Source organism: Olea europaea, chromosome 1 (assembly GCF_002742605.1).
Source record: "Olea europaea var. sylvestris chromosome 1, O_europaea_v1, whole genome shotgun sequence".
NCBI lineage: Eukaryota > Viridiplantae > Streptophyta > Magnoliopsida > Lamiales > Oleaceae > Olea > Olea europaea.
Genome location: NC_036237.1, coordinates 9,827,387 through 9,899,475, shown reverse-complemented (window position 1 = coordinate 9,899,475; position 72,089 = coordinate 9,827,387). Strand labels below are relative to the sequence as shown.

General features: G+C 31.9%; 5 protein-coding genes across 5 annotated transcripts; 3 read left to right on the top strand and 2 right to left on the bottom strand.

The window, feature by feature from the left end:
* Positions 1-23,034: 23,034 nt before the first annotated feature.
* LOC111373459 (heavy metal-associated isoprenylated plant protein 39-like) lies at positions 23,035-24,475 on the top strand. Its single transcript, XM_022996288.1, has 3 exons — positions 23,035-23,144; positions 23,424-23,499; positions 23,861-24,475. Exons 1-3 carry the CDS (start codon positions 23,139-23,141, stop codon positions 24,190-24,192), a joined length of 414 nt encoding a protein of 137 aa, XP_022852056.1. The 5' UTR covers positions 23,035-23,138; the 3' UTR covers positions 24,193-24,475.
* A 244-nt stretch (positions 24,476-24,719) lies between these two features.
* LOC111393377 (DUF21 domain-containing protein At5g52790-like) lies at positions 24,720-29,653 on the bottom strand. Its single transcript, XM_023018887.1, has 13 exons — positions 29,223-29,653; positions 29,045-29,121; positions 28,786-28,869; positions 28,589-28,702; positions 28,272-28,358; positions 28,048-28,187; positions 27,887-27,974; positions 27,729-27,802; positions 27,456-27,616; positions 26,724-26,920; positions 26,229-26,275; positions 25,741-26,023; positions 24,720-25,099 (listed from the first exon to the last, which is right to left on the bottom strand). Exons 1-13 carry the CDS (start codon positions 29,401-29,403, stop codon positions 25,052-25,054), a joined length of 1,581 nt encoding a protein of 526 aa, XP_022874655.1. The 5' UTR covers positions 29,404-29,653; the 3' UTR covers positions 24,720-25,051.
* Positions 29,654-38,830: 9,177 nt separating this feature from the next.
* LOC111393368 (protein SGT1 homolog) lies at positions 38,831-45,497 on the top strand. Its single transcript, XM_023018878.1, has 10 exons — positions 38,831-39,108; positions 40,089-40,158; positions 41,297-41,421; positions 41,796-41,961; positions 42,366-42,462; positions 42,572-42,637; positions 43,910-44,048; positions 44,171-44,250; positions 44,358-44,462; positions 45,177-45,497. Exons 1-10 carry the CDS (start codon positions 38,946-38,948, stop codon positions 45,282-45,284), a joined length of 1,119 nt encoding a protein of 372 aa, XP_022874646.1. The 5' UTR covers positions 38,831-38,945; the 3' UTR covers positions 45,285-45,497.
* Positions 45,498-47,576: 2,079 nt separating this feature from the next.
* Positions 47,577-50,582, top strand: LOC111404046 (UDP-glycosyltransferase 88B1-like). Its single transcript, XM_023032765.1, has 2 exons — positions 47,577-48,600; positions 49,859-50,582. Exons 1-2 carry the CDS (start codon positions 47,685-47,687, stop codon positions 50,293-50,295), a joined length of 1,353 nt encoding a protein of 450 aa, XP_022888533.1. The 5' UTR covers positions 47,577-47,684; the 3' UTR covers positions 50,296-50,582.
* An 18,743-nt stretch (positions 50,583-69,325) lies between these two features.
* LOC111393362 (probable membrane-associated kinase regulator 2) lies at positions 69,326-70,928 on the bottom strand. Its single transcript, XM_023018869.1, has 2 exons — positions 69,905-70,928; positions 69,326-69,810 (listed from the first exon to the last, which is right to left on the bottom strand). The coding sequence occupies exons 1-2, from the start codon at positions 70,728-70,730 to the stop codon at positions 69,710-69,712; spliced, it is 927 nt and encodes a 308-aa protein (XP_022874637.1). The 5' UTR covers positions 70,731-70,928; the 3' UTR covers positions 69,326-69,709.
* Between the last annotated feature and the right edge of the window lie 1,161 nt (positions 70,929-72,089).

Genomic DNA, 72,089 nt, shown 5'->3' with positions numbered 1-72,089 from the left:
CAAGATTTAAAGTAAGGAAATAAAAAAGCGTTAAGTAGACGAAACGATCTTTTATTATAACAATATGGAGAGAAAATTACAACACAACAATTTTTTGCTTAAATAAAACTGAATGAAGATGCCACTATTTATAGGTACATATCATACCATAAAGATAGAAATCATGTAAAAAAATTATGTGCAATTAAGGAAATACTATTTTTTTCAATAAAATCACGTGAAATTAAGGAAACAATATTTTCCAATAAAATCACATGAAAATAGGGAAATAATATTTTCCAAAAAATCCTCCCTAATTTGGAACACAAAATCTAACAATTTTCACCTTGACCTAAATTACAATGCAACGAACGAAACTCCAAAATTTCTCCACCTAAGAAATAAGTCCGTCTGCATCTAAATAACCAAACTCCTCAATGCAGTAACAAAAACTCTCAATCATTAAAAAATATTCCTTTGCATGGTGTCCACAGGCGACATTTGAACTTTACTCTCGGGTTCCTAAAATTCCACCTAGGAGGTCGTAGCACATACTGTAGCAAAAACCACATAAAATGCCTAATTAAAAGGCTCATTGCTAAAACAGTCGCCTTCAACGATCTCGAAAGCATTATAGACATCATCGACACCATCATACCTACGCTCAATGGATCAAACCTTAACAACTAAACACAGTGTATCAGTTGAAATTGGTGGCAAAGTGGAATCACCAACCCTCCTCTGAGCAATGTTCTGAACCGACCCAGAGCCCGTCACAAGAGGTACTGTACCAAATTGTATTTTCACCACGGTACTGAACTTGTACAGATATCTCTTAACTGGTTCTGCGCTTCCCTGCAAGATGTACAGTTGAGACTTTTTCCGTCCTTCCAGTAAAACCTGAACACCCTTTCGAACCCTCAAGACTCCACATCCACCAAAAAATTTATACCATTTTAAATCCAGGGTACTCAGCGAGATGAGATTCCTCTTCAGGTCTGGAACATGTAGAATCTGATTAATTGTTCTAACCGTCCCATCCTGCAACCTTAATCTGACTTGACCAATTCTAGCAACACATATGGTGCGAACATGCCAAATAAAAAATCCACTACTCGTCAGGTTAGACTCGACGTCAGATACTACGAACATCACATCACTGCCATCAGAAAAATTCTTGGTAACATTAGTTTCATCCGAATTGAATGATTGCCTCATACGATATGCAAATTACCTTTAGCCTGTAACTTATCACAATCTTTCTTAACGTGTCCTTTTCTCCTACGGTAGAAGCAATAAAATTTATTGAAGTTCGTCCTCGATCTATCCTTTCATCGATCACCATAAGATACCGGAACTTCCTCATCTCTCAATGTAGCTCTAACCAAATGCTCCATCTTCTCTTTTGAGAACAAAGCATCATAGACATCCTCAATGATCAAAGTATCACGATTATACAGAATGATGTCCTAAAACGATGAATAAGAGGCGTGCAGCGATCACAACAAGATCAAGACCAAATCCTTCTCATTGTACTTAACCTCTAATGTCTCTAAATTTGTAACTATTTCCTTAAACACAACAATATGGTCTTCCAGTGACCCTTCTTTTGTCATGCAATGGAAATACAGCTTTTGCTTTAGAGCCTGTTTGCTGGTGAGACTTTTAGTCATATATAACTGCTCCAATTTCAACCACAAAGCAGCTACTGTTTTCTTCTTCTAAACATCTTGCAGAATATTATTAGATAAATGAAGATAAATCTGTGATAAAGCCTTCCAATTCTTTCATTGTTTTTTTCCATTGTCCAATTAGCTGGTATATTCCAAAACCCAACAACGCATTATCCAAATCCAACCGCATCAGAATAGCTTTCATCTTTACTTGCCATAAAGAAAATATTGTATTGCGATCCAACAGCGAAATACCATATTTTCATATTTCAATGTAGCCATCTCTAAAAAATCTCATTCAAATCAAAAAGAACCCTTGTTGATCCCAAAGGCGATGCAAGGATTAAGATTAATGACGTTTTATGAAATATATAACAATATCACAAAGATAAAACAAGATTTGAAGTAAAGAAATTAAAGAGAGTTAAGCAGAGAAAACGATGTTTTATTATAACAATATGGGAAGAAAATTACAACACAGTAATTTTTGCTTAAACAAAACTAAATGAAGAGGTCACTATTTATGGGTACATTTCATACTATAAAGATGAAAATAATATAAAAAATAATGTGCAATTAAGGAAATAATATTTTTTAAATAAAATCACATGAAAATAAGGGAAATAATATTTTTTTCAAGAGAATAATATTTTTTCAAAAAATCTTCCCTAATTTGAGACACAAAATCTATCACAAGGAGCCGCTCCCATGTTATAACAACACAGAGTACTTGGCCGAGGGGACTGAAAATCCGAGCTCAACTTCGTGGCTCAACCAACTTGGTTCAATCTAGTTCTTGCAACAAAACAGATCGTCCCCAGTCTCCACCCGTAATGCTTAGATTAACGAGTTGTTGGAGCAATGCTTTCGAAGAAGTTTACTAATCGTGACAATAGAGCAGTTTTGAACTAGCGGATGGCAAATAAGTTTTTTCAAATTGAAGAAAAAGCAAAAGTAATTGAAAAGGCAAATTATTTATTTCACTACTATCAAATAAAGGCCGTTTGGCATAGCTTTGACTTTTGCTTCTGATTTAAAATAAATAAATAAATAAATAAATTTCTTATGGAAGCTGCCTTAAACCAACTATTTCTAATCACAACTTTTAAAGAAAGTATTCAAACAAAACTAAAAGTAACTTCTAAACCTCAAAAGCCACTTTTAACTTTTCTAAAGCCATGCCAAATGGCCCTAAGAATAGATATAAAATCTTTGTACCAGGGTACATATTTTCTCATAAAGTGTCTGATGAGCTAGCAAGTTACTGAAAGTAATATTACCAATAGAATTTTATTCATATTCCATATTGATTTTTGGGGGCATCGGGCCTCCAAGTATACTGCCCAACTTGTTTATGCCTTAAGGCTAAAGTACAGATCATAACATGACATATAAGCAAAGTAACGAAAGTTAGACTAGGAATGTTTTGGAAGAAAAACAATTAAAGAGAAAAACTGAAGGCAATATACCTTGGGTGGATTGTCTCCTCAATTTGAAACTGATGTTATAAACTTGCTCGATACAGGATTTGCGATAGGGCCCACACGTACTCCAACAAATGTAATGATCAGATATTAATTTCACCATGACTCGGAATGATCCGGCTCTTGCAATGTAAAGTCACTGTCTTTTGCCTAGATATCAAATCTGATGCAGCATAATTGTGAGATGAACATCTCGATCAATAATCTTGTTGATTTCGACTACGAAATACCCAGAACATGATTGAACATTTGGACAATTCCAATAAATAAATTTTCATTTAATCTTAGGAGACCTATTACAATAACGTAATCAATTCAAGACATAAGAAGAATACTTGGACAATTAAGGAAAATATGTCAATCGACTAGTCCTCCAATTAAGCACTGCAGATCTTTCTGGCCTTAGGCGGTTCTAATTTGCCAAGAGCTATATAAGTTACTTCCACACATGCATCAAAGTCCAAATTGCACAAGAATCATTACATTCCTACTGGTATTTTAATGCCATAGAGTATACAACTTAAAAATAGCAGTTCTTCAAAAAAAATTGGATAATATGAGGAGAAACTGCTAGTAAGCTAAGCACTGAAGCATAGCCAAATGAATTTCACCTCAATCATAGTGGATTAAGACAGATTAAAGCGACCAAAATACCACCTCATTCAATACGAGAAACTACGACAATGTTGTCACCTGAAAATTTGGTTCACTTGGTTTCATTATACAAGTCAACTGTTAAGATGGGCTTCATGTCATACTGCATTATTACATTAAGTCCTTGTTTATCATCCATTTTCTCCCATTCTTTCCATTATTTTTTTACAGTACTCATTTTCAACCACACATTTTTCATTAAAATAATATTTTACGTAAATCAAAAATTTTTCCTTCTTTTTCAACTATACATTTCAACAGCAATCACTATTTCATAATACATTCTTTCCAAATAATGGGTGACAAACACACCCAAAGACAGCAATACTATAGTCTTATTTCCACTAATCTAATGCGGGCTTCTAAAGGCTCAAAATTAATAGGTATGGAATCAGATTGCTTTGGATATCATTGTTAGGGAATTAGCCACCATCTCATTGTTACAGCAGCAATATAAATAGTAAAATTCCAAATTACTTCTCAATCAAACAAGAATTCCCACACCTTAAAATAGGGGTAACCATAAACAGCTACTAATTTGTGTCATTACCAATCAGATCGAACAGTTTTACACCTCGACAACAGATAAACTTTTTATAGATTTTAAGGGAATACGTAAATGTAAATAACATGAAAAATTCACACACACATTGGTCTATAAAATAAAATGCATTTTGAATATAATGATGCATACGTAAGAAGAGGTTGGTTCTGCTGTTTTTGGCAGAACAATTTCTGTCCCAAGCCTGCTCCAGTTGGGGGTTTCTTTGACAGCTTCCACCAAAAGATTCCTCTCAAATTTAAGGCTGAACAACTAAACCGTCAAATCGCAAAATCGAAACGAAAACATTTTTTTAAAATTGTTAGTTTGATTTCATGTGGATCCGTCAACATTTTTCATTTTAAACCAAGGGTGGGCGCGGGTCGGTTCGGTTCGATTCTAAAGAGAACCGAACCGAACCAAACTTTTCGGGTCTCTAATAAATGGAAACGTCGGGTCCAAATATAATTATGGAACCGTTCGGGTTCGGTTCCATTCGATTCGGTTCGATTCTGTACTATAATTAAATTTTTAAACATTTATAATAACATTATATAAATACAACTAATGATACATTCAATGGTATTAGAATGTCAGGGACTAATAAACTACCTTGTTCAAATGCTCGCTACGATCAAATCTTCGGTCGGCAGAGGTCATAGTGTCGGCCGACGATTGTATAGGTTTTGGAATATTAGTGAGGCTGCGAGAGTGAGTGCGAGAGTTGAGACAACGTTATGCACTTTAGTGTAGGTGTTTACGGTTATTTAGTGGATTTAATCTTGTTTGGCTAAGAAATAAAACAATAAAATGGGTAATTGGGTCAAAAATTAAAAACTTAGAAATGAAACAAATTATTGGGTCAAAATTTTGGATTTAGAAATTGTTAATTTGTTAATTTGTTTAGAAAAAATTAAAATTAAAATAATTTGATTTACTCAATATAAAAAAAATTAGAAAGATTCGGTTCTTATTCGATTTTTCGATTCTTGGTCTAGAACCGAGAATCGAACCGTACCCGTCGGTTCTCAATTCATATACCAATTCGGGTATTTAATTTGACAAGAACCGTCGGGTTCGATTCGGTTCGGTTCGGTTCGGAAGATTTGCCCAGCCCTATTTTAAACAGAACCAAACCGCTTCGAGTTGGTTTGGTTTATGTTTCAATCTTTGCAAACCGTTTCCCCAAAAAAAAATGAAAAAAAAATTAATCTAAATTTTATTTAACCCAGTTAAAACTTAACACATTTCAGTTAAAAAGATACATCTATTTTAGACATAATTCAACTAAACTCAATTTGACAATTATATATCTCAATTAATTAACTAAATCATATCCAAATAGTCATCATAAATGTGAATGTAAAATCCCCAAATTGAGTAAAGTGTTGAACAACTGTCATTAAATCATATTAATTGATCCTTCATTACAATTGAACAAATAATTAAATCTAGATTTTAATTTAAATTTACACATTTCACTTCATTCTAATAATTTTATCAAATTTTGATTAAATTCAAGTCAGATTTTCTAAATTCTTTTATTTTTTGATACTTTTTTCTATGTCTTTTTTGGTAGTTAATTTATTTTGTTCTAATAATTGTCGGGCTCCTTTAAAGTATTTCGCTAATATTTGGATGAATAGAAGTATTGGATTATTCACAAAAAGTCACAGCTCCTAGGTATTATTATATTTGAAGTTTTTTATTTTCTTTTATTAGTTATTTTATATCATTCAAGTATAATCAATGAATTCATGTACTATATTTTCATATTTATGAAGAGAACGAATCGTGTATTACAATTGCAGAGAACGAGTATTGACTAAGAGTTTCAAATATTTTATATCATGTTGTTGCATTATAATGATTATAATTATATAACTTTGATTTGTAATTTTTTTAACAATACAATTTATATTTTAACGTGAAATTTTAGACTTTTATTTATGATTTAACTTATTATATATATATATAAATAAGTGGTTTGGTTTGAAAAAATTTCAAACTATTTCAAATTGTCTGCTTTAAAATTTGTTTTATACCTTCCAAATCAAACCGTGTTCACCTCTACTCAAATTCAAAATCAAAGCGGAAATTGCATCGTGGAATCTCTCCAATTTGAGTAAACAATTGACGCTACGAAGTGCCAATGAATACAAACAAACATTCGGGGTGTTTGATTCTCATATTTTTCTAAAATACGTTTTTCTCTCTCTTCTTTTCAACCACATATTCTTCATTAAAATAATATTACATGCAAATAAAAAAATCCTTCTTTTTTAACCACACATTCTTCATTAATCTAATATTTCAAAATATATTTTTTTAAGAAAATGCATCTCAAACACAACCTCAAATTTATGCAAACGATAAGTTTGCACGTTTTCAAAGATTACAGAACTATAGGAACCCACATATATGCATGCATTTAAAAAGTTACTATTATACGGATCGACAAAGTAAATATACCGGAGGTGTAATTCGATACTCGGGTTTAATAGCAACTGTAATCTCAATTCCAGTAATCAACAAAAAGACTTTTCATTAAAAAAAAATATATAAATATACGAAATTATTAAAACAAACAGGTGCGCTGAAATAGGAAAACCGATAAGCATGCAACTAGGGGACGAAGAGGGAGCGTGGTGGAAAGGGTGATTACGGCTGGGGTCACCGGCAGAGGCGGGAGCTGCGAAACCACCAATCTTGGAATAGAGAGACGTTGACCGTCTGTACTGTTGGGATCGAGGGGTTGTAAAGAATGAAGTTAATGACACGATATGAAATATTAAGGATTGCAACAATATAAAAATATATCAAGGTATAAAGTAAAGAAGAAAAAAGAGGAATTAACGTAGAGGTAAGATGTATTATTAATTAACAATGTGGAGAGAATACAACGCCACGACAATATTGACTTTTACTAAACTAAAAGATGAGACCTATATTTATAGTACACGAGTCAACTAAAAATAGGCAAAAGATGGAAATTAGGAAGAAAATCATGTAAAAGGAAAAGAAAGGAAAAACGTGTGGCACACAAGAAAATTTGTTTCCTTTCTTGGCTCCAATTTGATTATTTCCATATCCTTCTTGAATCCAATATGGTATCTTTCCAAAACCAACGTGATCACGTAATCTTCCAAATATTTGACCAAATTTTGAGACATATAATTAACAATCTCCACCTTGACTCAAAATTTCCGTGCAACGAACGAAACTCCAAGATTTCAAATCCATCTACATCGAAATAACCAATATCCTCAACACAGTAACCAAAACTCTCCATCACCAAAATTATCTTCCTCTGCAAGGCATCCACAAGCGACACCTGAATTCAAATCCCGAGTTCCCAAAATTCCACCAAGGAATTACTGTTGACCAAATAGAGTCGAAGCATACCCTGTAGCAGATACCAAACTAAGTGTTTGATCAGAAGGCCCCTTGTCAGAACTGTCACCTTCAACGATTCCAAAAGCATCACAGACATCAATAACGCCATTGTACCTACACTCTATTATTCCACCCCTAACATTTGAACACAGTGCATCCGCAGAAATTGGTGGCAAAGCGGAATCACCAACGCTCTCCTTAGCAGTGTTCTGAACCGACCCAGAGACGGTCACAAAAGATACTGTACCAAACTGTATATCCACCTCGGTATCGAACTTGTCCCGATGTCTCAAAACTAGTTATGTGCTTCCCTGCAATATGTACAACTGGGATCTCTTCCATCCCTCCAGTACAATCCAGACACCTCTTCAGACCTTCAAGATTCCACCTCCACTAGAGAATTCATACCCTTTTGCATTCAGGGTACTCAACGAGATGAGATTCCTCTTTAGATCTGGAACATGTCGAACTTGGCCAAGTGTTCTGACCGTCCCATCCTATGACCGCAATCTGACTCGACCGATTCCAGCAATACGGTAAGACTCGTTGTTCCCCATTACAACTCCACCTTGCTGAACAGCCTCGTATGTCTGAAATAAATTCCTATCGGAACACATATGGTGCGAACATGCCGAATCAAGAATCCATTTCTCGTCAGGCTTAGATTTCATGTTAGAAATCACAGTCAACATCACATCTCCGCCATCCGAAAAATCCTTGGTCACATTAGTCTTGTCCGAATTCCATGATTGCCCCCTATGATTTGTAGCTAAATCACTTTTAGCCTGCAACTTCTCACAATCCTTCTTCAAGTGTCCTCTCTGTCTGCAGTAGAAGCAATACTCATTGCTGTTTTCCCTAAATTTGCCCCTCCGTCGATCACCAGGAGATACAAGAGCTTCCCCATCCCTTGATGTAGCTCCAACCAGATGCTTCAACTTCTCATTCGAATGTAAAGCATGATAGACATCATCTATAGTCAACGTATCCCGACTGTATAGAATAGTGTCTCGAAACGACGCATAAGAACCAGGCAGCGAACATAACAGGATCAAGGCCAGATCCTCTTTATCGTATTTAACCTCCAACGTCTCTAAATCTGCGACAATCTCCGTGAACATAGCAATATGGTCTTCCCACGACCCTCTTTCCGCCATGCGATGTGAATACAACTTCTGTTTTAGAGCCAATTTGCTAGTAAGACTCTTGGTCATGCACAACTGCTCCAGTTTCAACCACAAAGCAACAGCAGTTTTTTCCTTCAAGACATCTTGTAGAATATTGTTAGATAGATGAAGATGAATCAATGACAAAGCCTTTCGATCCTTTCGTTGTTTATCCTCCGTTGTCCAATTAGCTGGCATCTTCTCAAAACCCAGCAAAACATCGTCCAAATCCAACTGTGACAAAATAGCCCTCATCTTTACTTGTCACAACAAAAATCTTGTATTGAGATCCAGCAACGAAATATCAAATTTCATGGCAGCCATCTCTGAAAAACTTCAACCAATCCACAAAAGATCCAAACTCTGATACCAGTTGTTGAGACCGAGGGGTTGTAAAGAATGAAGTTAATAACGCGATATGAAGTATTAAGGATTGCAACAATATAAAAATATATCAGGGTATAAAGTAAAGAAGAAAAAAGAGGAATTAACACAGAGGCAAGATGTATTATTAATTGACAATGTAGAGAGAATACAACGTCACAGCAATATTGGCTTCTACTAAACTCAAAGAGGAGACTTATATTTATAGTACACGAGTCAAACCCTAAAAATAGGCAAAAGATGGAAATTAGGAAGAAAATCATGTGAAAGGAAAAGAAAGGAAAAACGTGTGGCACACAAGAAAATTTGTTTTCTTTCTTGGCTCCAATTTGATTCTTTCTATATCCTTCTTGAATCCAATATGGTATCTTTCCAAAACCAACATGATCACGTAATCTTCCAAATATTTGACCAAATTTTGAGGCATATAATTAACAATCTCCACCTTGACTTAAAATTTCCGAGCAACGAACGAAACTCTAAGATTTCAAATCCATCTACATCGAAATAACCAATATTCTCAACACAGTAACCAAAATTCTCCATCACCAAAACCATCTTCCTCTGCAAGGCATCCACAAGCGACACCTAAACCCAAATCCCGGGTTCCCAAAATTTCACCAAGGAATTACTGTTGACCAAATAGGGTTGAAGCACACCCTGTAGCAGACACCTAACCAAGTGCTTGATTAGAAGGCCCCTTGTCAGAACTGCACCTTCAACGATTCCAAAAGCATCACAAACATCACTAAAGCCATTGTACCTACGCTCCATTAGTCCATCCCTGACATTTGAACACAGTGCATCCACTGAAATTGGTGGCAAAGCGGAATCACCAACGCTCTCCCTGGCAGTGTTCTGAACCGACCCACAGCCCGTCACAAGAGGTACTGTACCAAACTGTATATCCACCACGGTACTGAACTTGTCCCGATGTCTCAAAACTAGTTCTGCGCTTCCCTGCAATATGTACAATTGGGATCTCTTCCGTCCCTCCAGTACAACCCGAACACCTCTTCGGACCTTCAAGACTCCACGTCCACCAGAGAATTTATACCCTTTTGCATCCAGGGTACTTAGCGAGATGAAATTCCCGTTTAGATCTGGAACATGTCGAACTTGGCCAAGTGTTCTGACCGTCCCATCCTGTAATCGCAATCTGACTCGACCGATTCCAGCAATACGACAAGACTCGTTATTCCCCATTACAACTCCACCTTGCTGAACAACCTCATATGTCTGAAGTAAATTCCTATCGAAACACATATAGTACGAACATGCCGAATCAAGAATTCATTCCTCGTCAGGCTTAGATTCCACGTCAGAAATCACAGTCAACATCACGTCTCCGCCCTCCGAAAAATCCTCGGTCACATTAGTCTCGTCTGAATTCCATGATTGCCTCCTATAATTTGCAGCTAAATCACTTTTAGCCTGCAACTTCTCACAATCCTTCTTCAAGTGTCATCTCCGTCTGTAGTAGAAGCAACACACATTGCTGTTTTCCCTAAATCTGCCCCTCCGTCAATTACCAGGAGATACAAGAGCTTTCCCATCCCTTGATGTAGCTCCAACCAGATGCTTCAACTTTTCCTTCAAATGTAAAGCATCATAGACATCGTCTATAATCAACGTATCCCGACTGTACATAATGGTGTCTCGAAACGACGCATAAGAACCAGGCAGCGAACATAATAGGATCAGGTCCAGATCATCTTCATCGTATTTAACCTCCAACGTCTCTAAATTTGTGACAATTTCCTTGAACACATTAATATGGTCTTCCAATGACCCTCTTTCCGCCATGCGATGGGAATACAACTTCTGCTTTAGAGTCAGTTTGCTAGTAAGACTCTTGGTCATGCACAACTGCTCCAATTTCAACCACAAAGCAGCAGCAGTTTTTTCCTTCAAGACATCCTGCTGAATATTGTTGGATAGATGAAAATGAATCAATGACAAAGCCTTCCGACCCTTCCATTGTTTCTCCTCCGTTGTCCAATTAGCTGGCATCTTCTCAAAACCCAGCAAAACATCGTCCAAATCCAACTGCGACAAAATAGCCCTCATCTTTACTTGTCACAACAAAAACCTTGTATTGCGATCCAACAGCGGAATATCAAATTTCATGGCAGCCATCTCTGAAAAACTTCAACCAATCCACAAAAGATTCAAGCTCTCATACCACTTGTTGGGACCGATGGGTTGTAAAGAATGAAGTTAATGACGCAATATGAAGTATTAAGGATTGCAACAATATAAAAATATATCAGGGTATAAAGTAATGAAGAAAAAAGAAGAATTTATGCAGAGGCAAGATGTATTATTAATTGACAATGTGGAGAGAATACAACGCCACAGCAATATTGGCTTCTACTAAACTGAAAGAGGAGACCTATATTTATAGTACACGAGTCAAACCCTAAAAATAGACAAAAGATGAAAATTAGGAAGAAAATCATGTAAAATGAAAAGAAAGGAAAAACGTGTGGCACACAAGAAAATTTGTTTCCTTTCTTGGCTCCAATTTGTTTCTTTCCATCCTTCTTGAATCCAACATGGTATCTTTCCAAAATCAACATGATCACGTAATTTTCCAAATATTTGATCAAATTTTGAGGCATATAATTAACACGTACTTCGGATGGCCAGAAGACACGTAGCACCGACGACAAGTCTACTGTAATTCAGGCGTGTTAGATTCCTGAAATCGTACTCCATTAATCGACTATCATATTCTAATGATTATTTTTTTATTTTTTTATTTTTTTTGGTTCAATCATATATTTTAGTGAACAGATATCACGAGAACGGGAATTCTTAGCAAATGAGCAGTGTGTTTGGACTTGGGGAGAAATTGTTTGGTTTAGCTTTAAAAAGTGTAATTATAAGTAAATATGTTTAGGAACATAGGTAAGTCTTGTTGGATATGTTTAGAAAATAAAGTTACTTAGATTTTACTTATTCTTCTCTCGGCTTAGCCAAACATGCTCTATTCCTATTATTTAATTGAAAAACATTGGATATCTGGGTGGGGCAATTTTTAAAATGGTTGGATAATTGATCCAATTTTCCACAATGGCCCTTTCTTGGTTATATGTCCTCGAACTAATCCTTCTGAAATTTCTTCTTGTATATCTCTATGTTTAGTTATAATATTTTCTACCTTTCTTATCTCTCTACTAGTTCCTATAGAATAAAATCTTATATTATTCTTACAATTATAATCTATTTCTCTATATATTTCTTCGATTTTTTCTTTACCAACAGGAAATATATCTTCAGATTTTTCAACTAATTTAAATAAAAACGAAACATCTTTTTCATCTAAAAATAATATGAGATTATTATCATTATTAGAAATAGATGTGGATACTTGTGAATTGTTCATCAGAATAATTAAAGCATAAGCATGTAAGAACAAGTAAATAACTTACAGTAATCAAATGTAAGTAAACAGGCTTTTCCTCCAGTATGCTCTTATAAATGCTTTGTATGTAATTAATCAATCTTCTGAATCAAGTAAAGGTTTAAAATGTTTTTGAAATCATTTGGGTCCACAACTGCTTCCGCAAAAAGCTTTTCAATTAACGTTGCATTTCTCACTCTAGAGAACTAGCCGTGTTGCCACAGACGCTAGCTCACAGTATCCAGAGTCTCTGTTTTCACCTCTATCCAAACTCTTTTCAGAATCAAGTTCTTACTTGGAACGAAATTTTAAAAGATAACTCACACACAAGGTGCTACAATTTTGTTAGAAAACTACCTTTTTCTCCTAAACCATTCATCAAAGACGGGTACTTTGACATGGCTAACATCCATTCAAAATCAATGTTTTGGAAATCTTTTAAAATCTCTATCTGTACTACCGAGGAATCATGAGAAACTTAATGAAATCCATTTATGAAAGCTTTGTTGAACATAACAAACTTTACTTTGATATTCATAAACTGAAATTGTACATGCTTACAAACTATATTTACATACCTTTGGTACTCACCTTATGAAGTTTAGAACTCCATAAGTGATTACCTTATTACACGCTTTACTATCTTTAAGCTATCTAATATTTTTCTGAATACAAGTGGTGTATACAGATTACAAAAGATATCTCTCTAAGTGTGTTTTCTCAGAGTGTTTAAGAGATAAGTTATTTCGAGATACCTTCCTTCTTCCTCCTTGCCTCTTTTTATAGAAGCCTTTGGGAATTTTATCTTGACGGATGTTTTCCACCATTCTTTGTTGGGTAGCTAGGCCATCTTATCTCCATCGAATTTTTCATTATCTTCTTATTAGGTGGACCTCTCCTTTTGAAATTATATGCCTTATCTTTTGAGTTTGTCTGCCACTTGTGACAAATGGTGAGGAGTAGTCACAATTATGGAGACTTTTCTTGCACTATCTTCTGTCTTTTAGTGGTCACAGTTTTTCTTTAATAAATTTCTTTATTAAAGTAGTGATAAAGGGCTACTTTTGTTACCATCACTTTTCCATTTTCGAATCAAAAAATTCTGCAGGGAATTCTTCACTATGAAGAGATGCTTGACTCATATCTTCAACAACACAGTATTCACAATGGTGATCACTGTAGTTCCAGAGTAATTTGCATAGTTCTTTAGCCATATCTTCTGATCCATGCACCTGGTTAGAAATAATTGCAGATAATAAATAATCGAGATAACAAATATCTTCTTCCTTGGTGGCCATCCTTGCATTGGAATAGATAATATGATCTTCAGATGGATAAACCCATATTTTTTCTTTCTCAATAATTATCTGATTTACATGTTCAAATATCTCTTTGTACCCTTTTGCTCTTCTGTAGGGCATCATATTTAGAATATCTTGATATCCATTTTTAACAACTTTTTGATTGGTTGGTAAAAAATGTTGATTTGTAAGTCCCATTTTTATCACATGGAACGATGGATGCATATATTCAAGAACGGGATCCCATTCCATGGTTGTTGAATGGAATCTGATATATATATTTGTTGTCTTGACGACTTCAGTATATCTTTTAACAGCTTTCCTGATGTTGGCTGGAAGCTGAGCTATTTTTTTGAGATCTTTACTATGATATATATAAAGTATATTTCCTATCTCAAAATAATTTCGTACCCAGTTAGCTGGTGCTCTTGGATAAAAATTTATCTTGTTGTATTTTGAGTAGTGAATAGTTTTCATCCACTTTCCAATCTCCAGATACCAATCTTGTAAAATATTAAAAATAACAATAAAGAGCGTTACTTCTTCATGGTTATCTTTTCTGGAAATTTTTGCTTCATGACATATCTTGACAATATCTTTTGGATCTATCCTTTCAATAGAAAGTTTAGATTGAGTTTGGCTCTGTGAAGAGCTATCTTCTCTTTTGATATCTTGAATATCTTTATTACCAGTAATAGGTTCAAGTTTTCCCTGTGAAGGGATTCCTATTACCTTCTTTTTTTCCCTTTTTCCTCGGGGAGAGCGCTAGTATTCACAAGTCCCTGCAAATGGATACTAGATTTGGCACAAGTAACATCTGCCTCAAGGGCTATATTTTTACCTCGAAGGCTATCTTAAATATTTTGAATTTGTGTTTGCAAATAGGAAACTTTTATCTCAAGTATCTGGACTTTCGTCCTTAGTTGTTCTAGCTCCATCCTTGCTAAGATAATCAGGTAGAAAATTAGTTTTACCTTTTATATATTCAATATCAAATTTGAAATATGAAAACCAAATTTGTATCCTAATAATATATCTGTTGGCAATGGATGGATCAACAGTATTTTTCAAAAATGCTTTAACTTGAGTATTATCAGTTCTAATCAAGAACTTCTTTGATAATAAATAATCTTCATATTTTTTAACTCCTCTTTTTACAGCAATGAGTTCTTTCCTGTTTGTCACATATCTTGTTTCAACTTCTTTGAATGTTCCTGATGTATAACTTGCAAGTATCTCAGGACAAGAACAATTCTTTTCACATTTATATTCTTTATGATTCTTTTTAACCTTTAATACTGCTCCCCATTAATTATTTGAAGCATCAGTTTCAAGGAGAAAGAAATCTTCTTCTTGTGGTCTTACAAGTTTGGGCAATACCTTTAATTCTTCTTTTACTTTCCTTATATTTTCACAATCTTGATCTTCCCAAGACCACATTATATTTTTTCTTAATTTTGGAAGAAAATAATTTTTCAATTTGGTATAATTTTCAATGAATATTTCAGCATAATTTAATATACCAAGAAAATTTTGTAACTATTTTTTATCTTTGATTTATTCAGAAAATTCTTAAAATTTTTCTCCAATATGAGATTGCAATTGCAATTCTCCTTCTTTTATAAATAATCCTAAAAATTCTATTTCTGTTCTAGATATCTCAGCTTTCTTTTGAGAAAGTGTAATACCATGTTTTTTTGATAATATAACAGAATTTCTCAAGATATTCAATATGTTCATCAATGTTATTTGAATAAATAAGTAAATCATCTACATATGCAATACAGAAATGAGTAATTGATTTGATTACCTCATCCATTCTTCTTTGGAATATTTGTGGTGCATTTTTCAACCCAAATGACATTACATTCCATTCGTATTGTCCTAAAGGATTGGGGGTACTAAATGCAGTTAGTGGTTTACTTTCTTCTGTAAGCATGATTTGCCAAAACCCTGACTTACAATCAAATTTTGAAAATATCTTTTTGTTCTGTACTTATTTAATAAGGGTGTCCTTATTTGACAAGTAGTATCCATCAAATTTAGTAAATTCATTTAATTTTTTGTAATTTATCACCATTCTGGTTTTTCCTCTTTTTATCTTATTATGTTTTCTAACCATAAAAGTTGGGCTGCATTGTGGACTTTTACTATGCCTAATTAACTTCGCTTCTAGCAATTCTTTTATTTGATCTTTAAATTCTTTTTGATCATCAAAACTATATTTCATGGGTTTGACTCTAATAATAGTGTCTGAATTGGTTAATTCTATTTTTGCCTTTACTTTGTCTGCATTCCATTTTTCTATTGGATTTTCAGAATATATTTCAAAAATTTCTTTTTCAGTTTCTCAATCCTATTTTCTTTTGTCATTTTTAAGACTGTAACTGGTTTAAATTTTTCTGTACTCCAACATCCACTACGTTGGGTTGAGGAACTCTAATGGTTTATATCTGTATATGCTATTGTAATAGCTTTATTTGTTTTTGGTGTAAATATTTTATGTGCATAAGGTATTGTGAACATATACTTATCAATATATTGTGTAAATGGTGCATATTTTAATAGAAAATTTTGTCCTAATAAAATATCACATCTAATTGTTGTTGACATGTATATTGTATCAACAAATACTTCTCTAAAGGAAATTAGAAAAGGTACTTGCGTAGCATATTTGCTGTATATTACCTTATTTCCACCTGCTGTTGGAGCGGTGACTATTTTCTTTGAATTGTATATCCAGTATTCAGATGGTAGTACATTTGGTAAGTATAAGCTTATTGTACTTCCTGTATCTAAGTAAGCATGAAATTTAATTATACAATAGCTTTTTATATTAAGTGTAATTTCAATATATGGACTCATGGATTAGTACTAATTACTCTTTCCATGATAACAATGATTTCATATTTTCAGATATGATGATTGGGTTATCATCAACTGTTATTTTGAGATATCCTTGGCAAGTTTTATAAGGACTATATTTCTCAAAAAAGTCCATTCCTAATAGAATAGGTGAACGATCTACTCCATATAATTCATCTTTATATAGAATTATTTCTTTAATATATTCTTTCTAATCCTCTCCTGTAAGTATAAGAGGGAACTTAACATATTTTCTTATTTCAAGATTATTTCCTAAATAATCCTTAAATATATATGGTTCTGGTATTTCAAAGTTTATTAAATGACTAACAAATTTAGCATTTACATGACTTTTATCTGCTTCAGTATCTATGAGGACAAGAAGATTCTTCTTATATCCTTCTTGATTTACATATCTTGTCTTAATGTAATATTGCGAACTTGATGGTTCAGCAATACTTAAATTCTTAAGTCTGCTTATCCTAGAGTCTTGTCTAGCGGGAAATCTTGCAATAAGATTATCTCCTTCTAAGCTGACGCTATTTCTTCTTATTAATTTTCCTTCGAAATTAATTTCTTTAGCTTGTTTATGGAAATCAAGCATTATTTGTTCTGGTATAGTGACTTCATGTTTTTGATATTTCCTAGGAGGTAAATATTGTGCTAATTCCTCAAAATCTTTATGTATGATAATATTATCAGTTATTTTCCTTAGATTGTTATGATGGCTAGTACTAAAAACAAAAATTGATTTTATACTTATACTAATAGCCTTACTTCTTCGTAACATTTTTAAGTTTTCAATTCTATAGTATAGATTGACACTTTGGTCAATATTTTCATCATTGAATGATATTGCATAATTTGGTTTTACTTTAAATATTATCTTCTGATAGACTAAGTTTCCTACGACTGTTCCTAATAGAGCATCTATAGGATCTTGTAAAATTCTATTGTCCATACAGTATATTTCTATTGGTATGTTCATACCTTCTCTAAAGAATCCTTTTACCATTATTTGGACTCATCATATTTCAATACATTTTAATTTGTTTCTTACATTTTCTGGGATTTTGGATAACTTTTGTTTTACCCATTCTTTTGTAATTATAGGAATTCTTACTTTTCCTATAGTATCTTCTATATTGATAGATATTTCTTTATAATTCATACTTACAATTATTTTATTTACTCTTGGTAAAATTCCTAAGAATCTTTGATGGAATACATCTTTTTCTTGTAAATCTAATATCTTCTTAGTGATTCCTGTATATTTTTTAATATCAAAGGTAATTTCTTGATTTATACCTTCGATAGAGTCTTCAACTTATTCAGTTGTTTCTATTTCTATTTCTGATTGTTATATCTCCTGATTCATATATACTATCTCTTCATAATATTTCTCTGATGAGGATGTATTTAATTCATAAATGCTTCTGCATTCACTACTTAGATCTTCAAAATCTTCAATTGGTTCTATGTCACTATCATCTTGGAATTTTTCATAAATTCTAAGAGTTTTTATATTCTGTCTATCTTTCTTTTTAGGACATTGGGGGGCAATGTGTCCTTTTTCATTATAAATAAAACATCTACATTTTTTAATATTTCTTGGTTTAAATTTTTTATTCCAATTTCTTTTCTTGAAATATTTTTTGTGTGGCTTAAAATTTCTTTTCTTGAATTTTTTATAGTTTTTGAATTTTCTTTTATATTTTTTATATGATTTGTATTTCTTCTTATGACATCCAAATTGTTCAACTTGGCCAATATCTTTGTAACAACATAATGAATTCTTTCTTATTTTATATGTTTTCTTATTTTCTAGTGCTTCTCTACACCATATGCCTATCATTCTTTTTGTAAATTCAATCCTACTTCCAAAATTATCTATTTTTACTCCTTCCTCTTCTCCTAGAGGTAATAATTTCTCATATTCTTTTAATAACTTACTTCTCCATGGGAATGGTAACTTAATAAAATAAGATCTTAATATATGTTTATTTTCTTGATAATCTTCTTGGTTTAATATATAGTATATTTATTCAAATTTACAAGTATATCTTTCTAATTCACACATATCACATATCTTTAAATTTTTCATTGCTATCATTCCTCGATTATATTCATCTTGTTTTCTTTTTTCATCATTAGAAGTATATCTATCTCCTAAGAATTCTGTTGTTAAGATTTTGCAAATCTTTTTAATATCTCCTGAATATTTTGTTCATTTAAAGTATTCCTATTATCTAATACTTCAATTCTACCGCTCCATACTTTATTCTTCCTTTAATAATTTCTGGTAACTTTCTCCACCATTTAGAAACAATTCTCTAAATGTATGTTCTATAAATCCAAAAGCTATATATGTTTCCCATTTATTAAATTGTATTGCTAAATCTGTACTTTTCATCCATATTTTAATGGTTTTTTTTATCTACACAATCTAGATCTAACCATATTCCTGTTGTGTGAATTGATTCATTATAAGATTTCATTAGGTTTATCTTACATTTCCAATGTATCTTTTCTGTATTTTTTTATATTGATAAATACCATCCTTATCAGGTATTGGGGTACTATAAGGATAATTTTATTTTTCATCACTACTGAATTCTACTTTTATATTCTGACTTGAAGATGGATTAGTATTCATCTTTGTATTTTCCATTTTTTCAGTTAATTTTTCTAACTGTTTTTTATATTCTACATACTCTTCACCTGTAGATTCTAAGAATTTTTGTTCTATTTTTTCTACATCTATAATCATATATTGTTTTTCTTCATGTTTTTTCCCTTTATTATTTTTCTTTTGTGTTATCCTAAAATCTTGAGGTGGATTAATTATAATCCTATCTTTTCCTTTAAATTTTTTATCTAAAAGAGCGTTTCCTACTTGTAGATTATATTCTAGTTTTTCTAATCTTTTGTGTATATCCTCAAAACTTTCATTTGTGGTGTTTTTAGGTAAATAGGGATAACTAGGTTTTTTTTATCTTTTTCAACATTTTTCAAAAATTCTTCAATTATATTTTCTTCATCTACTATATTCATCATAATTTTTGGTTCGTAACATGTCTCTGATACTATTTCATCCAAGTGTGTAGCGGAGGGGTTAAGATTTTTGAGGCAATTGAAATCTTCATACGTATTTAAAATATCACAATAGAATTTATAAAATTCACTATTTTTTATTAAAACTTTTTCTTCAATAATTATTTTTAATTCTTTAATTTTTCTTCTTATGTTAAGAATTTGTTTATATATATTATTTTCTATTTTGATTGTACTATTATCTATAGAAACATTTTTATTTTTTATTTTTGGATCTAAATATTCTATAAAGAAACCTTTTAGATCTTCTTCTAAATATTTTAATTCATTTTCTGTTGCATTTTTTAGATAAATAAAATTTTGTATAATATTTGGCTTTAAATTTATTAAAGATTTTTAATCTATATTTCTTTGAGGATCTAATTGAAGGTTTTTATACATTGTAGTGGCTTTTGTTGCAATTTCACAATAAGGGGTATTTTTGGAAAAATTACTGTTCAAGGGCTATTCTTCAAATGTTTATATTTTTTGGTCTAATCTTACAAAACTCCCTTTTATTTAGGCTATCTAGAGATATTTCCTTTATCTGGGTAGTATATAACGATTATACAGTATCCATGAAATCAAATAACATGAACTTGAATTATAAGTTTGTTCTTAATGCATTAATTGTTTTATTATATTATATTGTTGAAGAGCATCTATAAATTTAGAGAGTTCAAATTTTGAAGTACTCTAGCACACTCTTTATATTGTTTTATTATATAAAATTTGTTTTTGGACTTCATTTAAAATAATGATTATTTATTTATTTTTAATAATAAAAAAATAGAAATTATTATTATTTTTTATTCCGCAAGTAAACTTAAAAGCTTAGCCAGCATGCTTTTCATAGTTGAAAATCCACATTTTCCTGATCGACAAAACGAAATCGTTGATATCGACAAATGTGACGACGTTGCATGAAGAGCACATTAAACTCAATGTTTAAAAAGAAGATTCGAAGAAAATGTCAAGGCGACCGGTGAGGTTCCACGAATTGGTCAATTGTTCTTTCATTTTCAGCAGTATTTGACATGAATTTATGTTACTGTGAAATAATAAATTATTTGTATAGTAATTAAACTCATATTTATAAGAGTTTAGGTTAATTCGATAAATAAAATATGACTAACAAAGTCAAAGAAAATAATTGATAGACACGCTCACCAATGATAAGGAAGAGGAAAAGAAAAAAGTATTGTCATATATTTTGATTAGCTTTTCGAGGAGTTGAAAATCAATTCAAGTGGATTATCACTGATATATTTTATGTTAATCTAAATACTCAAAAAATGTACGAGCAAATTCTTGTTTTCTGGCATGTTGGGACATATCCTGCGATTGACCTCCCTCGCAATACTCCAGGGGCGGGGCAATGGAACTCCCAAGGTTGGGGTTCAATTTTTATTTTTTTTAAATGCTCAAAAATAAACCACATCGCATACCCAGAAAGTAATAATAATTATTGAAAAGATTTTCTAATAATATTATCTTGACATTGTAGGACATATCGAAGAGTTTGTTTGAATCATGGATAAAAAGTAGAACAAGGATATGAAAGGGATGAACCGTAGGGGCGGAGGTCGGGCTGGCTGGTGGATGCCGGTTTAGGTGCATGCATTTATGTGGCTGGCTGCGGCCAACTGCGGTCCCCTAGGGAAGCAACTCTCGATAGGTGCTTTTACATTTGTTCATGATTTCAACCACTTTTTGGCCCATTTTCTTTTTTCTATTAAAAAAATTAGTTTGTAATCGAAATATTCAGAATCGAGTAACATTGGGTTTCTTGTGATTCTTTTGATGAGAGACAAAAAAAATAGTATTAACTCTTAAGGAGAGCGTCTACATACAACTTAAAATTTATTGCGGATTATAGTTCAAGTTAATTCAAATCATTCCCAGATCCCAACCAACAATTTTAAGAAAATATTCCCTGAAAATTCACTCATACTATGTCAATAGTGTCTCCATCCTGTAATAGCAAATGAATTTTAGTAATTTAAGTAAGCAAATATTAAGCTCTTATTTGAGTCTCATTTTAGTAAGAAAATATAATTTGAAATAGAGATTTTTTTGAATAATGCGTGTTTAAAAAATGAACTTTTTTCGATTTTGGTGTAAAATTATTTTATAGGGGAATGTGATTGAAAATGACTTTTTAAAAAAATGGGGTCAAACATAGTCTAAATATATGGTCGATTAACACATAAGTTAGACGAGTCGAATTCTAAACATGAAATTGTTTTGAGATTAATTCGATGGCAAAGCTATTTAGTGATATATATAATTACTTACAATACATGTATCAATCTCGAGTTGAGTTTTGTTATTATTCTAAACCTACGATCCACTTTTTCAGGTCTTGTTTTATGTCCATTTTTTCAAAATATATTTTTTTCTTCTTTTCAACCACATATTCTCTAATAAAATAATATTACACGAAAATTCAAAACGTTATTTTATTTTTAATTACACATTTTCCATCAATCTACTTTTTTAAAATGCAATTTTCCAACTTAACGAGGCTCAAACAAGTCCTCAATGTATTTTTAACAACTCGATATATAACTTTTTGCTAAGAAAATATGATACATCGAAGTGTCAAATATTTAGGGAACAACATATCAAAGATTGTCAATCTTCCGTATTAGACGTCTACTTTAAATCTACGCAGCTAGTTTTATAATGGCAAAACAAGTAGAAGAATTCCCTTTTGATTTTGAATGAAATCAAAACATAGATTTCTGGAGTATCTAAGAAAAATTTACTCTTATTATTTTCACCCGACTAAACCGGATCGAAGGTAAAATTATCGATCAATAGTCAATTCGAAGAGATATGTATGGCCCGCATCTCACGTCCTCGAAGGAGAGAAACTGGTCATTGACTACGTCAGAGGAATCTTCCCAACAACTTCAATTTTCTGTATGAAATTCAATCTCAAGTCTGAAAATAGGGTCACGTGAGTCGCCCACGATTGAACAGGGCCGAGAATAATCCCCGAAAATATTGACTCGAGTTGACTCAGCCACAGTATTATAAATTGACTTCAATCTAGCTCAAGTTCAGTACACCTTTTCTTTCTCCATTTTTCTTGGATTTCTCTGCATTGAATTTTTTTTTCTTTTAAACTTTTTCTGCAACTTTCAAGAAAACTCCAACGCAGATCCCGAAGTCTACAAGGAAAAAGATGAAGGTTCGCTATTCATTTCCGATTCTTGATTCTTCTGTTTTTGTTTAATAAAGATGGTAGTAAACTTTTTATGACATTTGCTTTGCTATATTTCTGGATTCATTAGTTTCATACAGAAAAAAATTCAAGTTGACGGACTCAAACTTACTGAAAATAAACTTATACGTCAGTTTTACCATTAATTTAACGTGATTTAAGCATGAACGTCCTATTTTCAAGCAGTGCAATTATATCGTTGAAGCTATGCTCAATTGTTAATGTTTTCTGTTGTTTTTGTAACAGAAAGTTGTGTTGAGTTTGGAGTTTGCTGATGAAAAGATCCAGAAAAAAGCTATGAAAAAAGTCTCTGGTCTCTCAGGTATTGTATAAGCAATACTTAATTGCTCTGTAAAATTTAAGTATCACACGAATGCTATGGATTAGATCCTAATCTCCACTTACAAGAGTAATCTAAGAAACCAAAAACAAGAAAAGTAGAATCAGATTTATAGCGGTTTACTATCAACGCGAAAGCTATGTTTACTCGTCATTCACACTTCGAGTCTGTCTCGCACGGAACGTCCCCTTTTATGTAATAAAGTAGAAACATTGGGCCGATCTGCGGTCGATGGATACTTTAACTACACAAATAGGTTTCGTGCAATCTGACCAAGAAAACCCATATTTTGGTATATGAAAAAGAAGTGTTAAACTAAGTGATTTTGATATTGATTTTGAAGGGGTTGAATCCATTGCAATGGATCTAAAGGACAAGAAACTGATAGTAACAGGCGACATAGATCCTGTTTCTGTAGTGGACAAGTTAAGAAAGCTTTGCCAAACTAAAATTGTCTCAATCGGACCAGCTAAAGAACCTGAAAAGCCTAAGGAACAACCTAAACCACAAGTACAGCCCGAGGATATGTCTGAATATTTGAAAGCCCGCCAAGAATACTACAAGCAGCAGCAGCAGCTTTATGACTATTACTCTGCAACTTCTAAGCAACCTGCTATGCCCGGTTATTATGTTGAAAGTGTGGAGGAGAATCCAAATGCTTGTGTTATTTGCTGAGATTCAGAATTCGGTTCTAGTAAAGTGGATCGTACGGTATGGACGGTTTTGGAAAAGAAAAAAGAAGCTAAAACAATGTCTATGATATTGATAGTCCAGTCATATCCACTCCTGTGTGCGGAACATACTCTATATGTTTCACAATGGATATTAATGTTTGGTTCATCTGTTTTCTAGTAGTTAAACTAGTGTAAGGCTTCAATGTTTGTGTGGTGATTGCTTTATTGATCTGCTATTGATTAGTCCCATTTTAGAAAGATTAATAAAGCTTCTTCTTTTTCTACAAGAACAATTTTACTACTGCAAGAAAAGTTGCGCAGATTGAGGATAAATATAGAGAAAGATAACTCAGGTGATTAGACACGTTTTGCGTAGATCTAAAGAGGTTATCGCTCATAAGCCTGACATGATATCAGTAAAAGAAAATTAGAAGAGGGAGGGATAAACTAAAACTAACCCACTGTGTTGTCTTTGTCAAGAATATAGTTGGTCTAAATATTTCGTAGATCTATAATAAATGGAACGAAGTAAAAACATAAATAATAATAAAAAAAGGACTCACGTTGTAAGCCCCGAACTAACTTGGAACAATAACAATTTGCACAAGTAAATGACAAATCAAGATGAAAGGGAAAATATGTACTAGTTTTGTATCTAAATGCCCAAGAGGTTTCAGATTTCTGCAGGAACTCTTCTGGGGAGCAAGAAACAGAATCTTGATTTTAAAAGTGTTATGTCTGATAATCAACCACATGGGACATTTTATCGATCCAATTGCTTACAATTATGAAATGCAAGTTTTCATTTTTTAAGTTCCAAAATGGAATCTTTTCGTGCATAGATTCTTTCTCAGACTTGGTTATGAACCGCCAGACTTTCTCAGCTTCTCATATGACTTCCTTGAGACCTGTGTGAGATTCATATCATAATTCATGAGTTGAAAAGCAATAAGCATTACTAAGAAGCCTTAGTGACGATAATTTTGTTCATATATGAAACTTGCAAATGAAAGATTACGCAGCCAATTATGAATTTCTTAGGATAAGACTCTAAAGGCTTGTTTGTCAAAGTGGTTTTTTTTTTTTTTTTTTTTTCAAATCATCAAATCATTTTTCTCGAGCATCATTTCCAACCACACATTCTTTGGAAGCCATAACTTTTGACCAACTTTTAACCACATATTGTCCAAAAAAATTCATCTTTTCCCTGAGCAAAATCTCCGCCAAACAAGCTTTTAGTTTGCTGTATGAAGCTTATGATTAGGCTCTCTTTTTTTTCCTCCTCATTGAGAACTGGATGTGTATCTATCAAACCACAACCTTAATATGTTTACTATATTCAGAAGGAAGTTATTTAAATTTTAGCCTTTATCTAATCCGGTAAAAGGATGGCGGACCCAGTTTATGAAGCAATGACTCTTTAATAGAACCAAAGAACGCAATTCACCGTTCTATTGCATAGATTTTGCAATGCATTTTGTTGTAGAAATTCCAATTAGGATAGTCTTTCAAAAACGAGTCCATGTTGGAGTTGAAAGTGCATACATACCTGATAAGTAGAGGGAGAATTGCAAAGTGGGCGTGTAAATCCAACTGGAGAAGTTGCGGCAGAGTTTCCAGGGGATGCAGAAAGAGTTGGCCTAGCAATCGGTGAAGCAGTGTACGGCGAAATGGGAGAACGCAGTATTGGCGTATGAAGATATGAAATAGACATCTTGTGAGTAGACGAAAATGGAGATGGAACCGGTGTCTGTCTGTTGGGCTGAGAAGCTGATGCTATTCCAGGAGATTTTGAAGAGTGTTTAACCGAAGGAATCGAATTAATCTTGATTCTACAGAGAGAGTAAGAAGTATCAGATACAACAATATTGATTATAAGACAATGATGGTATGTATTGGTATGCAATGCTCGACTTGACTGGACAGTACAAGAGACAAGATTTTAACTTTCTTCCCCCTTCATACTGTCCTACCTCGTCTAATGCATCCCACCAAACACGCCATGAACGGGGAGAGAGAAACGAAAAATGTCATAACTTGTTGTGAACATCAACGTATTCATCAGTTTCATCAAATATTGGTTCCTGTAAGAGCAGAACACATGAAATAGATTTAGCAAGACTTCAGTAATCAGAACAAGATCAGTCTTAAAAAGTGCAAAAAAAGCATCAATAACGGTAATCCCTGACACAGGTATTTTTGTTACATTACCAGTAGACAAAGAGATACATGTCAACCTATAAACATATACTTCTACCTTTTTCTTCTGTAGCGCGTTTGCCTCTTTCTAAGGCAATTTTATTTCAGATTACCATCTCTTATAAAATTGGCCTTATTCCAAGTTTTCTTTATAAGAAACCGGGAAGAGCTATTCTGAAAATCGAACAATCCACATTTTTGCAGGAATGAAAAAGAAATTAGTAGTCACTGAGGACATTAACTAGAACTGTCTAATCCACTTTATCAAACATGTGGATAAGTGAATTTCCTAAGAAAAATTCCAGGATTTATAATATTAGTCATGAAATTGACCTGTAATAGTTGTTCTAGTACATCTTCCATTGTAATGATACCAATAACTTCTTCATCATTATTAATGAAAGATTCCAAACCATCATCGTTGATCTTCATGTCCAGTCCCGGACTCGGATTCACATTGCTAGGGGAAGGCTGTAAAGTCTGCCTGAACATATTCACTTGTTTACCGTGACCACAAAAACAATTAATTCCTGCAGGCAATGAGGTGCAGATTCAAGATTTCTTCCAATGATTAGTATTTAAATAAAAATAAAAAATAAGAGAGAGAGAGAAATCATACATGCAATTCGGACCCTTATTGTTTGGTAGAGTATACTGGACAGCACCAGATTGATTCAATAGAAAATTGCACCATTGGATCTCAAACCTATTGTCCTAGAGGCAAGTTGGTCATCTCCCTATATCGTAAGGTTGTTCAACCTAAGTGGGTGCTGGGAAATTGCAAATCGTGCTTCCATGGGAGCCACGTGACAATTTAACAGGAAATTGGTCAATTTCTATTGTCAAGAACTGTGCAACTATAATAAAAGGTTGAACACTAACTTTCTCATTTCTAAATGTTGGGTACCAACTGCTACTACGACGATAAATAAATGATGACCAATGGTGCAATTTCTCGTAGTATTAAATTTATAATTAAAAAAAAAAGTTGAAATCTTGTCCTTAATGTCCAGTCATGTGTATCAAACATGCCCTTAGGTGATGACAACTAACCCTTTTGAGTACCTTGTCTTTGTGTTAAATTTGGACTTATCCTCGGTACATCAGATTGTGCAATTATTTCTGCAGGATCCTTAGGATGACTACTCTTAACAACCACAGCCATATGGCTTTGTCCTTTCTGAAACTGATTTAGTATATCGTACAACGGCAAACAATCAAGGAACCTGTTAATTATAAGAGAGGCCACATCAGATTAATTAACAATTGTCTAAATCAAATTGTTTAATGATAGGAAACTGAGAAATGAAGTGCAAAATGCGCCTCGAAACCTGATACCTAGGTATTCTCCTGATAGTGAGATCCCCGATAGAGGTTTCATCTTCCGGACGACGTTTTATTAAATTCTTGACCTAAGTCCATTGTTTTGAAAAGAGATATTTTAGGACAGTTTTAATATGGTGAACATACTAAAGTAAAATCAGCAATAAACTTACCAGAACAAGGCCAACGATGTTACTTGGACTTCTTGAGTACACCGGTACTCGACTATGCCCTTTGCTTATTATCAGACTCAATGTATCACTGAGGACAAGAAGTATCAGCATGTAGAAAAAACGAAAACCTGAGGAGAAAACTTGGGGCTTAAGTGGCCTACTTGTCAAGTTTGGCATTGAGATCAAGAGAGAATACTCCATTTAATGGTGTCATTGCGTCTTTAGCTGTTTTTTGTGTTAAATCCAAAGCTCCGGAAATAATAGTGGTTTCGTCATAGGTTAACTCACCACCTTTTCCAGCCTGATAATGAAAATTGTGATCACATTTAGCCAAATTCTATGAAACAACATATGTTTGAAAGAACTTCAGGTACTAAATTTTAACCTGGTTTGCATGCATATCGACAAATGTCTTTAGCTCTGCACGACGTAGTAAAACAGAATGCCCCTTCCCGAGCAAAAAATCCAACAGCTTCCAAAACGTGAAGAAAAGTTCCGTTGTTAGACAACATGTTCAGAAAATCCAAGAAGAGAGATTATATGTTATGTTGCATCATTTAGAGTGAGAATTTGCAATATTTTCTTCCGTTAGACTGACGGTATTAAGAGAAGAAAAAAGAAGAAAATCTTGTTTATTATAGTGTCTATTCCTCACAGTACAATGTAACTAAATTTGGCTTTGGCTCATTAAGAATTCTGTACCTTGCTAATGGGATAAGATAAAGGAAAGACGATTATGACTAGCAATCGAACCAATATTGATAATCTTGCCCCAATACACAGTCCATATCGAGAACAAACGGCCTGAGGAATGATCTGGTTAAAGAAAAGGCAATTAATTTTCACATAAAGCTATTAGTAAGAAGTATTCCCATTAAGAAAACTAAAAAAGAGCTTACCTCTCCAAAAGCAAGTATGAGAGTAACTGATATAAGTATAGCACCCCATGCAGGGAGAAGAGCGTCGATGAAAATTGGTAGCGCCTAAGTTGACAAAATCAAAATGATAAGTCGAGGTTCCTATTTTCGTACCAACATGAAGCGTGAGATTGTACAATGAGGTCATGTTTTATATGGACGACATTAGGTAGTATTAATAAAGAAAAATTTATTTTCCAATGACATCTACTGCGTACCAAACATGCATTGATATTAATACCTCCATTGCGAGGGCGTTACATATGAGTAAGGTACATAGTAGTAAGTGTTGATTCTTGACAATTGGGAGAATCTTCTCTACAACGTTGAAAAGAAATCGAATCAGAAGTCCAAATACCATCGCGTAAAATGTAATCTGAGCCAAATAAATAACAATCTACTTTTAAGATTAAACAAACCAGCATTTTTCCTATCTTCAGGCTGACCGGCTTTTATGAGGACCTCGAGATCAACGAGACTAAGGGACATGAGTCCCAGGGTTAGGCCAGACATGAGGCCAGCAAATGCCACAAGTGCCACACATATGACTAGGTATACCCAAAACATTGTTTCACAACATGGGACATCATTGGCTGCCATTTTACTGAAATATGTTCAAAACAAAACTTTGGCTGGGAAACACGAAAGTATTGTACGTGCTTTTTGGAATATTAGGCTCAGAAGTATCCGGAAAATTTCTTGCGTCGGAAGAACAAGCTCTTAAGCTTGGGTTGGAAACACAGAAGTAGTTTACGTGCTTTTTGGAAAATATTGGCTTGGAAACAATTTCTGAAGTCGGAAGAATTAGTAAGTTCTTTCTTTGCAGAAATGCTGGACTTAGTACAATAAGAAGTACCATAAAAGGGAATTGTCTTAGATAGCCTGTTTAGGTATGGACATGGTACAGAGGTTATATACTAGGGAGGTGAAAGAATATATGCATATGGATAAGAGGGAGACGACGGATTATTAACTGTAAATATAAAAGCCAAGAGCAGTTGTCTTGAATTGTTGAGTGAGGTTGGATTAATGGAGAATGATGACAAACGATATCCCTTAATTAAATTATGAGCATATCTCAGTTTTATATAACATTAATGAAAATAAGTTAATATACTACTACAATTGTAGCCTATTTGTTGCATTATTTGCATCCATAATTTCTTTTTCTATTTTTATTTTTTAAGGATGGAAGTTAGGTTTTCTCACACAGAATATCACTTGAGCAGAATTAGGCGCATTATGGGTACTTTAAGGACGCTCGAGCAGAACTTAGGCACTCTAAGAATGGTAGACTTCAGTAAATCGTGCTCGAACGTCTTCTTCTAGCCAAGAATAGTTTACAACAGTGCAGTACAAACTACATATCATTTAATTAACCTATTCTTACTCAACACCAAGCAACACAAGCCCCAAATTTGAATGCAACTCGATGATTACAACACAAACTCCAGTGATAAGAAATAGATTTGAGTGAAGAATGAAAGAAAAAATTAAGGAGATAAAATCAAATATAAACATTAAAACTTTTAATTTTAAATACAAAATTTTCATACCCAATTGAAGAATAGAGATTAAATTTGGAGATTAGAGGAGGGTTTATTTAAGATTTTTTTTTTGGGTCTATCAAAGAATAGAGTAAACTGTAGTTTATAAATGTGAGAATGGATAAAGATCAATTACAGAATTTTTTTTTTTAAATGAAAAATCAAAACACTTGACCTCACATGACCCATGTGGGTCCCCCAGTCGTAAAAACCATATATGAATTCTCGTAATAGAACAAAAGAAAGTTTGGTCGAAGGAAATTTGAGGGGAAAAAAATCATCTAATAAAAACTTATCGAGAGCTAAACATAGATGGTCAGTTATATATTAAAGATAGAGAAATACATTCTCTGGCTACATTACTTTGTAGATGAAATCCACCCTCCAAATTTCAAAGATGTCAAAAAATAGCAATGGTACATCTGCTTACACTAATGATAATTAGTGAGTAGTTGAAAAAATTATCGTACATAAATTATATTCTAATAATTTATTTTTCATAGTGCATAAAATCGGACATAATTTCAACTTGTTCGCTACATTACTTTGTAGATGAAATCCACCCTCCAAATTTCAAAGATGTCAAAAAATAGCAATGGTACATCTCTTATGCTCGATTAGACAAACAAAGTTTGTTACTTCTTTCCTTTTCTAGTTATATTTATTATTTATTCAAGCCCACGTGTCAAGGATCGCAGCTTTACTTAGCCCCTTGACACTATTGCAGTCGCAATTTGCCCAACTTCGACCGCACATTGTAAATATTACTTCAAATTTGAATTGTAATTTTCTTTTCATTGTAATAGTTATTTCAGTTGTAAAATAGCTCTGATATTGGTAAACATTTAGTATGATTCCTCGTCTTTTAAATGTCTATTCCCGTCGCTTGGGTTTTTGTTCAGAATGCTATTATAGAGGGTATTAGTCATTCAAAAATCTTTCAAACTCACTGGTGTCCGCCCCCTGCACCAACAATTGTAATTTTTTGCTTTCATCAATTGTAATGTTCAGTTTTCATCAATCAATATTCAATTTACTTTCAATGTATTCAAATTCTCTATTGTAAGCTTTCTACAAAATTGTAATCAAATTTTCTTTCGTCCCGATGTGATCGAGAAAAGGCGGAAGGTAGTCTAGCGGAGCAGACTACTGCCGCACAGTGTCCCTTTCTGTGCCAAGAAGAAAGGCACCCCGTGAAAGTTGGTATCAGAGCTGCGGCTCACGACCAAAAAGGAAAGAGAAGGGTCTTCTTTGATGAATCTCTCTTATTCTTGTTTAGTCCCTTACTCAAGCGTCAAACTTAAGCTACATGATTTGCACTTTTATTTTCTAATTTTTCAATATAGGATGTACACTTTTCCATTTTTCCCTCCAATTTTAATTATAATTTCAAGTGGCTTATTTTAGTCTTAATTTCTCATTCCCACAAAATTAATTTAAAAATATATATACATTACCACAGTGTAAAAATACACTCGTTCAAAGAAATTATGTATATGACTAATAGGATCCACTCAAATTATTGGTTCAGAGTTGGTCAAGCCAACTTATTTAATAACCAATTTCTAACAATAGAAAACCGAGATACTTTTAACTTGATAGACAAGTGCAAGCAAAGACTTGCGTTAGTAAAATAGTAGATATTGAATTTATAAAAGGATTTAGATACTCTACCAAATATGTTAATTTTTGGGGATGGCATCCCAATTCCCTAACCCTAGCTTACGAAGGTCTTAATTAAAGTAGTTAAATGTTGTCTTGCCAATTTTAAAAACAAAATTTTAAAATTATAACCATTGATATTGTAATAAAAAGCTTGTAATTTTCTACAAAATAATATACGTGTTTGACCATAATAGATAATACTTAAAAGGCTCTCGGAGTTTTGAGTAAAAAAACTGCTTCTACTTTAAAAAGTGAACACCCATCCAAACTCGATCAAAAACTAGTTTAGTGACGTACATTGAACTAAATTTATTTAAACGCTTGCGAAACAAGTAACAAGTTTCCCTCATTAGAGGACGTCGAAGCAATAACCTTATGAGACAATCGTTTACAACATGTTAAGATTCAGTCTGTTGAGTTTCTTTCTTTTGCTGATACCTGTGGGATCTCGGAAATAGAAGATCATTCAGTTGTCTTTCAGCACTCTACTCTGAATAGGCCTGCAAATGCAACATACTTCAATGAAAGGAAAGAATTGCTGGCGTGTGTTTCTTCACTGGCAACTAGCAGTAAGAACTAAGAATAAATAATGACTTGCAGTTCATGTTGAAAACTTTTAATTTGTTCAAATTTCAATAAGACCCATCTTCTATTCCAACTTATAATCCTATCCACATTGATATGTAATGTGAAATCCCAGACGCAACCTTGGCTGTTCCAGTGTCTAATTTGTGTAGATTGTCAGAATGTCAGCCATGTCTCAAGACATAATTATAATGGTAATCATATATAGATAATAGACATGGTGAAGGCATGGCCAGGACAAATAGCCTACAAGACAAAATTAAAATCTTTAAGGTAGTTCATGCGAACAAAAGAATGAAATATTTACCCGTTTCTTGAATGCAAAGCGCAATGTCTGCACTTGTTTTCCTGAGCAAACTCTCAATGCTAAACCAAGGCTATCCACGCCTATTAGAGCTACCTCCTGTCATAGTTTCAATTAGAAAAGTAGTAGCAAAATTTTACCTACGTATATCAAACAAATCTCTGGTGACATGTAAGATGGTCTTTTTGCTCTGGTAACAACACTCTAGAGTGGTTACAAGCAGATGATTCAAGATTATGAACAGAAATTCTAGCACCAATCACTATGTTAAATAATTTATCTCAAGAAATTAAATGGTATTTTTTCAGGTGCAAAGCTGTTGGACCCGGAAGGATTATAGCGAATGAGATTAATGACGCGATATGAAATAATGAAGATCGCAATGAGAAACAAGATTTAAAAGCAAAGAAATTAACAAAGAGAGTTAATCGCAAAGCACGATGTTTTATTAATCGACAATACATAGAGAAATACAAGAATTCAACAATTCTTGCTTGAACAAAATTAAAAGAGAAGACCACTGTTTATAGGTATATGGCATAACACAAAGATGGAAATAATGTGAAATAAGAAAATAATATATTTCCATAAAAATCACGTGAAATATAAGAAAATAAAATTTCCCACATGAAAATAAGAAAAAAATTTATTTCCAAAAAAAATCCATCCTAATTTGGGTCATAAACTCAACAATCTCCACCTTGACCCAAATTCTGGTGCAATGAACGAAACTCCAAGATTTCAAATCCGTTTACATCGAAATAGTCAATCTTCTCAACACAGTATCCAAAATTCTCCAAACCAAACTGTAGTCCTCTGCAAGGTGTCCACAAACGAAACATGTACACGAATCTTTGGTTTCCAAAATTCTACCGAGGAATTACTGTTGACTAAACAGGGTTGAAGCACATCCTGTAACAGAAACCATACTACGTGCTGGATTAGAAGGCCCATTGCTAGAACTGTCGCCTTCAATGTTTCCAAAAGCATCCCAGACATTATTGACACTACGGTACGAACGCTCCATGAGTCCAACCTTAGCAAATGAACACATTATATTCGCTGAAATTGGTGGCAAAGCGGAATCAACAATGCTCCTTCGAGCAATGTTCCGTCATAAGAAGTATTGTACCAAATTGAATATCCACCATAATACTGAATTTGTTTAGATGTCTCTTAACTGGTTCTGCGTTCACCTGCAAGATGTACAACCGAGACCTTCTCCATCCTTCTAGTACAACCCGAATATCCTTTCGGACTTTCAAGACTCTACCTCCAACAGAGAATTTATTCCCTTTTGCATCTGGAATACTAAGCGAGATGAGATTCATTTTCAGGTCTGGAACATGTCGAACCTGATCAATTGTTCTGACTATCTCATCCCGCAGGCTAAATCTGGCTCGACCGATCTCAACAATACGATAAAACTGGTTGTTTCCCATTACAACTCCATCTTACTGAACAACCTCATATGTCTGAAAGAAATTTCGATTGGAACACATATGATGCGAACATACCGAATCGAGAATCTACTCCTCGTCAAGCCTAGATTCCACGTCAGATATCAAATCAACATCACATCTCTGAAAAATCCTCAACTAAATTTGTTTCGTCTGAAGTCAAAGGTTGTGCTCCATGATTTGCAATTAAAGCACCTTTAGCCTGCAACTTATCACAATTCTTTCAAATATGTCTCTGACGTCTGCAGTAGAAGTAAAACAAATTGCTGTTATTCTTCGATCTACCCCTTCATTGACCACTATGAGATATCAGAGCTTTTTCATCCCTCAATGTAGCTCCAAACAAATGCTTCAACATCTCCTTGGAGGGCAAAGCATAATAGACATTGTCTATAGTCAAAGTATCCCAACTATACAAAATGTTGTCCCGAAATGACGCATAAGAGCCAGCAGCAAACATAATAGGATCAAGGCAAGATCCTCTTCAACATATTTAACCTCTGTCTCCAAATCTGCGACAATTTCTTTGAACACAGCAATATGATCTTCCAACGACCATCCTTCCACCATGCGATGGGAATACAACTTCTGCTTTAGAGCCAGTTTACTGGTAAGACACTTGGTCATACATAACTGCTCAAATTTCAACCACAAAGCAACTCTATTTTCTCCTTCAAGACATCCTAAAGAATATTGTTAGATAAATGAAGATGAATCAACGACAAAACCTTGCGAACCCTCCGTTATTTCTCCTCCACTGTCCAATTAGCTGACATCTTCTCAAAACTCAATAGCGCATCGTTCAAATCTAACTGCGCCTCATCTTTACTTGCCACAAAGAAACCTTGTATTCCAATCCAATTGCGAATATCATATTTCAAAGCAGCCATCTTTGAAAAACCTGAACCATTCCACAATAAGAACCAAGTTCTGATGTCACTTGTTGGACTAAAAAGATTGTAGTGAATGAGATTAATGACACGATATGAAGTAATGAATATCGCAACGAGAAACAAGATTCAAAAGTAAATAAATTAACAAAGAGAGTTAATCGCCGAAATACAACATTTTATTAATTGACAATATGGAGAGAAATACAAGAACTCAGCAAATCTTGTTTGAATAAAACTAAAAGAGAAAACTACTAGTTATAAGTACATGGCATAACATCAAGAAAGAAATAACGTGGAATAAGGAAATAATATATTTTCATAAAAATCACGTGCAATATAAGGAAACATTTTTTTCTCACATGAAAATAAGGAAACATTTTATTTCCAAAAAAAGAAAAAAATCCATCTTAATTTGGGTCACAAACCCAACAAAAACAGCTTAGCCCCCGTTTAATCCCCATTACCTGAAAATGAAAATGGGGGGAACAGTATTTTTTAGAAAAATGAGTTATTGAAAAAGAAGAAATTTTTTCGATTTACGTGTAATATTATTTTATGAAAGATTGTGTGGTTGAAAATAGGAGAGAGAGAAATGGAATGTAATGTAATTGAATTTAATGGGGATCAAACGGGGGGCTTAGATTAAAGTCCACACAAGCAGGGAGAGGGTTGGATACTGTTTCTTTCAGATTCACCATGCTGTCATCTTCAACCACAGCCGAAAAAGCTAAGCATTTATAACATGATACCAAGTAAAATTTCAAGTTCTTCCTTTGTCTTTGTTTTTGCTAATCATCACATTTCCTATTCACAGGAACGCAGCAATTACTTTGAGTCAATTACCAAAGTAGATTTCTCATAATATTTAACCCAAAATATTTTTTAACAAATCCGATTTTAGGTCAACAGCTTCCTTTTAATGGGATTGGTGGTCTAGGCATGTTCTTGGGGACGCCTTAGTGTGCTTAGTAAGTTTTTAGACTCGTGGGGATTTGTGGATTTTGAAGGAGTACGGATTAAAACGCTCTTAGACTAAAGCGGTTAGTATATAATTCCATGATCACAAGAAGTATATGGATTCATCATCGTTATACATGCAAAATAATAGAAAAATATTGTTATTATTGGGATCGACCACTGTAGTTCACAATTCTAAATACAGAAGTTTGAGATATCTTGCACTCAGTAAGTTTATTGCCTGCTTGATGCAATATTTATGTTGAAAGCTTAATTTCATGGTTAATGATGCACTGCGGGATAACACTAGTAACAAGTAGGGAAGTTAATTGAATGATATCTTATGTGATATATATGGAAATTTTGATCTTATGATAGTGAATAAATGTTGCCTAGCAATGTTTCCTGATTCCTTGGGTTACGTTTGGTGTAGACTTACAAAAAATTGAATATGAATTAGAATGATTAACTGTAGGTGAAGGGTATTGTGGTAGATTATATTCTTTAACTTTTTAGTAAAAAAATGCCATTTGCACTAAAATAAGTTTGGGATGGATCCAATGGCACCTTTTTCCCACTATAACATCCCTACTATTATACTTTTTGCGACTGCTCCCTAAAGTTGGGATGATGGCACATTTTACCCATTTCAAGAATAATGACTTTTTGAAAGCTAACAACTTATTTAGCCATTTTTCCATTTAGTTAAGAATTAATTTTTTTAGCAGATTTTAATAAAATTTGAGAAAATGTGAATTGAAAAATTGTGAATCTTATGAAATACATGGTTGAAAATGAATTTGACAAAAAATAAATTTAAAAAAGGAGAACTAAGACCTTGTTTCGTCCCCATTATTTTCAAATTGCATTTTCTCTATCTTCTTTTCAGCACATTATTCAACAAAATAATATTACACGTAAATTCAATTTTTTTTAACTTTTTAATTACACACTCTTCATTAATTTACTATTCGAAAATACATTTTTCAATAAAATTGGGGTTCAAATATGCAATAAACATGAACTTAAATTAAACAAGTTAAATAATAAATGATACAATTATGTGGGATTGACTTGAAACTATAATGAAATTATAGTTTTTTTTAGCACTTTTCAAAAGGCTCTATGGGAGTAGGGCTGTCAATTGATCAGATATGGAGCGGATCTGTCCAAATCAAATTCGATCCGATAATCCAACGAATATTTGATTGTTAAATCCATATCCGATTTGCTAAGTTATCGGATATCCGATCCGATAATTCGATTCGAATTTTTTTCCACCAATTTTTTCCCAAAAAAATAAATGTTTTAACTATTTTGATGGGCTTACTTAATATACTAGAAGGCCCAAATCAATTTTTTATCTAAGTGATGGTCCTTTAGTTTTTTTTAAAGAAAATTTCTCTTGAAATGTTTTAATAATCTTCCGATGTAGGATATTACATTTTTAAAGGGTACTTCTCTTCTAATTTTTTAGTGGTTTTTCAATGTGGGATACTACTAATTGTCAATTCTAGATGTTTACTAGTTTATTTTATTATTTTCACTAAAAATCATAGCCTTAGCAAAATTAAAATAAAAAATAATATCAATTTTAACAAAGTAAATTATTTTTGGACATATTAATTATTAGTTTTTGATGTTATAAAACAAATTACTATAGTTATTTTTATCTTATTTTAATTAATAAAAAATTAAACCTCTTTGAATATTTCAAGTAAAAATATTATACTGTTATCTAATATTATTTATTATTTGAAAATTATGCGTAAAGCATAATATAAGTTTCAAAATGGAAAAAAATATGTTTAATAAATTATGATATAATATAGAAAATAGATAATATTATTATAATAAATTGGATCGGATTGTTATCGGGTCGAATCGACATATATTTATATTTGCTCCGTTTAATTAACGAATTATCAAATTCGGATTTTAATCGGATTGAAACCTTAAATCCATCTCCCGTTAATTCCATCGGATTCGGATCAAAATCCAATCCATTGACAGCCCTATATGGGAGTGTCCGATAGTCATTTTTATGTAAAAATGTATTTTAGAATAATAAATTGATGTGAAATATGTGGTTGAAAAATAAAGAAAAGTTTTTATTTACGTGTAATATTATTTTAATAAAAAATGTGTGGTTGAAAAGAAAAGAGAAAAATGCATTTAAAAAAAAATAATTATCAAACGGAGCCTATAAATATGATATGCTCTTTATTTTAAAAATCAACATTTAAAATCACGTACTAAGAGATTTTTTAAATTGACATTTTAATTTAGAAAGTTAGAAAGCCAAACTCACTATCTATAAATTAAATACATTTAAAATGTTTCAAGTTTCAATATAAAAAAATAATAAAATAATTTAAAGAAAAGTTGGTTAAAATAAAAGATGTAGAAAAATAATATAAAGAGTTTGTTGAAATATTTCAAAATTTTAACTCTATAAATGATATAATATAGTCTTTAAAAACAGAGATTCTCTTGGAGAAGCTCTAAGCCAAACATGAATTTAATTACAGTGGCATATGAAAGTTGGGTGATCAATTTGAAGTAAATTAAGATTTAAGTGATCAAAAGAAATAAATTTATAAGTCAGGTGACCTCCACCGAATCTCCTCTCCAACCCATCCAAATGCTCTCCCACTTCTAGAGAGTTCTGAATCACAAAGGCCTGACTTGCATACCTACAGAGGGGATTCGTTGGCTCAATCGTGTATCAATGGCGTCGTTGGATCTGCAAACAAAAGCAAAAGCGGCGTTCATAGATGACCATTTTGAACTCGCCGTTGACCTATACTCTCAGGCGATTGCTTTGAGCCCTAACACCGCCGAGCTTTTCGCCGACCGTTCTCAGGCCAACATCAAACTCCTAAACTTTACTGGTTAATACCTAAAGCTTTACTTAAATTACTTTTCATAGATTATTTTCTGCTCTGGTCTTTTTTAGTGTTCCCTTTTATTTACTTAAATTTTGATGCTTTTTTGTATCTTCAATTATGGGAGCTAATCACATGCAATATAAGTACCTTCCTAATATTATTTATTGAATGTGTGTATTATTGATAATTGTGTATTGGATTTCAATTTAAAAAGGTCACTGTGTAGCCCAACTGTTGGTTACTGCTTTTATATTTAAGTTCTGCCGTATTTTGTCCTTAACATGCTCCCGCAGCATGTTCACTGACCAGCTTGAGAATGTCAATCCTCGAATCTAACAGCTTGTTTGAGCTTTGGCGAGATTATATTATTCATTTGACTTTTGAGGATGAAGACTAGCTGCTCAAGCGTTTAGTTGTAGATGGTTGTTTTCATATTTAAGCACTTGAATGATGGCTTGTTTGAGAACACAAACTTTGAAATTCAACTTCTTGATAGAGCTTTAGACGGATGTAATGGCTTTCATTTAAGATATTTGGTTTCTGATACCATATTGAGTCTTGGGGTTCCATCTTAAATATTTTAAGAGTAGGGCTTGTCTATAATGTGTATCTTTTATTGACTAAGTGTTTATGTTTTAAACCTTGGGTAATTGGAATATTTCTTGAAAACGTGGAATTATCATTGCTGAATTGATTGTTAAAATTGTGCTTTAATTTATGGATAATTGATTGTAAATTTTCATGTTGATAACAGGAAATTTTTCTGAATAAAATCTGTGAATGTGATTAGAATGTAGTGCTAATGTATCTGCTGAGTTACGATTTTATTGGAGAGTTTGTTGTGCATATGACAAGATTTTGGTTTTTCTGGTCTATTTGACAATGGTTCAACCGTTTCCCTTCTTCCTTTTATTATCATGTTTTACAAACTTTTTGTGCGGGTGGCGGTTATGTTATTTAATTTTATTTTTTTTGTCGAGCAGGAGCCATTTCTGATGCAAACAAGGCAATTGAATTGGACCCTTCAATGGCCAAAGCATATCTGCGTAAGGGGTGAGTTCATTTAGTTAATTTTAGTTGATGCTGTTTCAATTTATTTTTTTATGTTTTCAAATAGTTAATGATTACGATAATTTTCATGCTGCTTAACTAGAGCCTTGCAGCATCAATTTCTACACCTTATATTGGTGGTTTGACTTTGTCATGCTCTTCGAATAAAATCTGAAGCTGTGTATGAGGAGGATGATATTACTATAGTTCTTCACCTGTTAGCTTCCCTTGGAAAATAATAAGATCTCCCCATATTAAGTAATAATGTGTTGTACGCATAATGCATAAATTAAAAAAATGTTGTTGCTGATGATTTCATTTTTATAGGTGGTTGCAGTAACATGGGATGTATAAGATTGCAATGGTCATTTGTTTTTCTTTCTTAATAAACTTTTTGTTTCTTTAGGCTAATAATTGGTTATGTGCTGTGTTATCGGTACTAAATAAATTAAAAAATGCCATTGCTGGCAACTTCATTTTTATAGGCGATTGCCGTAACTTGGGCTGCATAAGATTGAAATGGTCATTTGGTTTTATTTCTTGATGAGTTGTTGTTTCTTTAGGCTAATAATGTGATTACAGTTGTTTGTCTTCATAGTTCAACTTTATTTCCTGAATTCTAATTCTCAAACTATCTCAGTTTACATGCGCGATTAGTTTACTCTCTATTTTGCCATAAGAGTCATCGTTGCCTGATAATTTGATCATTTTTTCTCCGAGGAAGAGACAAAATCAACTTGAATCCGGGACGGTTTCTCAAAATCTTAGTGAAACAATATATTTCTTATCTCATGCTTGCTTTATGTGAAAAAATACCATTTGAGAATGGAGGATTTCTTCCAAAAGAAAAAGTGGCTGGGTCCTATGTTTGATCAAATGAGATTGAACATGTTTCCCATCTCTTCTCGAGGAACAAATGGGTGATTTCTTTACAAGATTTGCTCAATTTCTTATGTGGAAAAGCTGCCCTAGGTATCTTCCTTAGTTGGGGAAGAACCGGTCTGGCGGTCTTCATTGGATCAACACGAATTTCTGCTAATAAATTGTAAAGAGGGAAACTTAATATGATTAAGCTCACATTTTCTCTTTTCGCCTTCGTCACCATTCTTTTTGGCAGCTGAATATTGTCTTTTGCTTACAGCATGGCTTGTATTAAGCTTGAAGAATTCCAAACTGCTAAGACAGCATTGGAAACTGGTGCTTCTTTGGCACCGGAAGATTCGAGGTTTATTAAATTGATTAAGGAATGCAATGAACGCATAGCAGGTAATCCTTTGTTGTCTTTAAGGCGATTGCTTGGGCTTTGGTACTGATGTATTTTTAGTTAAAGCTTGTTTGTCTCGTGTAGCACCTGAGTTCTAGTTTTATTACAAGTCACCTCGATAAAAGTAATCACTTTTTGGTAGCAAATTGAAGCTGAATTCTGTTTTGTTTAGTTTTTTCCTCCTGAAGTAGATTATTTTGCTGTGGCCCTTAATTTTACTTGATTATTTTCATACACGAGTTTGAGTTTTATAAAATTTTACATAGCTGTTTGGTTTTGTTTAAGTTGTTTTCTTGCGTACTCGAAGGTTATATTATGTTATACAAGTAAACAAGTATGGTTTATTTATTTGATATTTTTTGGCTGCTTAAATCAGAGGAAGCTGGAGAAGTGCTTAAGCAATCGGTTGATGAAGGACCATCTAATGTGACTTCTAGATCAGAATTGTTGGGTCAAGGTTCTGTGACTCTGAGTGATGCTTCTGGAGCTATTAGTTTGTCCAACGAAGGAGCAGCGGTGTCATCTACCAAATTAAAATACAAGTTAATATTCTATACCAATATGGTGTTGGTTTGAATTTCTTTAATGGCAAGCTCAACATTATTTTATCTTTGCTTTAATAATTATAACTGACTATTACATGGATTCCTCCAGACTCGTCAAATGCCAGTGATGTATTTATTGCTTCTTGGCATTTTATTTTGGTAGATCACATAAGTCAGTGGATAGCATGTTATGGAAATGTTTATAAACCATTTAAATTACAAATAGATAGAAATGAATAGTGGATAGTAGTGTGTGTATCCTTCAAAATGTGATGATAAAAAGTGGCTTGAGTGTTCATAAACAAGTTATACACTCTGCCAAATATAATTCAATTCTTATCACTTAATGTTCTAGAGGCATGTTATTTCATTTTTGTGTTTTCTAATAGTTTGTATTGCAGGCATGAATATTATCAGAAGCCAGAAGAAATTGTTGTTACAATATTTGCGAAGCGTGTGCCAGAAAAGAATATCGTGGTTGACTTCGGTGAGCAAATAGTAAGTCCCTACAACAACCATTCTTCTCATTTTGCATTTATTTTTAAATTGTCTTAGGATAACAGTGGCTAACAGTGCCAACTAAATTTTATCCTGGGTTGCTATACAGCTCAGTGTTACCATTGATCTACCTGGCGAAGAAGTATATCATTTTCAACCTCGGTTATTTGGGAAGGTACTGCTTCAATTTCATGCTCTTGACTGTTTAGTATCAGAGCATTTGAATTGAATGTGTTGCTTTGTTTTGAAAACAATTCCTTTTTTTGTAAGATTTGAATCTTTGTTGGGGATAACTCTCCTAGGACCTCAGTTAGAAGATGTAGCAAGTTTCCTGTTGTTAAGAGTAGTACATTTATCTATTTAGAGCTTGAAAAACATTTTAAAAAAAGTTGAACGTACCATTTTAGAAGTAAGTTTCTGAATTACACCCCCCCACCCCCCCCACCACACAACCAACCTTAGATTCCTCCAGACTCATCAAATGCCAGTGATGGATTTATTGCTTCTTGGCAGTTTATTTTGGTGGGATCACGCAAGTCATTGTATAGAAAGACAAAATCCATATCACTTGATGTTCTATAGGCATGTTTTCTGCTTACTTTTGTTTTGTCTGATAGTTTGTATTGCAGGCATGAATATTATCAGAAGCCAGAAGAAATTGTTGTTACAATATTTGCGAAGCGTGTGCCAGAAAAGAATATCGTGGTTGACTTCGGTGAGCAAATAGTAAGTCCCTACAACATCCATTCTTCTCATTTTGCATTGATTTTTAAATTGTCTTAGAATAACAGTGGCTAACAACGCCAACTAAATTTTATCCTGGGTTGCTATACAGCTCAGTGTTACCATTGATCTACCTGGCGAAGAAGTATATCATTTTCAACCTCGGTTATTTGGGAAGGTACTGCTTCAATTTCATGCTCTTGACTGTTTAGTATCAGAGCATTTGAATTGAATGTGTTGCTTTGTTTTGAAAACAATTCCTTTTTTTGTAAGATTTGAATCTTTGTTGGGGATAACTCTCCTAGGACCTCAGTTAGAAGATGTAGCAAGTTTCCTGTTGTTAGGAGTAGTACATTTATCTATTTAGAGCTTGAAAAACATGTTAAAAAAAGGTGAACGTACCATTTTAGAAGTAAGTTTCTGAATTACACCCCCCCAACACACGAAGTACCATTTTTGAAGTAATTTTCTGAATTACACCCCCTGAACACAATGAAAAATTACTTTTACAAAATTCATTCACATTTGGCAAAAAAAAAAGTACTTGAAAGTAACTTCTAAGCTTCAGCCAAACATGCTTCTATTGCCTGTCACCCTTCTACACAGGTAGCAGCCATCTGTGAACTGTTTCCTTGGTTTTCCTATTACATGGTATTACTAACTTCTGCATTTGGTGATGCATGTTGCTAACTCTTTTTGTTGTTTGATGCTGTACTGTAAACAGATAATTCCTTCAAAATGTAGATATGAAGTAATGTCTACAAAAGTTGAAATTCGTCTTGCAAAAGCTGATGCTGTACACTGGACATCTCTTGAGTTTAGGACGGATGTTCCAGTTGTACAAAGAACAATTGTCTCATCAGGTACTCATGCTGGAAAAGTAATCTTTCCACACCCCAACTACTTTCATTGACATCAAATTCATATTTATTGTATAGGTTCTCAGTTTTAAGGTAAGCGTATTTTGTGCTATCTTGTTTTTCAGGTATCCAAAGACCCACATACCCTTCTTCAAAACCGAAGAGAGTAGATTGGGATAAATTGGAAGCTCAAGTCAAAAAGGAGGTATATACGTCAACAAATTTCTCTGTTGTCGACTTCTGAATTCATGTCATATTCTGACTAAAAAACGAGAGCAGTCAGTATGGTCATGTTTCCTTGTGTTTTTTTAGGAAAAAGAAGAGAAGCTTGATGGTGATGCAGCTTTGAACAAATTTTTCCGTGACATATATAAAGATTCCGATGAGGACACAAGAAGAGCCATGAGCAAATCTTTTGTAAGATCATCGTTCGCTCATTATTTTTAATTTTTGTAGGGAATTTTATACATGGACATAGTACATTTTTTTTGCAATCACGTCTTTTACCAATGCTTAAAAAACTTTTATGAGGCGTTAAAAGAATATAAATATAAATATGCTAATAATATATATTGCAAACCTTCTTGAAAATTCATAATAAAATAAGCCCCTATTTGATCCCCATTACCTGATAGAGAAAATGGGGGGAATAGTATTTTTTAGGAAAATGAGTGCTTGAAAAAGAAGGAAATATTTTCGATTTACGTGTAACGTTATTTTATGGAAGATTGTGTGGTTGAAAATAGGAGAAAGAAAAATGGAATGTAATTTAATTTAATTTAATGGGGATCAAACATGGGTTAAATTAACAGAAATAAAAATCTAACTTGTTAATGAACATATAAAATAGTTGTACAACTCAAATTAGTAATCACAATAATAAAATTATATTTACCGCTAGAAATGGAAATAACCTAGAATGCTACTTACAATTTGATGTCTAGAACTTAGAGATACTCAGCATATCTGATTCCTTTATTATCCTTATTGCTATTATTTTTAAGTAGAGGTTGAAACAAGAGAACAGAAGACCCATTAAAATGTTTTTGATCCTATTTTATTTTAATCTTGCCAATTTCAAGATTTGCTAATTTCCATGTTTCTATTCAATGATAACCAACCCTTACACAGGTGGAGTCACATGGGACAGTGCTATCAACTAATTGGAAAGATGTGGGTTCAAAGAAGGTAATAGGAAGCCCTCCGGATGGCATGGAGCTCAAGAAGTGGGAATACTGAAATCATCCTGTAATTTTCCTGTGTTGTGACTCTCTGTTACTTGGTTGTCTTTATATTTCTGTCTAATCTAAGTTTATATTATATTTCATCTAGATAATCCCAAAGCAAAAGCTTGTTTCATATAAGTATGTAGTTGGCCATGAACCTATGTTTGTAACAAAACTAATAAATTTTCTTATATATGTAGAACCATGTGTCAACTTCTTTGTTTCATCAACCATTATAAATTAACTTGCCAAGAAGGAAGAAAAATAATTTATGCAAAGTTAAAAGGATTGATACCTTTGCCTATTGTCGTCGTTACAAGTTGGTCTCCAATTTTTTTTCGAGCACATTGGCCCAATATTATTGTTGCTGTAGATAAATGGTCCCATTGTTTAAAACTATTTTTAAGTTTTGCTAATTTGTTACGTAATCCTTGTGGAAATATGATTTGCTTCAATTTCTCTCTAGCTTGCTTCTTCACAAGCATATCCCCACAAAAAAGGGACCAGAATTAGAGTTTGGTCTTGTCTCTTTACTGTCCAGATCCTGTTTTTTTTATTCCATGTCATTTCATTCTGGGATAGGGGCTCATAATAATCTAAGTGGTCTATAAAATTAACATATGAGAACCGAAACGTTGATTAAAATTTGAATTAAATTTAAAAATTAATTTTAATTATACATTTTATGGGATCTATAATTTTTTAATAACATGTATTATCAAAATTTATTTTAACCTGAATCAAAATAGAGGCTTAAATTAACGTGAATTGATTGTGGCAACTATGAGAAAGTGTTATTAACAATCAATGACGTCTTCTGGCATCGGATATGGGTAACTCCGGCAAACTCAGGTCGATGCACGGATTACATCATGCTTCAGATCATAAAACCTCAAAATTCACCTATAATGATCGTATGCATGAATAATTGGTGGAGAATTTTGAGTTGATCTACTCAAATAGAAAGAGAGGCAAAATCTTTGGAGGATCAGAAATTATCAGCACATCACCACCAGCGCCATCATCATCAGGAAACAGTGCTTAGAGCTTCCCTTGTGTACTGTTTTGAGGATTGGCAAATTTACCTATACTGATCGTGAACTGTTTTTCCTTTTGCAGTTTAAAATCAAATTTAATTATTTAATTGGAAGCAGTCATACACGTGAGCCCCATACTAACAATTTAAGCTTTGGGAGGAGATAACTGTGTACTGTTTTTCTTCAAAGTATGTAAGATTAGATCGAATAGAAATGTTCTTCTACCCACAGTGAGAAGTCTTATTTTGCCAACTGTGGGCAAGAGAACAATTTCATAAGATCGAATACATGTGCCCCTGCTCTTAGGGTTTGTTTGGGAGATTTGACGTATCGATTATGAGCCCAATTTCAAGTATCAATTTTGAGCATTTATGAGCAAATTGGTTATAAGTGATTTTAATAGCATCTTTAAAATTGACCAATCTATACTTGAGAATTTATTATCCATAGATTTTGAAAGTTCTTTAAAAGAATAAAATTACATGGTTGTCCCATAGTAAAATTTTCAGTTTATAATTTCTTATATGATTTTTTTTCACTCCTACGCACTTATAATTAATTAATTTTTTAATCTCGAATCATATTGAATAAAAACCACCTAATCCTTCCAATCCTTGTTGTGGAGTCGTTTTACATATGAATTAATATTTAACTTGAAAAATTAAATAGTGTTAAATATAAAGTATTAAATATAAGTCCGTTGAGAATAGTAAAAACATAGAGAAAAATAATAAATATTTTTTAATTGATACCTTGATTTACACCAATGTGAGTTGGGGTAGATTTTGGCGTATTGATTTATGAAACACCTTTTTAAATCAATGGTTAGATTTTTGACACATAGAATGTATAAATCAAAGTGTACAAGTATATTAAAATTGTTGACATATAGATGTAAATTAATAAGATTATTCCTCTCACATGGAAAGAAGCCTACGAATATTTCATTATATGTGGGTCCCCTTCATGTTGGGAGTGTAATGCTTTATGTACACCATCGTGTACATATAACACAATCCAAATCAACACGTACATAATAAGTGTATAAGTAGCTTAATTATTTAAGCTCTGTTGTATACAGCTTGACATGATGCCACACGGCATCCAATCAATGGACAGCGCGCAAATACTGCAATGTTTGCAACCAATGCAGTACTGTCAATGTTGCACCATGCACTTGTACAAGTAGGTAATAATAATAGTTTAATTATTGACTTAATGTACAATTACAATTACTAAGCCAAGGACAACGCTGTTATTATTCTTTATTGCCATATTGATGAACTTTTGAATTCATCTACCTACCATCATCGAGACGATTCACAATTACAATAAAACGTGGCGGCCGCATTATTCTGATCTTTCGTGTTCTATTGATGAGTTCATCTGCCATGGCTGACACCATTGTGCTGTATCCCTCCCACGGAATTGGCCACATGATTTCCACGGTGGAGCTCGGGAAGCTTTTCCTCAAGCACCGCCCTTCATTCTCCATAACTATCTTCATCACCACCGGCGCCACCTCACCTTACGTAAACCATCTCATTGCCACCACCTCTTCCATCACCTTCCACCACCTCCCTGCGGTCGAACTTCCTCCCACCTCGACCTCTCTCTCTCCCGAAGAACTCTTCTTCGAAATTCCCCGCCTCAACAACCCATACGTCCACCAAGCCCTTCAGGATATATCCCGGAAATCAAATATCGTAGCCTTTTTCATAGATTTCTTCTGTAATGCTTCTTATCAAGTTTCGTCAAAGCTTGGAATTCCCACTTATTATTTCTTCACTACAGGCGCTTCTACGCTTTGCCATTTCTTGCACATTCCAACTCTCCATGAAACCATACCAAAGAACATCAAAGATCTACATGATTATATTCAAATTCCAGGCATCCCACCAGTTTATTCCCAAGATATGCCAAAAGGAATGTTCGACCGTGAAAGTAAAGCATACAAATTGATCTTAGAAACTGCAATACAGACGGGAAAATCATCTGGGATTTTGGTAAATTCTTTTGCAGCTCTTGAATCAAGAGCAGTGAAAGCATTATCCGATGGTTTATGTATTCCAAAAGAACAAACGCCGCCTATATACTGTGTTGGGCCTCTGATTGCAAGCAATGATGGAGGCAGTCAAAGTGATGAACATGAGTGTTTGAGCTGGTTAAATTTACAGCCTAGTAAAAGTGTTGTTTTTCTGTGTTTTGGGAGTTTGGGATTGTTCACAGCGGAGCAATATTATGTCTCTATAATGAAGCTCTGCCTTGTGGAAGAACTCGTCAACGTCTCATGTAAGGGGAAAACATAACGACTTGGAAGAAAGTCAAGATTTCGTTGTCACCTTGACAGTAATCGCAAAACGAACGGTACCACAAAATTGAGCCCTTGAAATTTTCTCCAAATGACATCATTTTCATAGAAACATTGTTTGGCTATTTCGTTAAAAAGAGGTGGTCGGGGATTTTTTTTAGACTTTTTTTTCTCAGTGTGTACGTTTCGCTGTATATTTTAAACCTTATTATTATTTTGGAATTAGTTAAAGTATAAATTCGGTATATTTTAATATATGTAGTAAATTGTCTTAAATCTCTGTTAAGTTCTAAATTTGCTTTCAAAAATCCCTTATTAGCACATTTGGCTAAGCTCAAAATATTTACTTATAAATAAATTTTAAATGACGGTAAATTAGAAATCTTGAAATAACTATTAATTATTGGTACGTTGTAATCCTATCAAAATAAGTAATGTTTACGTTAAGAAGTATATAACATGTTTGAAACAAAAATAATGTAAAAATATGAAGCTAAATTAGCTGAACATGCTGCTCAACAACAATTTAAAAGAATCGAAAAACGACACTTGGAACTTCTCTAATATTGTCCCCCAAGCAGTTTGAAGTTTGATTAAAAGCTAAGCTAGGAATAGATTCATCGATTGCGAAATGTAACAAATCTATCATCTATCTTTTTTAGCAAAAAAAATTCATATTCAACATTTCAATTGTGTAGCAAAATAGTCATTCCCTCCACTTGTCCATTAAAAGACAGATTTGTACTCTCTAAATAAACGAAGGCAATAGAATAACAAAAAATAAGGGTAATTTTCGAAAGGAATCCCTATCTTTATAAAGAGTACAAATAAATCTACTTAAAAAAATTGAGTACATAAAATTTTTTTTAAAATATAAACATTTCGTCTTCTCGACCATACTCATTACGGACATTGGCCGTCAATAGTAAGCTTTCAACACTGACGATCCGCCTTAACTGAACTCGAGCCCTAGATTCGCCCTACTATCATGCCTAGAAACCTCCATTTGACAACTAGTTTATATATAATTTATAAATTCAATTTAATTCAAACATTAATTGGTTGACATTATTTTTTAATAAATGGGGAACATGATATATGAATGCCTAGTGACTACCTTGTATATTTTATGATGTTTACGACTATTTCTTTTATTAATTTTCTTTATAAATAACTTATAAACTTCTCGAACAGGAAGCTATCTATTATTATTAGAAAAAAGTAACGTTATTTTTTAAATCTTGGCTTTAACAGGATTCTTGAAAAGAACTAAAGATAAAGGGCTAGTGGTGAAGTCATGGGCACCACAAGTGGACGTGCTGAGTCATGACTCGGTGGGCGGATTCGTAACTCACTGTGGTTGGAACTCAGTTCTGGAGGCTATTTGCGCTGGGGTACCAATGCTAGCTTGGCCACTGTATGCAGAGCAAAGGATGAATAGGCTTTTCATCGTGGAGGAAATAAAGGTGGCATTGGGTTTGACTGAGTCTGCCAACGGGTTTGTTACTGCTGCTGAATTCGAGAAGCGAATCAGAGAGTTGATGGACTCAAAGATTGGGAAAGCGGTGAGGGATCAGGTTATGGCTATGAGAAATAGCGCCAAGGCTGCAATCCAAGATGGTGGGTCTTCTCATTTAGCCATGGAAAAGCTCATTGAGTCATTGACAAAGGGATAAAAATCTTAGCGAGATCGTTATTGCTATATTTGTTCCATCATATCCAGTTCAACTGTTGTAACTTGTTCATGATTTGATAGAATTGTTTCAAGAATGTAATAAATCATTAAACATTTAGTAAAAGTCTCCGATTACTCAACCTAATTTCTGCACTCTAGATCACTTGCTTGCTTGACATCATCAAGGCAATCAAATAGAGAATGCCATGGTGATGCATTCATCTTCATCAATGCAGTATGTAAAGGCTGAACCTCCTAGTCGAAGTAAGGTTCCACGATCTGCTACAACCCTCTTTCGAAGTGACAAAGTCTTTGATTTCACAAGGCGTCTTCCATAGTTTTGCCTCATCCAAGAGATTCTTCGTATGAATGATTGATTTGATATTTCTACAATAGGTGTCTCTCAAACATTTTGTTAGTTTATTTCAAATATCAAACCTAGGTTATAGAGTCGTCATTTTTCAAAATCATTAACTAATATATGAACTTAAGACTGTGAAGGGACACCTATGATGATGACACATAGATCGTTAAAATACATGTTTAAGACACATCCTTATGGCTCATATTTTTTTTTGCTCATCCTACACAAAAAATATACATTTATAGTTGTCTGACTTGACCGTCAGAGTGTTCTCGAGCTCATCCCCCAACATCGAGAAGGTCAGTGCATCAACAATTTGTCCAAGTATGCAGGAACCTTATACTCGACGTGAGTGGAGCCAGATCTGTTGATCACATTGCCTAATCAAACTTCGAGGCCAACTCGTTTGCTATTTATTAATGCATAGCATTTTAATTATTTTTTTTCTTTTAAGTACTCCTTTTTAAACACTCTTAAACAACATCATATTTTCGAGAAGTGAGCTACATTGTCACCTAACAAACTTGTGGACATTAATATTATGTCTCTATAATGAAGCTCTGCCTTGTGGAAGAACTCGTCAACGTCTCATGTAAGGGGAAAACATAACGACTTGGAAGAAAGTCAAGATTTCGTTGTCACCTTGACAGTAATCGCAAAACGAACGGTACCACAAAATTGAGCCCTTGAAATTTTCTCCAAATGACATCATTTTCATAGAAACATTGTTTGGCTATTTCGTTAAAAAGAGGTGGTCGGGGATTTTTTTAGACTATTTTTTTTCAGTGTGTACGTTTCGCTGTATATTTTAAACCTTATTATTATTTTGGAATTAGTTAAAGTATTAATTTGTTATATTTTAATATATGTAGTAAATTGTCTTAAATCTCTGTTAAGTTCTAAATTTGCTTTCAAAAATCCCTTCTTAGCACATTTGGCTAAGCTCAAAAGATTTACTTATAAATAAATTTTACATGACGGTAAATTAGAAATCTTGGTCAAGGAAATACGTTGTAATCCTATCAAAATAAGTAATGTTTATGTTGAGAAGTATATAACATGTTTGAAACAAAAGTAATGTAAAAGTATGAAGCTAAATTAGCTGAACATGCTCCTCAACAATTTAAAAGAATTGAAAAACGACACTTGAAACTTCTCTAATATTGTCCCCCAAGCGGTTTGAAGTTTGATTAAAAGCTAAGCCAGGAATAGATTGACTATCGTTGCAAAAAAATTTATTGAAAATTTTGCACTTTTCATTTCATCGTTTGCGAAATGTAACAAATCTATCATCTATCTTTTTTAGCAGATAAATTCATATTCAACATTTCAATTATGTAGCAAAATCGTCATTCCCTCCATTTGTCCATTAAAAGACAGATTTGTACTCTCTAAATAAACGAAGGCAATAGAATAACAAAAAATAAGGGTAATTTTCGAAAGGAATCCCTATCTTTATAAAGAGTACAAATAAATCTACTTAAAAAAATTGAGTACATAAATTTTTTTTTAAAATATAAACATTTCGTCTTCTCGACCATACTCATCCACCTACTCCATCCCATCCCATTCCACCCCAACCACACATGCATATTACTTCTTCCTCGTTAGAGAGGTAATGAGAATTCTTCTAGGAGTTTGAATATTTATGATGCATTCATTTATTTTCGTAATGAGCTTATTGAAGTGTCTTCTATTATTTAAGGCATAATGTGTAGAATTTCTATAATTGACAGAAAGAGTCGTGAACGCACTTGATTTTAGAGGATCCCGTCGAATCAGAGACTCAAATTCAAGTCACTCATATGACAATGCTTGGCTCAAATTATCTGAGCTAGGCTTTAGTCTCGTCTTATATATATGAAAAGTCTTTTGAAAATAACTAGTAATAAAAATGACAAGGATCAATTATTTTTACAATTTCAAGGAAGATTTTGAAAATGACAAGTAAGAAAAAGTCTTTTGAAAATAACAAGTAAGAAAAAGTATTTTAAAAATTTCTCTACGTAGATACCAAATTTGTAGACATTCTTCGTAGTAAGAATTCAAAATCTTTGTACAATCAATTCTTTGTACCATCAATTCAAAATCTTGTAACAAAAAGTCTTTGTAATAAAAGGTCTTGTGCCGAATTTTTTGAAAAAGTCTACGTGTCAATTTTAATTCTATTTGAAAAATTTGTGGAAAAAAATCTTATCTTATATTTTTATCATAGAGAATAATTCGGTAGAAAAATTTTCTTATAGGAAAATGACAACTAAGAAAAAGAAAGTCTTGTAAGAAAAAGACTTGTAGCAAAAGGTCTTCCAAAAATTTACACAAGTTTTGAAAACCAAATTTTTCCACGCCATAAATATTTTTTAGATTTTTATTCCTGTCAATAAATTTGGCAATAAAAAGTCTATTACCAATTTCAAGAAATTTGGCAATAAAAAGTCTACTACCAATTAATTTTTGAAGACAAAAACTTTGAAAAAATTCTTCTAATTTGTTGAACGGTTAAGCATTCAAAGGCCGTTACAAACATATCGTTTTAAAATTCTAATATTTTATACCTTTAGATTACACTACCTTACTTACTCGTTCATTAGAAAGTTTTAACGAATATATCAATACTTGTTTAGAAAACGAAGATATAGGAAGATTAATCATTGTAGGAAGTCATATTTTATCCACTATAGATAGAAATAGAGGTGACTTCTCTTTACAGATCAAGAAACAGATCACTGAACTCTCTATCTCTCAGTGTTATAGTTTCTTGATAAAAGATCCTAAAAATTGTAAAGAAAGACAACAACGAGCAAAGATTATAACAGAAAATAATAAACGAAATTTCAATAGAATTAATTAGACATTTTTAGTAATTGAACTTTAGTAGCAAAGATAATATAAATTGGTATAATATTTTTTCAAACTTTTTCTCTTCAAAAATTAATTGCTAGTAGACTTTTTATTGACAAATTTCTTGAAACTAATAGTAGACTTTTTATTGCCAAACTTATTGATTGGAAGAAAAGTCTAAAGAATATTTATTGTCAGGAAACATTTGGTTTTCAAAACGTGTGTAAATTTTTGAGAGACTTTTTCCTACAAGTTTTTTTCTTACAAGACTTTCTTTTTCTTAGTTGTCATTTTTCTACAAGAAAATTTTTCAACCAAATTATTCTCTACGATAAAAATATAAGATAAGACTTTTTTCCACAAATTTTTCAAACAGAATTAAATTGACACGTAGACTTTTTCAAAAAAATTCGGTACAAGACTTTTTGCTACAAGATTTTGAATTGATTGTACAAAGATTTTGAATTCTTACTACGAAGACTGTCTATAAAATTAGTATATATATAGAGAAATTTTTAAAAGATTTTTTCTTGTTATTTTCAAAAGACTTTTTATCACTTGTCATTTTCAAAATCTTCCTTGAAATTAGTATCAGAGCCTAGAACAGTAAAAAATTATATAGTTTATGAAAAAAAATCGAGTATTTAAATTTAGAAATTTTAGGAAGCTATAAAAGAAAAGATAACTTAGAATCAGCTTTTCTAATCCGTAATTTTGATAATAAGTTTAGACATACTTTATATAGTTAAGATAAACAGTTAAATAATATTGTAGACTTACTTGTAAATTTAGGAGAAATTTTAAAAAAGAACAATTCTAATAAAAGAGTGGAAACTTTATTAGAAAATATAAATAAAAATATAAAGATTTTAGAAGCTAATCTAGAATATATTAAAAACCAAAATATCGAAATACTAAAAAGAAAATCTAATAATATAGGAGAAATAGAATCTAGTCCTAACTTAGAAAAATTGGAAAGCATAGTTAAAGCATTAAAAAGAGAAAAGTCAATAGATAGTAGACAAGATTTAGATAATATAATAAATAAATTAGAAAAATTAGATTTAGGTAAAACTAAAGAACCTAGTAGATTTAAGAAAATTAAGTAGATCTTTACATAATGGATAAAGAAAAACGAAACGTAGCCAGTAGTAATAAATTATTAGGTTTCCTTTATTAAGAACATTGAGTAGAAAAACAGAATCCGAAACAAGACTAGAATCTCTAATATATGTAGAAGAACAAATAGAAATGTTTAGACAGAATAAATTAAAATAGTAAAAGCGTTATATATATATATAAGAAAATTTATTTAGCAAATCTTTAATATATCAGCATTATGGAGAAAGATATGTTTCCTGTACACATGAAAATTAATTTATATCTCTAGATTTAATAGAAAAATAATCTTATAAAGAAATTGTTAATGAAAATCTTCAACAGATTCATTTAGGATTAATAATAATAGGAGTAAAAGGGTTTCATAGAGAAAATTTAGGAGCTGAAGTATTAGTATGTTTATATGATAGCAGGTTCACAGATATTGAACAGTGATTATTGGGAAGCATAGAATTATATACGAATAATAAAGTTGGAATAACATATTTTACACCAGACTATTTAGTTAGAACAAAAGAATTCTATAAAAATATTTAAATAGGAATAACAAGCAAAGGATATCAAATTAAAATAGATGAGGATAATTTATTAATTTGCACAGGATTCATAAGAAGACATAGTGAAAATAGTATTACTAATTCTAAATTAGAAAATAATCAAATAATTATATTATTAGGACAAAAAAATATAAAAGCTATCCCAACAAAGAAATTCTTTTCAGAAATATATGCAAGATTAGATTGGAACTTAGGAAATTTTCTACAAAAATCAATATTAGTACCAGAAAATAATATTATGTACAAAAATAGTAATGAAACGTTAAGTATTAGATTTGGAAATTATAAGTATCAAGTAGAACAGACACGGCATAATAAGGAAGAAAATGAAGAAGAATGTGGATATTTTGAAATAGAGGACTACGAAAGTGAAGACGAAATTAATGCTTTAGATGAAGATAGTGAAGAAGATGAAAGTGATGGCGATAAAAAAGAATTTGGATATATAGATATAGAATATTATAAAAATCTTAGAAAAGCTAGAGAAATAAAAATAAGAATGTTAATAGAAAAAGATCATGTAGACATAGAAACCATAATGGAAGAAACTAGCAAGAGAGCTAAGATGGAAACAAATCAAGAATTTAGAAAAAGAAAAGAACCTTGAATACAGAATACGATATAGGAGGTAAATATCATTTCTCCCCTGTAAGAGACTTTAAATGAACTAATAAAAAAATGAAAGTTTAGGGAAAAAACAAACGGAAGACGGATGTAATTTACCATTAGCAAGTGATAGAGGATTAATCTTAAAGTTAAATAATTGTAAACCAAATGGGAAAATTCTGTAATTAGAGTATATAATAGTGTACCTACAGAAATGACTGTGGAAGAAATGTGGGCTTACTTAGAAATTTATTTAGGAAAGATTGTTTTAGATGTATACATTCCAGGAAAAAGACTAAAACCAGATGAAATTAGATTAAGAATGGTTGGAGGAGATAATCCTAGAAATTTTACAAGCATTATTAGAGAATTAAATATAGGTTTTGATCCCAATAGAAATAACACTTATGGACAAAATCAAGCTTTAGAAGACTTAGAAAAATTAAGTATTAGTAATATGAAATATATACAACCATTTTTGTTAGACTTTGAAAAATTAGCAAGCACAACAGAATTAGCACTAGATTACCCTGTACTTGAAAGATTATATGGAAAGATACCACCATCATGAAATGATAAAATTAGAAAAGATGTAGAGTCAAATCTAGCATGAGAAATAACTATTAGTGCCACCATAAAATTTATAACTGATAACTTAAAAGAATATTGTGTAGAAAAAGTAGCTAGAAAGCAAATAAAGAAATTAAATTATTCTTTTTGCTTAGATTTATATACACCACTGACGTATGGTTATAGAAGAAGAAATAAAAAATTATATAAAAATTATAAAAAAACAAAAATATAAAAGGCAATATCAAAATAAAAAGAAATATAACATTAGATCAAGTATGACATACTATAAAAATAAAAGACCCAATTATAATAGATATATTAGAAAATCAAAAACTAAAAAAGACTGTAAATGTTATATTTGTGGAGAACCTAGATATTTTGCTAATAAATGCCCAAATAAATATAAAAATAAAGAAAATACAGCTAAATCTATGATAATTAAAGAAATGCAAAGTAACATAATAGAATTATCTGATAACGAATCTTGTAATTCAGTATATAGTATTTACACAAAAGAAGAGTTAAATAATTTAGAAATAAAAAGTAATTCTGAAGACAAATATGATAGTTTAGAAGAACTAGATTTTTCAATTTTTGATATAAAGACGATAAATGTAAAACAAGAATGCATCCATGAATGGATTAGAGGACAATGATCAATGATGAATAAATGTAAAATATATAAATATATCTAGAACATAAAAATAGAAATCAGTGTAAGAATTGTCTAGAAATTCAATGTAATAATTGTTTAGGGATTAAAGGAGAAATAAATAATAATAAAAATAAAGGCTATAGTGAAAGTATAGAAAAATTAGAAAATAAAATAATAGGTACAAATAATAGAATAGATAAAATACACGAAATATTAGCAGAAATACAATATAGGATTAGAAACCTAGAAACAAATGGAAAATAGTCTTTAGATAATTATACATAAAATAATTATTTGGAAATAGAAAATGAGGAAGAAATAATTTGTCAAATATCTAGAGTAAAGACGGCAAAAAGCATCAGAATACCAATAGAAGTACAAATAAACAAATTGATAAAATTAAATTTGATCACATTAATAGACACATGTTGTAATTTTAATATAATCAGAAAAGATTTAGTGTTAGAAGATTGTAGGCAAAAATTAGAATATGAAATAAGAGGAACTCAAATGGACGATAGTAAAATGAGATTTGAAGAGAGACTTTTTGATGATTATAAGATTAAATTCCAAGAAAGAAAGCATAGTTTAACAACTGCGTTAATTAGCGCATTGATAAAAGATGAATTCGTTATATGTATAAAATTCTTGCTACGTAGAATGGAAGTTTAACAATTACTCATGATATCATAATTTTTGGAAAAGACACTTCTATTATTAATATTATGGAATCATTAGAGTTGTGAGCTAAGTGTGGTGGACTCTTATAACCAAACCCACAAATTGAAGAAAATTTAGAATTTTTAGATAATTTATCTTTAGAAACTTTAAAAACGGATTTAATACCAAGAAATAAAGAATTAATAATTTTTAACAAAACATCTTCTAAGATAGATAGTATAGACAAAATTTTAGAATTAGCTGAACAAATTTAAATAATAGGAGAAGACCCTATAAAAAAATTGGGATAAAAATAAAATAGAAGCTAAATTAGAAATAATAAATGAAAATATAAAAATTAGAACAAAAGAAATAAAATATACGAATCAAGGTATAGAAGATTTTAACATACTAATTAAAGAAATATTAGATTTAGAAAGTAATTAGATCGTGTAGTAGTCAATACAGATCATCAGCTTTTATGATTAGAAATCATAGTAAAATAAAAAGAGGAAAAACAAAAATGGTTATAAACTATAAAAGATTAAATGATAATATTGTAGAAGATGAATATAAAATACCAGATAAAGATATGCTAATAAATAAAATACAAAATAACAAGATATTTTCTAAATTTGATTGTAAATCTGGATTTTGGCAAATAAAAATGACAAAAGATTATATTCCTTGGACAACTTTTACTACTCCTTTAGGATACTTTGAAGGTTAGTCATGCATTTTGGATTAAAAATGCACCCTCTATTTTTCAAAGAAAGATGGATATTATATTTAATTCTCTTCCATTTATTTGTGTGTATATAGATGATATTCTAGTACATAGTAAAAACTATAAAAAAAAACATATGAAATATCTAGAGATAACCTTGAATAAATTTATAGAAAATGGTTTAATTATAAATAAAAAGAATATGGAAATAAATAAATAAATAATTGAATTTTTAGGAATAATTTTAGGAGAAGGAAAGATTCAATTACAGTCGCATATAATACAGACAATTTTACAATTTTCAGACAAAATTGAAAAAACCAAGAAATTACAAGCCTTTTTAGGAATTTTAAATTATGCTAGACATTTTATTAAAGATTTAGGAAGGAAAGTATAACCATTATACAGTAAATTGTCCAATAAAGAATAAAAATATTTTAATCAATAAGATATAGAATTAGTTAAAAAGATAAAAGTAGAAGTTAAAAATCTACCACTATTATAGTTATCATTAGATAGTGATTATAAAATAATAAAAATAGATGAATGTGAATTAGGATGGGGATGAATTTTATATTTCAAACAAAATAAATATAATGATAAAAAAGAAGAAATTTTTTGTAGATATGCTTATGAAAAATACAAGATATAACTAATTTAGATTATGAAATAATGGTTGTCATACATAATATAGAAAACTTTAAATTATTTTTAGACACTGAATTTACAATTAGAATAGATTGTGAAGCTATAATAAAATTTATTAAAAAGACAAATTTTGATAAGATAAGACATAAAAGATGGTTGAAATTATATGAGATATTAAGCAGCTATAAAATTAATATAAAACATATTGACGGAAAAAATAATATTTTAGTAGATAATTTAAGTAGGTATGTTATTAATTTTTTAACTCATTATCTTCATGATGCAAAAGGATCAAAGGATGATGAACTTTGGGAATGTCACTCTGAGAGTGACCCCTCAAAGATCTAATCTTCGATCTAAACAAAAATTAGACAGCAATAATACCCTAACTAATGATTTTAAACAGATTCATAATTAAGTAGAAAGAAAAAAGTTTATTTTCTTTACAGTAGTTAAAGATAGAAAGCCTACTATATATAATTATTGGTCAGAAGTACTACAACAAGTAGAAAGATTTCCAGACCCTCTTTTCAAAGGATTTTATACGCTTGAAAAAGTTTTAAATTTTTGTAGAGAAATGATATGATTTAATTTTCATATATTCAAAAGAGTTAGACTGACCATGCAAACTCCCTCTCAAACTTCATTATCATCTTCATCAATACAACTTTATGATAATTGTGAAACTATGATCAAAGTTGTTAGAAATTTAAATCTTAAAAAGCATTCGTTAGAAGAAAGACTACAACTTCTTGAAGATCAAATTTCTTCATCCCAACAAACTATTAGTAAATATCAAAATGAGATTCTTCAATTGCATGATAATTTAGACAGATTTAGTTCTAGAGATATACTTGAAAAACTTATTTCTAAAAGAAGAAGAAATCCATTACTATTAATTGTATTATAAAAGTTAGCAGCTCTACTTGAGACCTTAGTAATGATAACTGCAAGTGATCGTGTTTGGGAGCTCAATCAATAGATTGTTCGGAACCTCAAAAGATAATCAAGACATTTACTCTTAACAATAGTCATCATAATAGTCGGTTCAAAATGCCTATGTTCTTCAATAATATACTATTTCACATTAATAGAAAATCACATCACTATTTAATTTTCAGAATAAGGCCTAAGAGCTCCCGAACGTTCATCTTTTGTTTTATATATTGACCTTATTTAGCCTTCAGAATTTTTATTTTTTGTATTTTTACTTGGGAGAATTTTCAAGTCCTCTTTTAAAAAGGTCATTTTTTAGTAAAAGAAATTTTTGTTGTACAGCACTAATATGGAACCCATAGAACAAAGCCCAATTTGTAGAGTGCTGGATGGCCTAACTCAAAATCAATAACAATTAAGGCCTTGAGTGATTGGGTTTGACCATCAGGCCTGACATTAAGGAACCTGCGTTTTATCCATATTTAAGAAATTTGTGTATTTTATTTTTCGATCCATCTTTATTGGAGTTGATAATTATAAAGATAATCTTCCCCTTTCTGTTATCTCGAATGAGCAAGGTCTTCTAACTAGACAAACCTTACTTTACAAACGTATGACCTCTTTACTCAAATATGCATCTCCATCGATGATAGTTGGTTTTGCAGTCTATTTCAACCACTAGAGAAGTATTTGAGGTGTATTCAATTGGGACTTTTGAAAACTTTGATAGACTTTTTTTAAGTTATGACTTTTGTGGATTTCGTGAATCTTTTAAAGATTTGTATGGAATTAGTGAAAGTTTTTCGTAGATTTCTATGGATTTTAGTTTTAAAATTTTTATAAACTTTTGTGGAATTCAAAAGATTTTTTGAAAACTTTCATTTGAAATAGAATTCACATTGATCTGGTGTAAGATTCTCACATACGAGGTGTTAGCTCCCATAATTCCCTTTTTCCTTTCCCTTCTTTCAGTATAATTAAAAAAAAAATTTGAAAAAGTAAACTTTTATGACCTTAATTAAATAATTAATAATCAAAATTATACATATATATGCAACTTGTTTGAGCCCCATTTTAGAAAGAAAAAAATACATTATTCTACAGTATTTTGATATCTTTTAACAACACATTTTTCAATAAAATAATATTACACGTAAATTCAAAATTTTTCTTTATTATTTAACCATATATTTCCCATCAATATACTATTCAAAAATTCATTTTTTCCTCCAAAATGGGGCTTAAACAAGGTGATGACTCAATATTATTAGTATAGTATACTTTTAAAAATAAATAAAAATTAATATATTTAAATTTAATTATAAATTTTTATAATTTAATAAAAAATAGATTTTTCTTTGACAAAAAAATTTTGAAAAAAGAAAAAGAAAAGTTATAAGAATTCAATTCAATTTTTTTTTTTATAGAAAATAGAGATAAATAATAAGAGAGAGAAAGAAAAATAAATGAAATATAATAAATAGGAAAAATTAATTTTAATTATACATATCCATAGAAGGTTAAAAGAAAGAAAAAGATTGAAAAAAAATAAAAAAATTTGTGAAAGTCTTCCAAAATCTCGTGATTAATGAGAAACAAATTTTAAAATATTACATGAGTATTTTCTGCTTAAAAGTTAGTACTCTAAAGACTTTTATAAAGGTCTCCAGAAGTCATTAAAATTTGAATACCTCAAAACTTATAGAAACTTCCAAAAAATTTTAATTGAATACACCGTAACTTTTAGAAATTTTTAAAAGTCTATAAAAATCTAAATTGAATATACCGTGATTTTTAGAGAGTCTAAAAAATTCTCAATTGAATACTTGTAAACTTTTTAAAATCCAAAAAGTCATTAAAAGTTTCAATTAAATACATCCCCTTAGTTTATTTTGAAGAACACGACAATTTATTCCAAGCTTAAAAAACAAGAAAAATGTCTTTGATCAAGTAAAAGTGTCTAAATATGGCCCAGTCTCTTCATTAGTGAAGTAAACTTATTTTAATGAGTAAAAATAGTTAGAACAGAAGTACATTGAACTGTATTAGAAAAACTGGCTTTTCTTTGCCTCCCGTTCGAGGAAAACAATAATTTTGGAAAATGAGCACACATAAATTTGTATGGTTAATGCAAGAATTTAGGAGACATGAAAAGAGCTATGAGACATGAAGGTACTTTATTTTCTAATTTGTCTGTCCTAATGCATGGTATCTTTTCTCAAACATTTAATTACCTTTTTTGTCTCCAATAATTTTGATTATAAAATTTTAACTAGACCTCTTCTTTTTGATTAATTAATTAGAGGTAAAATGGCTTATACCTAATTTAAGTGAATTTGAAACATAATGTTTCCCTTTAGGTTTCACTCTAATTATTTTGTTTCGTCATCAACTCTTCTCCCCTTTTATGCTGTTGTTTCCAAATTATTATTGACAGTATTGTTTTCGACTTTTTCATTATCCAGTGATTGGTGGTCAATCAATAGTACTCATTATTTCGTCTAAAATGTCGGTTAAGGTAGCGTAAAATAATGGATTTACCCTCTAACTAAAATATGCAAAAAATATTAAATGAAAATATAAGAATGAATAACCATTGGTGCACTCATCAAGATATCAATCAACTATTTTTACTCGAAACAAGTTGAATTATTTTTCCAAATTTTGTAGTTACCATGTTCACTTTCGTCTGAATTTGCAACTCCTCAAAATCAACTCTTCTTAAATTGTTAGCTCATCGTCCACTTCCTTGAATTCGATGTTATATCAGTTATGAAAAATTTTCCCAAAATTTGAAAATTAGCGTGCATATTATCCTTTAGGACTCATCGGCTCATCCTTAAGTATATAAAGAAGTAAAATAGATGTATGATATATATATATATATATATATACAATTTTTCGTTTTCTTCTACCTATTTATTGGCTTGCACGTGAAGATCATTTACTTCAAAGTCCTCCAATAATTTTATAAAGGAGTGTTCGTGTGGTAGATCATATTAACAAGAGACAAGAATGGAGCAAAAAAGAAGTTTAGTATGGAAAAAAAAAAAAAAAAAAAAGGACAATGTAGACAAGTCATTGATGGTGTGTTGGAAAATAATGCAACCAAAACTCAATCATAAACATGAGACTTGACTATTCCAAAAACGTGGCAAACCCATATCCATGTAAGGCGTAAAAGTGACAAGTGGTGAATACTAAAATATCAATCAATTGCAACTCTTAATATTACATTTTCATCAAGAAAAGAGTAATCAAGGAAGGAAAAATTGCACCATTCGTCTTCTATGGTTATTGTGATACTATTAATGGTTCTCACTTTGTTTTTTGGATTGTATTTGTTGACCTTGATTTTTTCACATGGAACGTGGTCAACATATCCAGCATCATTCACATCCACGCAGCTAAATTCCTGTATATTTAGACAATTGTTAAGAATACACGACCTTCTTTGACAGTCTGCATGCACTCCAATGGTCAAATCAATCACTAATATAAGTGTATTTGAGTGTGGAAGTACGAAAGACACAAGCCACAATAGTGTTCGAACACCAGAGGTTTACAAATAATCAAATGAGAGAACAATCTTACATTGAGCGTATAAAGTTACATTACTTTCAAATGGCACTAAATGTGAACTTTTATGATAAAAGAGAAGAAATGGTCACCTTGGATAAAACAACACATAGCCTCATCCTAATGATCAAGACGTCTCTTCCTAAGTGTCAGTCCATCGATCATAGGCTGATGAGCTTTTAATATTTATGAAAAGTAGTCACCATAGACTCAAGATTTGATTTTCGAAAAGTAGACTAACAAATTGATCGTTTAAACGTTTGATGTAGAAATGTCACATCAATCAATTATAAGATCTTATACGAAAGACCTCTTGGAATAGATAAAGTGGGAGATGTCTTTTGGGACGCATGTTCATGTTTAGATATGATTTTGCATAACTTGTAGATAGTTATGTGGCTCACTATATAGTATGTATCCAAATGTATATTTCATTGTATTTCTTGGTAAAAGTGAAGATTTCGGCTTATCTTTATTGTGTTGTGCTATAGTTTGGGATTTGTATGAAATTGATCACAGGTTGGTTAGTCCTGTTTACAGGGAAGATAATGCCGAAATTTTGTTAGAAAAATGATGTATAAAAAGTGATATATTGTATTTGTAGTAACTTTGACGGTGGGTCCGACTTTTAGTTGGTATCTATCATCGGCGCATGCCACGTCCGGATCTAGTGGTGTTACACGGGGTGGGGTGTGTCAGTTTGGTATCAGAGCAAACTGACACACCCCGCCCCGTGTAACACCACTAGATCCACGTCACACTAAAGAGGCTAATTGCCTCGGATCACTTCTACATTAGATTATAGCACCTCGCCTAGACCACGGAAGGTTAACCTCTACATGCACCTAGATGGAGGTGATGCATCACTTTGACTATCTTAGTATATGGCATCAACTCGACCGGGTATGACAATGATTTGGAGTGTGAGCATGTTTGTGCTTATTAGCTCGTTGCCATGTGACGTTCTTTGAGCCTAACAATATTGTTCTTAACCTATGATTTAGATATACAGTTGGAGACAATTGCATTTATTTTATCCATAGAGACCATATATAAACAATAAATACTTGATTTCCTAAGTATACAATAATTCGAATAATATAAAACTACCAACCAATTTGTCGTTTAATTTAAATTAACTAGAGGGAACAAGATAAACGGCCAAACTATATTATACATTCGTCCTTTATCCGATTATGCTTGGTTTCCATTTTTCCAAAATTCATTTTCTCATAACTCATTTTCAACCACACATTTTCTTGTAAACTAATTTTACACATAAATTGAAGATTTTTTCTTACTTTTTAATCACATATTTTGTAACAAAATACTATTCTAAAATGTATTTGACCCAAAAAAAAAAAAAAGGAACTCAAACAAGGGTGTAATATATAAAATGGAGCGAATACTAGATTACCAATCAATTGCAACCTAAATATTATCAAGAAAGGGTAACTCATGCACTCCGGGGCATAACCTAGTGGTGCAAAGGACAGAAGTGAGGTTATTTCACGCCTTACTGGCAGTCGCAGTGTGAGGATTCAATTCCGGTGTTGTTTAATTTAAATTAACTAGAGGGAACAAGATAAACGGCCAAACTATATTATACATTTGTTCTTTATCCGATTATGCTTGGTTTCCATTTTTCCAAAATTCATTTTCTCATAACTCATTTTCAACCACACGTTTTCTTGTAAAATAATTTGACACATAAATTGAAGATTTTTTGTTACTTTTTAATCACATATTCTGTAACAAAACACTATTCTAAAATGCATTTTGACAAAAAAAAAAAGGGACTCAAACAAGGGTGTAATATATAAAATGGAGCGAATACTAGATTACCAATCAATTGCAACCCTAAATATTATCAAGAAAGGGTTAATCATGCCCCCGGGGCATAGCTCAGTGGTGCAAAGGACAGAAGTGAGGTTATTTCACGCCTTGCTAGCAGTCGCAGTGTGGGGGTTCGATTCCTGAGACATGAAATTGAACTCTTTGTAGGCGCAGCGTACATACAGCTCTTATTCCCTGGTCCACTGGGGGCACATCCCGCGATTTACCTCCCTCACAATACTCTAGAGGCGGAGCGGTGGAAGCCCTCAAGATTGGGCTACAATCTTTAAGAAAGGGTTACTCATAAATTAATAATATAAAAAGGACTTAGATAGAGACAATATCTACAACGGGATTAGTGAGTATCTATGGTTCTTGGAAGAAGATTTAATGTTCAACCCTTGTTTGTTGGACATGCTCTGGTTCACCGAATGGCCCTAAAGGTGCCAAGAGTTAAACACCAAGCAACGTGATGAAGAGCATAGAGTTGGGTAAAATACTTGAGACAAACTGCGCACAAAAGTTAAGCACAATTCAAGAATGCTCAGCTCGGGAAATACACTTGAGATCAACCTAGCATTAAGCATATTTACACGCATATAAAATATGGGTTGCACGAAAATTTTTAGACAAAGTCGATTTTATCCAAAAATAGTGCACCACCAACATTTGAAAGGGGATGGCTACTTACTAGACATGAATGCCTCTGTCTATATATACCAAGGATCTCCTTGCCCGTCAAAGAATTAGTGAATTCTTTCACTTCTGTTGATCAAGCTCTCACACATCTTATTCAGTGTATTTTTTGTATATTTTATTCGATACATATACAGTGCAATTTTGATAAGTAATACTTTCACAATTCTTTGATTGACAATCATAAATAAATAATTCATAAAAAAACCTTTAATAGAGACAATATCAACAATGGGATCAGTGAGTATCTATGGGTTCTTGGAAGAAAAAATAATGTTCAACCCTTGTTGGAGGCCATAACTATGGTTCAATGAATTCTCTGAGTTTTCCTACTCCGGACTTTAGTACGTACCTTACACTGCCTGCTCTTTAGATCACGTGATCACTTATAATTCTGTTGTCCATTAAATATCATATTTTGTGACAAAATTAATGATCTTATACTTGGTCCAATTCTGTTACGTCCCTTCAACGTACTTTATATTACGTTATATATTAATTAATCGACTATACTACATGTACTTAAAAATTTTATCCACTACTCATAATAAGGGGTGAGGATCATGGCTCGGATTTTTTAAATACATGCGGAGCCTGCGTGTTTTGTGAGAGAGGGGATACGGTTCGGTAATCCTCTTCGGTACATATATCTTTTCCATTAATTAATAGGATAGATTGTACAGTAAAAAAGGGGTAAATTGTACTGAGGTTCCCGCCTTTGAATCTTGTGGTGATGGATCCCAAACTTCTGATTTTTAGCACGAAGAGTTTCAAGTCTTTCAAATGTCTGCAACCGAGGTCCTTTTAATACAAAAATCGTTAATTTAACTAGTAAATTTTAAATTTTTAGGGTTTAGGCTTCAAAATTTCGAGATCCTTGGTGTAATTTACCTAAAAGAAAAATACAAGTTAAAATCGATCTTATTCAACCGTCTTAGTAACATATGCTAAATAGTACAACTTCTTCTCTTCTAGGTTATTGTGAAAAACGTTAATGTTTGGCAACTTGCAAACTCCACCTTGTGGTTAAATTTTATTTAATTAAAATGAATAAGCAAGACTTAATTTGAAAGCTTTTATTAATATACTAGTTTAATATGAATAAAGTTTTAATTTTTTACAAGTGTTTCGAGTAGAACTAAATGCTAAAGTAAAATTTCGTGTTTACTGGTGCCTAACTTTGAACATAAACATTTTGATCGATCAACAATCATGAACCTTTCAATATAATTACAAAAACAAACATATAATTAACATACTGTCATCATTTCGTGTATAAACTATTTCACGGATAATCTAATATTTTATCCGACCATACTTCAAATCAAATATAACAAGTAAAATTTACTCACTTTACGATTAGCCAAATTTCTTACCAAATTATTAATGGTATCTTTGGCACGTTGATTGGACTTTAATAAAGTTAATTAAGAAAAATATGTAATATAATTTATTAGTTATCTTTTTTCCTCTTGCTCATCCATCATCTTATGAATGTTTAAAGATCTACGCTATTAGTCCTTGATTTTTTGTTCAAGTAGCAAGTTAGTTTCCAATCTTTTACTATAATTGTACAATTAGTCTCCAACTATGAAAAATGTTCTAATTATGTTATATCTTCTAGTGTTCTTCAAATATCTAATTTTTTTAAGTTAGAAATCCGTGGCTCTCATAAATTTAAAGTAGTGTATCTTTTCAAGGTCAATGATGAATTAAGGGAAATTTAAAGAGTTGAGTGATGGAACAACTTAGTACTTAGACAATAAATTAAAGACTAATGTTACAATTTTATCGAAATATTTCCGTGAGTGTCTTAATTTTTAATTAATTTAAGATAAAGTTTTTTGCGATAATAATTACATGTAAGGATTTAATTTTCCTATTAATTGGTCGAGGACTGAAAGTCAATGAGAGTGTGATTTTTGTGAAAAGAATTTATTGCGCGTTGGACTTCACTTGTGACTTGGGAGGAGACTTAATATTTATTGGCCGTTGGATTCATGCTTCCTCCCCCTAGTCAATAAATGGCCCATTCATCATTGCCGTTGCTTGGAGTATGCCTGAAACTATAGATACACGATACGACTAAAAATTGATTCAAATTTGACGCGGACATGAAAATCTTGTTTTCACTGTTTAGGTTGCTTTCATTTGACCTAAGTAGACGTCGTGACTTCAAATTCAATCATAATAAAATAAAGCTATTTAATTTAAGTGGCGCTACAATATCAAGCCACGTGAGTATGAATTAAAATTTAAAATTTTATCAAAGTCAAAAATAACAATTAATTATAATCAAATATTTCATGAATTTCACAATTTTTTAATTACACATTTCATCAATTTTTATCAAAATCTACTAAAAATCTTATTATAATATCCATCAAATAAGGGCTAAATGATAGATCAATTAAGTCATAGTATGGCCTTAATTATATATGACTCATTTTTCCCCAAACTCATTTTTATTCACAAATTTCATGAAATCAACTTTTCAAACACACACTTCATCAACTTTCCTTAAATCTAATAAAAATTTGATTTTTAGAACCAAATAGAAGGTAAATCTAGGAATATAATATTCAGCCCCTGTTTGACCCCATTAACTGAAAATGAAAATGGCGGGAATAATATTTTTTAGAAAAATGAGTGGTTGAAAAAAAATAAAAAGTTTTCGATTTACGTGTAATATTATTTTATGAAAAATTGTGTGGTTTAAAATAGAAGAGAGAAAAATGAAATGTAATTTAATTTAATTGGGATCAAACAGAGGCTCAATATCCAATTGTTTGGGAGTAACTTTCCAAATGAAAATAATTATTATATTTTTTTAGAATTTATAGTTTCAAAATAGTAAAAAGTTATAAATCTTATAAAATGTATGGTTAGAAATATTTTTCTAAAAAATCTGACTCATTAAACACAAATTACATGTAAAGTCAAACATTGGTCGATTCTTGATTTTAAGATTGAGAACATTTATTAAACGAATCTGAACCGAACAAGATAATCTAGCCCACCCAAAAGGTTACTTTGTTTTTCCTTTTCCAAATTTCCAAAAAGAGAGAGAGAGAGAGGGGAAAATAAAAGCAAGATTTGTACAGAGAAGACAACTGTTCTATCATATCATAGAATCTTAAAGTGGTAATGATCTTATCTTTGATTTGAAGTTGAACCAAAACAAACCTAATTCTTTCAAGAAATCATAATACCCAATTTGAAACAGATTTCGGATTACAAGAAAAATAGTAATCATTTCCCTCAATTTACACTGTATAATATAATTATTACACTCATGTTCATTTTACTAGGATAAAAAAAAAAAAAAAAAACTTCTTATCATATTTCACGAGACTAAATTATCTAGATAGATAGTTCGACGAATAGAATTTTTACGTATTTCTATTCTTAAAGATTTGATATTGTCTAAATCGACCAGCTTTTCGTTTTCATATCCAATGGCCTTGATTTTACAAAAAAAAAAAAGATGAGCCTAAATTGCTAATATCGATTTATTGTCATGCCTAAGAATTATGACGTAATATCTTCGTCAGATTTTAATATTTTTTTACTAATTTTCCCGCTGCTATTTTGCTTTTTGAATAAGGGGCTTGAGCTTCAAATGCTGCATCTCTTCTGTTCTTCCCATGAATTTCTTCCCTGATGTATTGTTTTCTGGTTAGGAGGATCACTTGCAGATCGCCATAGCTGGGAAAGTTCTGCAAATCAAGAATAAAAAGATCACTACTAGTCAAAGAAGACTTCAAGGTCGACTTATTAAAAATTCTATCCACGACCAGAATTTTAATGTACCTTTCGACGAAGAATTGTAGGATTTCTTGCAATGAAGAATGGCGCCTTGGATTCCATCTTCGTGCTGTTGCAATAGGGAGCCTTCCCTCCGGTTAATCGGCGACGGAGACATTCCGACAACAGCCGAGGCCGATCGGCTTTTTCCTAAATGCTTTGCTACAACCTTAAAACTACCCACTCGGCTGCTCTGCGATAGATTCACCGTCGCCGTCACCGGGGAAGATAACGGTGTGACGGAATTAGAGAACTTTGATTTTTCATTTTGTCTCTTCGATACCTTGACATACAGAGGCTTTATCAGCTTCAAATACTTTGGGACAGGTTGCTTTGGTTTAGCCTCTGTGGAGATCTCATTGGAGGATTCTTTTATCAATTTGCTTCTCAAACTGTTGTCTTTGGTTAAACATGGGGAAACTGCAGCTTCAGATTTGCATTTCGGGGAAAAGCGTTTGCTCTGTTCGTTTTTGGATGATCTCGTGAACCGAGTTGGAGTCGCCGGTAACAAGTCGCCGGACTCACTTTTCCCCGCCTTTCTGAACCCCAGCATGAAGACTTTGAACATCGGCCCCGATTTCAGCAACGAAATCGGAGACGATAACAGCTTTGAATCAGATTCCATTGATAAATTTTTCTCGGTCATGAAAACGTCTCTCGGAGATTCAACGAAATGAAATTCCTTTTTTGTTTCTTCGTTATTGGTGCAACCAGGTGATTTCAAGACCAAATCGAAGAACGATTCTTCGTCATCATTTTCTACGTCGGAGCTATTTCTAAAGGAATCTCCAGTGACATTCCGCCAGAACTTGAAAATGCTTAAAGATTCCATTGAGAGTTTATGCAAAGAAAGAAGGAAGAGATAGTGAATAACAGTAAAAATGGTGGGTATATAAAGGGGTAGGATTTTTTACTAATGGCGTTGGGGTCTGGAAAAATGCTTTGTGAAAGCAGAGGATGAAGAAGGCTTTTATGCAGGTTTGTGGGTGGGTGCGTAAGATTGCGAGGAGCGGGGGCATGGTTTATTAAGGCTTTGTTTGTCTCGTGGTTATATATATATATAATTTTACGTTTTTGCATTAAGCCCTTGTTTGTTGAGATTAAAATAAGTTTTTTAGTAAATTTTGATAAAAATTAATGAAATTTGTGCTTGAAAAGTTGTAAAATCTACTAAATATGAGATTAAAAATAATTTTTGACTTTGATTTGGATAAAATTATTTTAATCTTTAAGCCATACCAAATAGGGCTAAACAAATAAAATAATTTTAAAGTCGATAATTTACTAGTAAGACATAAAAAATGAATTAGTCTTTGTTCAACCCACTCTTTATTTACACATTTTGTGAGATTCACAAGCATCATTCATCTATATAGTGCTCATTTAGGGCATGTTTGATTGCAAGAATTACGGGACCTTCTAAAGAATATTTGAAAGTTCCTAAAGTGCTACTGATTTTGTAACTAAGTTTAGGGGTGTGAGTGATCCAATATTATCGATTTTTGACATATTTTCAAATCGAACCGTTTAAACCGGTTTGAGAAAAATTCAAACCATTTTAAATGGTTTGAAAAAAACTCAAATCTAAACCTAACGGTTTGGTCAGATTTTAAACCGTTGATTTCACTGTATAGTTTTTTGCTTGTCTACTTTTACACTTTAATTCATTGAATTCAATATATTTATATCTTACTAGCAATAAATTTAAAACAAATTAAATATATCTACTATAAATTTAAATACTAACTAAATCAAAGTGAAATCACAATAAACTAAAACATAGTTTTTTGTTCGTCATTTTAGGCTAATGACGTTACAATAACGTTATAATAAAAGTCTACTAAACTAAATATAAGACCAAAAATATTAATGATGTCTAACATATCGTGATCATCATATCTGCAAGAAAAAATATTATTGATTAGACAGAGAGATTAACCAACCACAATAATAAAGCAATTATTTATAATATCTAAACATAAAATTACACGAGCTTTTGAAATCCTGAGCCCAAGACAAAAATTAAAACTTGACAAAAACAACGAGAATAATAATAATAACTAATTAGGATTATTGGGTAATAATAATATATATATGATAGAAAATTTAAAATTAACAAAAATATCCACAAATGACAAAAGTAACAAAACTATTGAATTTTACATATTTGGATGAATTTTTAAAAAAATTC

Coding starts and splice junctions, on each gene's coding strand:
- LOC111393377 (XM_023018887.1), bottom strand. CDS start 29,403: ATGGCAGCCAATGATGTCCCATGTTGTGAAACAATGTTTTGGGTATAC. Junction 28,870..29,044: donor GTAACGCCCTCGCAATGGAG/GTATTAATATCA, acceptor TTGTCAACTTAG/GCGCTACCAATTTTCATCGA. Junction 28,703..28,785: donor TCATACTTGCTTTTGGAGAG/GTAAGCTCTTTT, acceptor TTCTTTAACCAG/ATCATTCCTCAGGCCGTTTG.
- LOC111393362 (XM_023018869.1), bottom strand. CDS start 70,730: ATGGAATCTTTAAGCATTTTCAAGTTCTGGCGGAATGTCACTGGAGAT. Junction 69,811..69,904: donor CTACAATTCTTCGTCGAAAG/GTACATTAAAAT, acceptor CTTGATTTGCAG/AACTTTCCCAGCTATGGCGA.
- LOC111393368 (XM_023018878.1), top strand. CDS start 38,946: ATGGCGTCGTTGGATCTGCAAACAAAAGCAAAAGCGGCGTTCATAGAT. Junction 41,962..42,365: donor TCTACCAAATTAAAATACAA/GTTAATATTCTA, acceptor TTTGTATTGCAG/GCATGAATATTATCAGAAGC. Junction 44,251..44,357: donor AAGCTCAAGTCAAAAAGGAG/GTATATACGTCA, acceptor GTGTTTTTTTAG/GAAAAAGAAGAGAAGCTTGA.
- LOC111373459 (XM_022996288.1), top strand. Junction 23,500..23,860: donor AAAAGTCTCTGGTCTCTCAG/GTATTGTATAAG, acceptor TTGATTTTGAAG/GGGTTGAATCCATTGCAATG.
- LOC111404046 (XM_023032765.1), top strand. CDS start 47,685: ATGAGTTCATCTGCCATGGCTGACACCATTGTGCTGTATCCCTCCCAC. Junction 48,601..49,858: donor AGAACTCGTCAACGTCTCAT/GTAAGGGGAAAA, acceptor TTATTTTTTAAA/TCTTGGCTTTAACAGGATTC.